This window comes from Trichomycterus rosablanca, chromosome 9 (genome assembly GCF_030014385.1).
Source record: "Trichomycterus rosablanca isolate fTriRos1 chromosome 9, fTriRos1.hap1, whole genome shotgun sequence".
In the NCBI taxonomy this organism is placed as follows: Eukaryota; Metazoa; Chordata; class Actinopteri; order Siluriformes; family Trichomycteridae; genus Trichomycterus; species Trichomycterus rosablanca.
Genome location: NC_085996.1, coordinates 15,737,553 through 15,788,455, shown reverse-complemented (window position 1 = coordinate 15,788,455; position 50,903 = coordinate 15,737,553). Strand labels below are relative to the sequence as shown.

Here is a 50,903-nt window from a genome sequence, read left to right as displayed (position 1 = left end):
TTTAATCATCATAGTAATCATTTCCTAAATACTGTAAACTGATTAATGTTGTGGTAAATCAGAATTATTTAATATTACCTTTATTTACATAACTAGCATTTACAGGTTAAATATATTACATTCATGTTGCAGAACTTCAGTATTATTCAGTTGTTTTATTTTTATTATTTCTTTTTTTCTGTTTCTTTTCTTCAGGCGCTGATTCCTGATTCAAAACAATCAGTTATTGTACAAGAAGAAGTTTCAGGTTAGTCACATGTCCTTTATATGAAATAAAATAGTTAATCTCTGTTGTGTCTGTCCATCTAAGACAGATTATACAAACACAAGCTCAGAGACATTTGCAGGGGATTTTAATGACAACACTAAACAGCTGAAAACAAGTAACATGGCAAGAACTGTGATAACGGAACAGGGAACACACACAAAACACTTAGAAATACTTACGACAAGTCCCTAAACTATTCTAAACCTTTAACTAGACTAAATCCTACATGCTGTGTTTAATGGAAATTGGAGAGACCAACCCTTTGAGGAAATAAGGACATAATCATGAATAAGACTAAACAATAACAAAGACAGAAGAAGGACTATACAATGACAAAAGTGAAGCTATGGCTATAACAAGGATATCAAGCTCAATACCACAGCTAGGCTATAGTAAGGACTGAGGATCACAAGGTCAATCCCACGACTAGGTTATAGCAAGGACCAAGGATTACAAGGGTAGCAATCCAGCTAGGTTATAGTAGGGAACAGTTACCTTTACATTAATAGAAAAATTATTTAATGCTATCTTTATCTCTATCCTAATCCCCATCCTATCCCAACCTATCCCATCCTATCCCATTCCACTTCAACCCATCAGCCCTCAATGTGAGCAAAGAAATAGGGGATAGTTAAACACAAGACAATTACTGAATAACAAGGATCAGGTCGTTATCATGAATGTGAAGGCAAATTAGGAGACAGAGGTGGTGGTGTGGAGCAAAAACATTAAGTTTGTGTGATCCAAGAACCAGGCGAAGCTGGAACCATGACAATCTGCACTAAAGGTGCAGCTAAGTAGCAAAAGTGGGTTACTTGTGGACGCTGCTGTTTCCAGTTCAAATGATCCAGGAGTAAATATAATGATGAAAGCATTTGCAGCTTCATTGCAGTTGGGATTGTTATATATATTAGGGATTGTATTTAGGATAAGCAGTGTGTTGTAACCCATGATTAAAAAATTAAATAAAAAGGGACAAATTTTTATAAACAAAAAAATTAAATGAATAAGTATAAAATCACTTGTAAGGACTTGTTTGCTAAGTTTCGAGTTTTTTTTATTGTAATTTGATGTTTGAGAAACTTTTGTTTCCCCCAGCAGAACCCCACTGTGGTGATAGAAGATCTACGCCAGTGCACGACTAAACACTATAAGAGCTTCGGACGCCGTTTCTGCTTTCAAGTGGCTTCACCTACAAAGTAAATCTAGTTCACCATCAGCCATGAAAATTCATTTTATTACTTAATTTATGACACATTAAAGCACATGCTGTGCAAAAGTTCTGCTAAAGAAAGACAATAAAGAATATACTATCTTTATAATTAAAATGACACGAAAACCTGGAGTGGAATAAGCATTTTGCTGTGCAGTAGATTGTTGCCATATTTTGTGTGTGTGTGTGTAGGAGCTGTGTATTGCAGACTAATTCAGAGGACAAAAGAAGCTTGGATCAGAACTATTCAGAACAATATTGCTAACACTGATGATGACAGAACAGACGACTCAGAGGTGACTTTCTTTTAATTCTGTTTTTACTCTCACAAACCTCTTTAAAGCATCATTTAGTCAAAATCTCCAATCATGACTGTTTCACAAAGATTCTTTTTACATTTAAATTAAGAAAAAAACAAATACATTTAACTACTTTTAAAATTAAACATAAAAAAGAACAATAAATAATAAGAATAATAAAAGAATAAATAATAAGAAATTGATGACTAACAATACAAAACTCCTTTTTTTTTTTTTTTTCAATGAGTGACATTGATGGAATTTCCAGCCCTAAAAATATTAAAAATAGTAATATTTTAGTGCACCCCATCTGCATTATTTACATGATGTACATTTGTGTGATACCTGTATTATGTGTTTGACAGGAGCTGGACAGGAAGTCACCATCATCCAGTGTAAGTTTGGAGTCTATTTCCTTCACTTTGCAATCAGATAAGGTGGTGGATTTGAGAGCAAAGCAGGAACGATTCAGTAGCTCCTCTGAATCACGAGGATCTGAGTGCACAGAGAGAGAATCACTACGTCAACAAACAGTTTCTGAAACATCAGGTGGGTTTGAAACTCCAGTCAGGCTTGAACACGAACACTTTTATTCCATCAATAATAATAATAATAATAGAATTTTATTTATAAGCGCCTTTCAGGTCACCCAAGGACACTGTACAATTCAAATATGAGCAAAAACAAAACAAATGACAACCAATAAGGTACATTATAACAGATTAATACAGGGAACACAGAACAGCACAACAAGCCAGAGAATCAAGTATAAAAGGAATAAAATAAAATAATAACTTTAAAAATAAGAAAATAAAAAGATTAAGAGACCAGGAATAAAAAGAGTACAGAGGTTAAGATAAAAACTATGGAACGCAGTCCTATAAAGATGAGTTTTTAAGTGCTTCTTAAAAACAGATAGTGATGAGCTCGTGCGGAGGGAAAGTGGCAAAGAGTTCCATAATTTAGGACCTGCCACACTAAACGCTCTTTCACCAAATGAGCGAAGTCTGGTTGATGGAACAGACAGTAAATGGGCATTAGCAGACCGGAGTGAACGTGCAGGACAGTATGGAGTGAGCAGGGCAGAAAGATAACTGGGGGCCAGACCGTGCAGAGATTCATAAACCAAGAGTAGAATTTTGTATTGTACTCGGTAATGAACAGGGAGCCAGTGAAGGTTTTGCAGTATAGGGGTTATGTGTTCCCAGGGTTTAGTGTGAGTAAGAAGTCTAGCTGCTGAATTCTGGACATACTGGAGTTTTTTTAAGCTGCTGGAAGGAAGCCCAACCAGCACAGAGTTGCAGTAATCCAGTCGAGAGGTAATAAATGCATGAATAAGGGTTTCAGCCACAGGGTCAGTGAGAGAAGGACGCAACCTGGCAATGTTCTTTAGGTGAAAAAAAGCTATTTTTGTGATGTTATTGATGTGAGCCTCCAGGGAAAGTGTAGAGTCCAGAATCACACCAAGGTTGCGAACCTGAGTCACTGAGGATGTGATAAAACCTGGGATAGATAGCGTGGGGTGAGCAATTTTCTTCAGAATGGAAGGAGAAGCAATGAGAATGGCTTCAGATTTACTGCTGTTTAGTTTAAGAAAATTTTTGGTCATCCAGCTGTTGATATCGGCCAGACAACTGACCAACGAGTCAGGGGGCAGAGAGTCAGAGGGCTTAGTGCAGATGTAAATCTGAGTGTCATCTGCATAGCAGTGAAACTGTAGTCCATGCTGTCGAATGATGTCACCAAGTGGGAGTAGATAAATGATAAAAAGAAGGGGGCCAAGAACCGAGCCCTGGGGGACACCAGAAGAGAGAGAGAGGACATCAGACCTAAAATCGCCTATCGAGACAAACTGTTGCCTACAGGTGAGATAGGATCGAAGCCATGCTATTGCCATATCAGTTATACCAGTCCAGGTCTCCAACCTATGCAGCAGAGTATCATGGCAGACTGTGTCGAAAGCAGCAGTAAGATCAAGGAGAATGAGTATGTTCACTAGACCAGAGTCGACTGCCAGAAGTAAGTCGTTCATGACCCTTGTCAGTGCCGTTTCCGTACTATGATTTAAACAATAATACAGAACTTCTCCTAATCAGTCTTATTATTATTATAGAATCTGAGAGTTAACACTGAAATAGATCCAGTGTTTACTGTGTGGTCATTTAACGACTGACCCTTTGTTTACACCCACAGCACTGGTGGTGCGACAATGCAACTTTTTAAAATAATTCTATGAGTTGCTGTGTACACTGTCCAGATGCAGATGAAGTGTTAATGGAAAGACAGAAATTGTTTGTTTGAATTTGCTTGTAAATAGTTCTTTAACACAATATTAAGTTGAGGCTGCTGTGTGTCATTTTGGGAGTTTAAGGGTTTGGAGACCTCCCTGGTACAATAAACTTGTGTTAAAATATTCTGCACTTTGCACGACTCGACTGCGTTTCTGCTTTCTTCCTGCAGTTTTCAGCTTGAGTTTAACTGTGGCTTTTGCTTTTGTTTCAACTTTCTTATTTTTCTAACTACATCACCCCGAACCTCGTACCTTTGACCATCAACTTCTGACATGCCTCTGTACAGCTGAGATGAGCCTTGGGGAAATTGTGCTGGAACCTGCTGCTGTGTGGGATTCCCTCTCTAATGCTCCTCTAGCGAGCAGTGGTAAGTACATTACTGCAAGTTTACTAGAAAACGTTTTTTATTTAGAGCTAAATTTAATGTATTTAGGTGGATTAGTGACGTGATTTAGAAATAATCCTGTTCAGGTTGTATTTAGAACCTACTCTGTGATTGTTTGATGTAAAATGTTAATACTAACACAAAACACATCTTTTAAGTTGAGAGTGTTGAAGGTACAGTTGGAGGGACCTCACATATGGAAGAAAGCCTGGAGGAACTGAGCACCAGCACTTCCTCCAGCAACTCAATCCACACAGGTCAGCCAGAGCTTTACTAAATCATTCAATTAAACTGCAAAATAAGAAATGAATTTGATGTTCATTCAGAGTACAGAGTGGGAAAGCTTCTGGGGAGAGGAGGCTGTGGTTCTGTCTTTGCAGGACTTTCTAAGACTGATGGAAAAGAGGTGAAATGTTTACTCAGCTCTGCTCAGTTCAACAAAAGAACTACTGATCATTACGAAGCTGCTTTGCTTTTAAGTTACACAATGACTTTGCCTTTCATCAAACTTGTAGTTAAAAAGCGAACAGTTCTGTTTAGTCTTTTGCTTACTGTTGGCCGACATGTAAAGTATGTTCCCATAACATTTTCTCCTAATTCTCTCCTACAAACTCTCTCAGCTCACTGTGCCCCCTGCCATGTGTCAATGGATTACCAGCTTCCTGACAGGCAGAACACAGCAGGTGAAGCTAGGAGAAGTCACTTCTCACACTCGGACAGTCAGTACTGGTACTCCTCAGGGATGTGTTATCTCACCACTGCTCTTTTCACTCTACACCAATGACTGCATCTCCAGTGACCCATCTGTGAAACTCTTGAAGTTTGCAGATGATACTACAATCATTGGTCTGATTCGCGACGGAGATGAATCTGCTTACCGGCGAGAGGTCGACCAGCTGGTGCACTGGTGCAGTATGAACAACCTGGAGCTTAACACGCTCAAGACTGTAGAGATGACAGTGGACTTCAGAAAACACTCACCAGCACGGCTCCCACTCACAATCTTAGGCAGTCCTGTTTCAACTGTGGAGTCCTTCAAGTTTTTGGGCACTATCATTTCCCAGGACCTGAAGTGGGAGTATAACATCAACTCCACCATCAAGAAAACCCAACAGAGAATGTTCTTTCTGCGGAAAATGCGAAAGCTGGGACTGCCACAGGAGCTGCTAAGACAATTCTACACTGCGGCCATCGAATCAGTTCTGTGCACTTCCATCACAGTCTGGTTTGGTGCAGCCACAACACAACAAAGGAACAGACTGCAGCGACAGGTGAAGTCAGCTGAAAAAATCATTGGTGCTCCTCTGCCCTCTATCCAGGACTTGTATACTTCAAGAACCAAGAAACGGGCAGAGAAAATTATCACTGACTCCTCACACCCTGGACATTACTTCATTCAACCCCTCCCCTCCGGCAGGCGCTATAGATCCATCCACATTAAAACCACCAGATTTAAAAGCAGTTTCTTCCCACAGGCCATCTCCCTCCTAAATAAATAAATGACTAATAATACATAACACGTAAGCGTAAAAATATTCATCTGCTGCCAAACTGACTACACTGTAGTACTCATCCTACATGTTGTGCACTTTACTGTTTTGTAAATATTTCAGATGCTGCTAAATTACATATCTGTATATTGTGTGTATATAATCTTATAGTTTGGATAATTTTGTGATTTTGTGTTTAATGTTTAATGTATACGTTGCTTGTACACTGTATCGTACCATTACTAGAGAGATACCATCAGCCGGAAACAAATTCCTTGTGTGTATCCACATACCTGGCCAATAAATCTGATTCTGATTCTGATTCTGATAATATTCATTCATGATTTTATCAAATATGTTTTCCATATTTGAATAGGTTGCTATTAAAATTGTGCTGAAGGATACCTGCGACAAATTCATCTCCATTGTAAGTAACATTTTTCACTTGTTAAAATATTGCAAAGATGCAACAACATTCAGATAAAAACAAACATCTAATAAACCAAATGTAGACCAAAACTAGGTGTCCATAAAAAAATTTTCTGCTAACATTAACTAACACACCTTACCTCTAAGTCAAGCTCCAGATACAGATTGCATTAGTTAGAAGCTTAACAATATATTGTGACATGATGCATTGAAATGCAAAATGCCATCTAATGTAACCACCAATAGGGCTATTGACTATTATTTCCAATCCCATGCTAACTATGTCTGCTTAAACATTAGCCTGGTGAGAAGAACAGTCTTCCTGTAGAGGTGGTGTTAATGCTGATGGTGTCCGAGCCACCTCACTGTGAACATGTCCTGGAGCTTCTGGAGTGGTTCGACACGCCAGAGTGTTTTATCTTGATCCTGGAGCGACCTGTCCCCTGCATGGACCTCTTTGAATACCGCAGAAGAGGCTCACTTCCTGAACCGCTGGCTCAAATCATCATGTGGCAGGTGGTTCTCGCGGGGTTCTTCATCGCATTAAGGAGGAGAACATTCTAGTGAATTTGGACAGATTAGAGGTCAAACTTATAGACTTTGGCTGTGGGGACCTGCTCAAGTCGACCCCCTACAGACGTTTTGCAGGTAATTGTACCTCAGAAGTAAGTGGTTATGAAACACAGATGAAAGCGATCGCATATGAAAGCTGTGTGTGATTAATTTCTCTATCTTTTATTTAGAAGGTAAGTATCATGGTTGCCCTGCGACAGTCTGGAGTCTGGGTGTGTTACTGTTTGTTGTAGTGTGTGGAGAGATGCCATTTTGGAACAAAAGGGAGATCGCTGCTAGACACCTGATCTTTAAACCTGGTGTGTCTGAAGGTAAGAAAACGCAGAACATTAACATTAAGACCCGTGTACAGTAGTGTTAAATAGTGTTAAATAATTTCTATCACAATTTTATAATAACCGATTACTGCACACACAGCCTGCCGTCATCTGATCAGAATCTGCCTGATGAAAGATCCATAAAACGGCCAAGCCTTGAGATGATCCTGGAGCCAAGGACGGATTAAGGATAGTCTGGGCCCCTGGGCAAAGAGTTGCCCAGGGACCCACCCCGTGCGCCCCCCCCCCCCCCCCCCCCCCCTCCAAAAACATAAATAAATTAATACATTAAACAACCTGTCAATAACTAACCCTAACACAAGAATCTATTTTATATAAGTTTCTTTCTACTCTTCTTTCTTGCAAAGTCATCCACTAATTCATCAAAATTAAGCTGTCTGACCAAATCTGATTCAATGGCCAGAAGTGACAGTGAGTTCAGGCGGTTTTGGCGCATCATAATCCTGAGTTCTTTCTTAATACGAGCCAGTTTGGAGAATGAACGCTCCCCTTCACAATTTGTGATAGGCACAGTCAAAAAAAGTTTAAGTGCTATGTAGACATTTGGAAAGGTTGACTGTAAATTCAAATTTATCATGGTTTTGAGCATTTTACTAGGACATTTTTCTTTTTCTGTTATGAATGATTTGTATTGTATCAATTCATATGCCAGGCTCATGTTCAGATCTGAAGGATATGCTGCAGCGAGTGAGTTAGTAACTGTGAGTTACTGTAGAGTGAGTTACTGTAACTGTAATGTAAGTCGCTTTGGATAAAGGCGTCTGCTAAATGCTGAAAATGTAAATGTAAATGTAAATTTCGACAAAAGAGTGCGTATGTGCCAGCAAAGCCATGGAGGCCATTTACCCGATATGCTATTCCATACATAACCCTATACTGTATACTTTATAAATCAATTAAAAATTTTAAATTTTTAATTAAAAACCTGTGTTCTCTATCAAAATTACTTCTTGCGTGAATTTTGGGACACCCTTTATAATGCTAGCATGCAAGCCCTATGCTCCACACTCCCCTCATGCTCACCAATCCGCTCTGAATGTTTCCAGTCAGAAAATCCATGAACAAAAGTATTGTGCTTACTGGAAAACAGTTTGCAAGCAAAACAATACACACAGCCAGTTGAAGGAGAGTAAAGGAGAGTAAAGTAGCCACTGCCTAGTCACAGTTTGCCCGTTGGTAGAGAGCAACTGAGTAGAGCATTTGTAAAGCTCCTACTGGTACCCCCAATGCCTCTATCCCTGACTGAGGCTGGGTACTTAGCACTTCTGTTTTGAAATGCAGCTTCTCCTGTACTAACAAGAATCGACTTGGCTTGGTCGGTAATGGTACAGGGCCATAAAGCAGGGTCGTTGACCGTTTCACACCAGGAGTTGGGGTCCTTGCCCAACTCATTTGAAAAACGACACTTACACGATGCAGCTGACTGGTCTGATTGTGGGTCTGACACACCTGCAACTTTCTTTTCATGGTCTTTCTGCTGCTGGTCTGTGGTAGCCTGGCAGGGCTGGCATTCCTGCTCTGCACCTGACTGGGTCTGCAAAGGTACATAGTCACTGACAGGTGACACTAAGCCAGTGGTGATCACATCTTCATTGCTAGAACTCTGATCACTGCTAACATTAGCAATACTTGTCTCACTCATATCCAGCGGTTTCTCAAAGAAGTTTGAGATCAAAGGAACGCTTTTCAGGAAATCTGCCTGATTTGCTTCCTTAATCTTTTTTGCTTTTCTTTTTGAGGCACCACTTTTTTGTTTGGGATCCATGTTATTAATGGCAAGTGTTTCTTAAGATGCAAATATAGAAGCTTGTCTTGCAAATTCCTATTCCTATCCAATACTTACTATGTTGTTTCTATGTTGTATGTTCAGGAAAAAAATACAATCACAAAATTGTAGAACCAGATACAATATGTAATAAAAAAAGGCTGACCTATAACTATTTAGCTATAAATTGTTGTTATTGTAAATGTATTGTATGTATGTACTAATATTATAAAGCTTACACTTCTACTATTATCAATAATGTAATATGCAAATAACAATAAGCTTTTAAAAAAGCTGTGAGTTGCTAGTTAGCAACGTTACACTTGAAAAAGGCTGTGAACCTTTCAAAGTTTAATATATTATATATAGTAATATAATATTATATCATGTAATATAATATAATATAATATAATATATAAGCCTTTGAAAAGACTATGAAAAGAATGTAACAGAATATATGCAATATAGTATAGTATAATATAATATAAAAATATTTATATATATATTATAAAATAATATAATGCAGTATAAAGGGCAATGAGCCTTTAAAAAGGCTGTTGGTTGCTGATCTGGTAATAGCAAGGTAAAAGTTGTAGTAAAAGCACAGAGCAAGTTCGCAAGCTGAACTGTCTGAATGTGAGGAGTTTTGATACTGGCAGGGGTTTTTATATAGATCTTGCATATTCACTTGGAAGTTCTCGCAACACCTCATTGGCTCAGCCCCTGTGGGAATTTAGGGCAATGTAAAAATTTTTCACCACTGAGTGAGATAGTGGGGGAGGGGCAGCCACTATCTACTACAAAAAATGCTGTTTTGTGTGTGTGTGTGAGAGAGAGAGAGAGAGAGAGAGGCATGGAGAGGGAGACAGGGGGAAGGTTTTGAGTATATTAAAAATGCTGTGTTAATGATATTAAATCAAGTTTAATTATTGTCGAGACCCCTTCACACTGCCTTGAAACATGTCAAGTCATGTCAAACTGTCATTGAATAGTCATTGAATAACAAGCTGAATAAAATATGTTTTCCAATAAATAATCCTCAAACAAAATATCAGGGTTACACGCATACGCAGCCACAGCTACTACAACAAAACCACTTGCTGTTTCATCATCCGTCACCAAACCAAAATTGTGCTACTCAGTAAAATTAGCTTGCAGTTCTGTTGTATGAAAAGGCACTTTACTGTTGTTTATTAAAGGGGAAACATGAAACTAGTCAAATGGCTTGTTGTTTTCACATAAGTGAAATCACACCCTTGGCCAAATTCACTCAATTTAATCGGTGTCAAAGATAGCATTCATCAGACAAATTGCTTGTCTTAAATTTAAATAATTGCAAAATTGCTAAATTAATTTGTGTCTCTGCGCTTAAGAGAAATTGAACATAATAATTTTGAAACAATACAAATTCAGAAACATTAAGTAAGGGCCTGAATCGCATATTTGCAACAAAACATCTGTTATGAAATATGGTAGCTTGCCTGGCAATTTGTAGGTCCCTAGAAAGTCAAGGAGCCATGGTAAACGACTTCTATGGAAGTCAAAGGCCCCATAGCAGGGGCCCTTGTGATCAAGGGCCCTCTAATGGTATGCCCTGCTCTTCTCTAGGGCCCCCTGGTAGGGGCTCTCATAACCAGGGCCCTCTAAAAATATGCCCCCCTCTTTCCTAGGACCCCTAATAGCCAGAAGTCGAAGTCAGAGCAGTGCCACAACGCCTCATCCATTTTCATAAGGGGCCCAAAAGCATGGCTAGGGCCCAAAAGCATGGCTAGGGGCCCCAAAAGCATGGCTAGGGCCCCCAAGAGGCCCTGGGGTCAAAGTCCCTAATAGTCAGAGGATCCTTAAAATGCAGGGCCCTCGGAAATAAAAATATATTGTATCATAAATGTTGATAGGCATCGCAAAATGTTTTGGGCCCCCTGACCTCAAGGGCCCCTGGGCGCTGGCCCCACTGGCCCGGTCAGTAATCCAGCCATGCCTGGAGCACAACTGGTTTCCAGAGGCCCTTAAGAACTAAATCCAGGTTAGTCAGAACAGATAAAAATCAACCCAAGTGGATTTAGCTAAGAGCATATAGTCCAGATCACATGTCTTCTAATTAATCATTGTTAAATTTTGCTAATATAATTACATTAAATATTACATTATTAACTTTTAACCAAATAAAATCATACTTTTTGCTTTATTTATTTTTTTATATCTGTCTTTTGTATTCTACAGGCACCTGTATGGTTTTAGCAGACGGATCATAAGCATGGTAAGCATGTCAGGGACTAAGCAATGACTAAATGTGTATGAAGAAAACTGTCCACTGTTTGCTTTTATGTACTGTCGGAGTAATCTGAAAGAATGAGCAAATGAACACCAAAAATGAACAACAGGAATGATGGAATCAGCAATATTTTGTGGATCAGCTTGAGGAGTCAGTCGACTAAATAATACAAGTTTTTCAAGCTGCATTTCATCTGTTTTACCTGTTAGATAAATATTAGCCTCATCTCCCATTAACACATGATGGAAATGAATCTCACATAATTTTTTCACCACCACAGTACAGAGGTCTGCTACAAGAACAGATCCAGAAAATTTTAGCTGAGGTTCAGATCATCTAAATTCCTCAGCATCGTGTACCATCAATGTCCACAATGTCAGATCAGAAAGGTAAGTGTTGGAAGAAGTAGCTTAGGAAAGAACTGTTCTCAAAATGATCAACATCACCTTATTTCTAAAATGCTTCCAATCTGGAGACTAAGCTCTTCTTCCTAAAACATGACATTAACATCACTGATTGATTTGGGTGTATGTTTCGGGTAATTGTCTTATAGAAAGCCTCATCAAGTCTAGCCTACTGCCAAAAGCAACCAGATTTGGGCTTGAGCACCTTGACACCTGGCAGGAAACACAAAACAGCCCTGAAACTTCATTGAGCCACCACAGCAATCTATAGTGGGTGTCTGTAAAATATTTGGAGATTTATAACACATTTTTATTGTGCCTTGATTGTGCTTTATGGCAAATTAACAGTCACTATATTATTTTGTGTCCCTACTATCTACAGGTCAACAACCTTGTCTGTCACCTGTTTTGTGCTGAAAGTATATTTACCTTCTCCGTGGTGGTAAATGAGACGAGAAGAAACAAAGTCCCCACACACAACCAATAAAATGTCTTTTAAACTGTCAAGTGTAGTGAAGGAATCATGTTTTGAGTTGCTTTCCTTTCTCAGGGCCTGAAAACTGTGGTCAAAATTAATATACTTATTCTTTCTTAAAATCAAGACATTTAACAGAATGATATTACTGCAGTGGTCCATCACCTGAACCTTAATATGCTGTAACTAGGAGGTTCATTTTCCAGGCTGGAATGTAGTGACAATTTAATTCAAGTATATACATTCAAGTAAACCAGAGTTCACCTAAAGCACTAAAGTAAACTTTACCTAAACCAGTCTAATCTTATGTCATCAAAAGCTCATCACAAAACTGATTTTATTCATTAAAACATGCACATATTACACACATATTACATTTTTTCACATCTCAAAAACAAATGTTTAAAGCAGAAATATTTAAAGCACATAAAAGCACTGATCTCAGAAACTGTAGTACAGTGGTCATCTATAAGAACACTTCCATGTTTTTAATATAATTACTGTTGTTGCATTTTGAACACTTACAACTGGCACTATCTATGACCATCCAAAGACCTCTTGTTGTTTTGTAAAGGCTAAACAACATGAACAGAAATGAACATGCGACTGTTCACATAATATAACAATGATAAAATGTCATTAAACTGAAATAATATTTATCAATGAATAATTAAATTGTAAAAATCTCTCACATTCAGTAAAGCAAGTACTGTACATGCTAACTCATATTTATTTTTTAAATATTTTATATTCAGAATTCCTTTCTTTTCTTTTTCTTTTTTTCAAAAATTCCCAAAATCATGCAGAGCGCTCTGAGAATCTTTTGAGAGAGATTACAAATTGGTATATACAGTGTTATTGAGGTTTTTAAACACTTTATAAAACAGCATATAGTAATCTAGTGTTCCTTCAATCTGTACATGGAGAAGGAATTTACTGGTTCTCTAGCAGTCAATCAGGCCTGCATACTAGTTCAAGAATCTTTATTCTCTTTCTCTACATAATTATCTTGCTTTAGCTCTGCCAGCATCCAGCAGGGTGGGACAAGTCACAGGGCAGTCCTATTCAATAAGTAAATTAATCAGCTAGCTAACTTGACATTGTCACCTTGCTGAACACCTCATGTAGCATTACCTCCAGTAACCACTATGAATCAAATAAAATAAAGCAGCAGATCCAGAATAAAGATTGGCATTGGGGCTGATGTGCAATAAATAAAAGCAATTGGGGAGATACAGTAAGTGCAATAACGAGTCAAAAATTACATTACTTGTATTGAAATTTTGCTCGTCTCTCATTTGTAGACACTGGCTCGATGTTTAAATTTGGTCTGGGTGGCCCTAATTCAATTTATCCTAATTACTACGATGACTGAATGGCACTTCTCTTAATGGCACTACTAAGTTGCTCCAAACTGACCAGATCACTTGCTGCCCCAATGACTACAGTGACTACAGTTAAAAACTAATTTCCAACTAATTTTCAATTAGACTGAAATAGCCCAAAAGGAGCCGTATTGTACGGAATGCAATTTGACGCTGATTGGACTATGATATTCAGAGGCAAGACAAACTGTCCAGAACAGTCACAGCTAGTTTAACACTGTGGTAGAATGTGACAGAAAAAAATTATTTTCCTTTGCCACTTGGTGGTGCGTCACACGATCGCCCTAAGGAACAAGCCGCCCATGCTAAGAACCCACCTGCAATAGATTTATTAAAGTGGTATTGAGAAACACACACACACACAGGTTAAGGAATGAAGTCGACAGTGCCAACAATGCTTCTCCTGCCGGATGTGACAGAAACCTGGCGTGTTTGCACCAAGAATGTCAAGAACACACTACAGACTTTATTACAGACTGGACTGAATAATAACTCTATTATTTATTTATTTATCTATTTATTTATTGCTAGTTATAACTTTTAGTTCATTTTAATTCAGTGTTGGTATGATTTGTGTAAATCCTATTTATTTAAAGTATCCTTTAGGCTACCCAAGAGGATGGGCCCTGCTGAGTCTGGTTCCTCTCAAGGTTTCTTCCTGTAATTTTAAGGGAGTTTTTCCTTGCCACTGTCACCCTTGGCTTGCTCAACAGGGGTTTTTGTATCTGTTGGTCCTGGATTTTGTAAAGTTGCTTTGAGACAATGCCTATTGTAAAAAGCGCTATATAAATAAATTTGACTTGACTTGACACACACACACACATACACACTTTAAAAAGGGACCTCTGTATGTTTGTCCATAACATTGGCAAATGTTGATAAATTTTCAAAATTATTTCTTTACTGCATTCAGAATTACATTAGCAACAAAGTGATTATTACATTGCCCACCACACCACAAGTGTGTAGCTACAATAATTTGTAAAATTATATATATATATATATATATATATATATATACAGTATATACAGTATATAAACAATAACATTTTCAAATTAATGATACATGACAGCTTTGACTGTGAACAATAAAATGTCAGTTTATGACCAAATTCAACATCACTTTTTAAAATTAGAAGTTACCATCATGGCTGGATTACTGACCGGGCCAGTGGGGCCAGCGCCCAGGGGCCCTTGAGGTCAGGGGGCCCCGGTGGGACCCTGGCCCAAAACATTTTGCGATGCCTATCAACATTTATGATACAATATATTTTTATTTCCGAGGGCCCTCCATTTTAAGGATCCTCTGACTATTAGGGACTTTGACCCCAGGGCCTCTTGGGGGCCCTAGCCATGCTTTTGGGCCCCTTATGAAAATGGATGAGGCGTTGTGGCACTGCTCTGACTTCGACTTCTGGCTATTAGGGGTCCTAATAGTGGCTACTTTACTCTCCTTCAACTGGCTGTGTGTATTGTTTTGCTTGCAAACTGTTTTCCAGTAAGCACAATACTTTTGTTCATGGATTTTCTGACTGGAAACATTCAGAGCGGATTGGTGAGCATGAGGGGAGTGTGGAGCATAGGGCTTGCATGCTAGCATTATAAAGGGTGTCCCAAAATTCACGCAAGAAGTAATTTTGATAGAGAACACAGGTTTTTAATTAAAAATTGTAAATTTTTAATTGATTTACAAAGTATACAGTATAGGGTTATGTATGGAATAGCATATCGGGTAAATGGCCTCCACGGCTTTGCTGGCACATACGCACTCTTTTGTCGAAATTTACATTTACATTTACATTTTCAGCATTTAGCAGACGCCTTTATCCAAAGCGACTTACATTACAGTTACAGTATACAGTCTAAGCAATTGAGGGTTAAGGGCCTTGCTCAAGGGCCCAACAGCAGCAACCTGGCAGTAGTGGGGCTTGAACCAGCAACCCTCTGATCACTGGTCCAGTACCTTAACCACTAGGCTACAGCTGGCCCATGAAATTTTCCATGACCGTTTTGCATAAATGTGGCTGAATTTCGTTGATACAGCGCTCAATTTCCTCCTTCAAGGCATGGGTGGTCGTGGGCTTGATGGCATAAACCTTAGACTTCAAAAAACCCCAAAGGAAAAAGTCCAACGGCGTTAAATCGCATGATCTTTACCGCACAAATGGCGCCAAATTCAAATCTTGCATGAATTTTGGGACATCCTATATAATCGCTCCAGAGGCACAGCAACAATTGATTCTGATATTGTCAAACAAATTGATGCAGAAAGACAATACTGGCGAGTTGTTGCAGTCATCCAGTTTTCAGGGGAGAGGGGACTCGCTTTCAGGGGAGATGATGAGCTATTAGGATCAGCCCACAATGGTAATTTTTTGGGCATCATAGAACTCTTAGCCAAATTTGACCCATTTCTAGCTGAGCACCTCCAAAGGTTTGGAGGTAAGGGAAAAGGTTCTATGATGGGACAGAGAACAAAGCAGGCAATTGTTAATGAGATCAAAGAATCAAAATACTTCTCTGTTATAGTTGACTCCACTCCAGACCTTGCTTATGTGGACCAACTTACTTTTATTTTCAGGTTTGTTAATAATGACGGACATGTAGTTGAGCGTTTTCTAGCTTTTGAGCCTATTGAAAACCATAGTGGGGACAGTTTGGCAGAGTGTGTCGTTGCTATGGTGGAGAATCTGGGCCTAGACTTATCCAACTGTAGGGGCCAGTCATATAATAATGCAAGTAACATGTCGGGAAGGTACAATGGAGTCCAAGCTCATCTTAAACAAAGAAACCCTTTGATTTGTTATGTCCCCTGTGCAGCACATTCACTGAATTTAGTTGGTGTCAATGCTGTTGACAGTAGCCCAGAAGCTGGATGTTTTTTTGACTTTGTACAGGCAATGTACACATTTTGTGCATCATCTACACACAGGTGGGGAAAGGTTTTCCGTGATACTGATATCAAACTCACACTGAAATCACTGTCAGGTACTCGATGGAGCGCACGAGCTGAGTCAACTAAGGCTCTTTGGAAATATTATGCACAACTGAGAGAGGCATTGAATGATATGTCTAAAGATATGGAGGAGAAATGTGTAACTCGAAGTGAAGCCTCTGCACTCTGTGACAAATTGGACACGTTGGAGATGGCCTTCATGGCATACTTCTGGGACACAATACTACAGAGGTTCCAAGCCACAAGCCTGCAGCTGCAGAAGCATGATATTGACATATGTACAGCTACACAACTTCTCTTGTCTTTACGAGACTTTGTGGCAGCACAGAGAGATAACTTTGAGGTGTTTGAAGGGGCAGCTTTAAATGTCACCACTGCTGTCTCCCAAGAGTACAGGCATGACCTCCAGCGTACAAAGAAGCGCAAAATTATGTCTGATGATAGTGCAGAGCCAGGTGTAGCATTTAACGGAAAGGACCGAAACTTTCAATGTTGTCATTGACAAACTTGTGTCCTGTCTCAACCACCGTTTGAATGCATACACTCACTTAACTGAGCTATTTGATGTTCTTTTCATGCCTGACAATATGTCCAACAGTGAGCTCACTTTAAAGGCTAACTCACTTGCTGCAGCATATCCTTCAGATCTGAACATGAGCCTGGCAGATGAATTGATACAATACAAATCATTCATAACAGAAAAAGAAAAATGTCCTAGTAAAATGCTCAAAACCATGATAAATTTGAATTTACAGTCAACCTTTCCAAATGTCTACATAGCACTTAGACTTTTTTTGACTGTGCCTATCACAAATTGTTCTGCAAACTGGCTCGTATTAAGAATGAACTCAGGATTAGGATGCGCCAAAACCGCCTGAACTCACTGTCACTTCTGGCCATTGAATCAGATTTGGTCAGACAGCTTAATTTTGATGAATTAGTGGATGACTTTGCAAGAAAGAAGAGTAGAAAGAAACTTATATAAAATAGATTCTTGTGTTAGGGTTAGTTATTGACAAGTTGTTTAATGTATTAATTTATTTATGTTTTTGGAGGGGGGGTGCGCGGGGTGGGGGTGGGGCCCTGGGCAACTCTTTGCCCAGGGGCCCAGACTATCCTTAATCCGTCCTTGGTTACCATGCTTGTGTGAAAGAATTTTGAGGAATAATTTACATTTGCCAAAGTTATGGGCAAAGGTACAGAGGTTCCATTTTGGATTAGTGTAGATACGTAGAATAGTGTACGGCACAGATAATTTAGAATTTTTGGATGCTTACTGTATTTTACTGTAGGGTGGTGAGGTATGAAGAGGAATCTATGTCAAATTGATATGGTATTGAAAGGGTATTAGCAATGATAAAAATGGCTTAATGCTTTGGTATCCACATTTCAGTCCAGTAGGTGGTGGTAATAATCATTTGATGTAAATCTCCTTAGACCGAAGAAGACGGTGCACAGGTTGGTTTACGCCGGAGCAGTATATGGTATAGATTTGTGTGATTTAAGTTAAACCTTTAAATGCAGTACGTGTGTTAAGCATGTACAGGTTTTACGAAGTAATCAGAGTCACTGACATCCTTATTGCTTTAAAAATACACAGAGCAACAAATATTGGAATGATTTTAGTGAATAACGTAAGGTCACGGTGTCCCGTACACCTGCAAATTTGTTCTTTTCATTCGAGTGCATGTTCGTGTGATTAATGATTTAAATCTTACGTGATGGGTGTTACTTTAATTTCCGATTTATAAAGTCAAAATTTGACATAATGCTACATTTTTTCTCAGATCTAGAAAGAATAAGCTTGCATTTCATACCCATCACTAAAGTTATTCAAGTTACACGTTTCCTACCTGCTCTTTAAACATGTAGTCATAACTAATAGAAAATATTGGGATCTGTGATGTATTGAAACATGTTATGTATTTTGTTTTTTTATTTCATTTTGGAGCTTCACCTTTTGCTTGACAGCATATTTTAACTAGATGTATTTAACTGATGGAGCAGCTTGTTAATTTAGATTTCTCCACCCTTTTCAGGGTGAAATTATGTGTATCTGATTGGCTTTTTACAATTAGAGTTTAATGCATTGCATAAAACTCATTACATTACATCATAATTCTGAATGAAGAATAGGGTTACTTTAGTACCCCTAAATTTAATAGGGTAATACAATCTAATATGCGGTTCAGCTTTCACTCCACATGAACAGTAGTTTCCTTCTTTCGTTACAGTTGGCATAATTCACATTTTTTAGGCAAATATTTTGCACTCCTGTAGCAACTGCATTTAGAGATGAGCTTTTTCTTCAGAATGTCCAACATGTTTGCGTTTGTCAGCTGTAGAGATGATGATGATGGGCCCTTAAGAGAGTATTTGTAATGTGACAGTCATTTTTACAGTATTTTTCTATCTTTTTGTCTTTTTTTACTATATAGATATAGATATAGATAGATAGATAGATAGATAGATAGATAGATAGATAGATACACTGATACACTATGTTGCCAAAAGTATTCACTCACCCATCCAAATGATTGAATTCAGGTGTTCCAATCACTTCCATGGCCTCAGGTGTTCCAATCACTTCCATGGCCACAGGTGTATAAAACCAAGCACCTAGGCATGCAGACTGCTTCTACAAACATTTGTGAAACAATGGGTCACTCTCAGGAGCTCAGTGAATTCCAGCGTGGTACCGTGATAGGATGCCACCTGTGCAACAAGTCCAGTCGTGAAATTTCCTCGCTACTAAATATTCCAACTGTCAGTGATATTATAACAAAGTGGAAGCGATTGTGAACGACAGCAATTCAGCCACGAAGTGGTAGGCCACGTAAAATGACAGAGCAGGGTCAGCGGATGCTGAGGCGTGTAGTGCGCAGAGGTCGCCAACTTTCTGCACTCCTAAACCTTGTGGAAAGCCTTCCCAGAAGAGTTGAAGCTGTTATAGCTGCAAAGTGTGGGCCTACATCATATTAAACCCTATAGATTGAGAATGGGATGTCACTCAAGTTCATATGCATGTGATATACTGTATATATATATACTCTACCTGTCAAAAGTTTTAGAACACCCCAATTTTTCCAGTTTTTATTGAAATTTTTGCAGTTTAATGTCTTATTGTACTCTGAAATGAAGACATAGAACAAAAAAACAACTGAAATTAAAAAAATAAATCATGGAATTAATTTATAAACCAAAATGTATTATAAAAGTTTGATTTATTAAAGTAGATACCTTTGGCATATAAAACAGCTGAACACACTCGTGGCATTCTTTCTACAATGGAAATTAAATTTAGAAAGTTCTTCCCAACTCTGTTGCAGAAGTTCCCATAAATGTGTGGCACATGTAGGCTGCTTTGCTTTCACTCTTCTGTCCAGTTAATCCCAAACCAGCTCAATGGGGTTTAAATCTGGATACTGTGCTGGCCACTCCATGTTTTCAAGCTTACCATCTTGTTCTTTTTTCCAAAGGTTCTGGGAAAGATTGGACTTATGTTTTGGGTCATTATCTTGCTTTAGGATGAACCCCTGACCAACTACGTGCATCCCAGAGGGTACTGCATGGTGCTGCAGAAAGCTGTGGTAGCCGTTTTGGTTCAGGGTACCTCTCACTCTGTACAAGTCACCGACCCTGGATCCAGCAAAACAGCCCCAGACCATCACGCTTCCTCCTCCATGTTTGACAGTTGATGTCACACACTGAGGAACCATCCTTTCGCCTACTCTACCCCGTACATAAATCCTGCGTGATAAACCGAAGATTTCAAATTTTGATTCATCAGTCCATAAAACCTTCTTCCAGTCTTCAATAGTCCATTGGTGGTGTTTCATGGCCCAGACAAGCCTCTTTTTCTTATTCTGACATCTTAGCAATGGCTTTCTTGCTGCAACTCGACCTGTCAAACCTGCAACTCCTGTCTTCTCTTCACAGTTGAAACTGAGACTTGCTTACTACGACCACTATTAAGCTTTGCTTGAAGCTGTTGTCCTGTATGCCACCTATCACGCAAGTTGTTGACTCTCAGAAACTTGTCTTCTAATTCTGTTGTGGCTTTGGGTCTGCCAGACCTCTTCCTGTCAGAGTTTCCCCCAGTTTCTAAGTGCTTTTTGATGGTGAAGGAAACTGTACTCACTGACAACTTGATTTTCTTCACAATTTTTCTATAGAAAAGACCTACATTTTTTAACTGTCTCTCTTCCATTGTTAATTGCATTTTTCTTGCCATTTTTATAGCAACACAATACTTTCTGCAGAACAATACTGTTCAAATAATGCTCACAAGGGTATTGTACCACAGTGTGTTCCAACACTACTTTTATGCAGACAGAAGGGGTTGTAAGCAATCAAGAAAAATTGGAAGACCTATAGGAATTGGTCGCATCAACTTTTAAGGCTTGATCAACCTCCATTACTGCAGAACAGCTTTAAGTTGTTAACCCATTTTTTGTTTCCTTGAAAAAGGCCATTTTGTATAATGCTGAAATGTACATTATTTTTCAGTTTAGGGTAACCTCACTTTTTTTTAATCTCTGACAGTTCAGCACTTACCTTTGTACCACTTCAAGCTATTCATTGGACTTGAACTGCTTGAGTTTCAATAAAAAACTGGAAAAAAATTGGGGTGTTCTAAAACTTTTGACCGGTAATGTCTGTATATATATATATATATATATATATATATATATATATATATATATAGATATATAGATATATATATATATAGATATATATATATATAGATATATATATATATAGATATATATATAGATATATACAGTGTATCACAAAAGTGAGTACACCCCTCACATTTCTGCAGATATTTAAGTATATCTTTTCATGGGACAACACTGACAAAATGACACTTTGACACAATGAAAAGTAGTCTGTGTGCAGCTTATATAACAGTGTAAATTTATTCTTCCCTCAAAATAACTCAATATACAGCCATTAATGTCTAAACCACCGGCAACAAAAGTGAGTACACCCCTAAGAGACTACACCCCTAAATGTCCAAATTGAGCACTGCTTGTCATTTTCCCTCCAAAATGTCATGTGATTTGTTAGTGTTACTAGGTCTCAGGTGTGCATAGGGAGCAGGTGTGTTCAATTTAGTAGTACAGCTCTCACACTCTCTCATACTGGTCACTGAAAGTTCCAACATGGCACCTCATGGCAAAGAACTCTCTGAGGATCCTAAAAGACGAATTGTTGCGCTACATGAAGATGGCCAAGGCTACAAGAAGATTGCCAACACCCTGAAACTGGGCTGCAGCACAGTGGCCAAGATCATCCAGCGTTTTAAAAGAGCAGGGTCCACTCAGAACAGACCTCGAGTTGGTCGTCCAAAGAAGCTGAGTGCACGTGCTCAGCGTCACATCCAACTGCTGTCTTTGAAAGATAGGCGCAGGAGTGCTGTCAGCATTGCTGCAGAGATTGAAAAGGTGGGGGGTCAGCCTGTCAGTGCTCAGACCATACGCCGCACACTACATCAAATTGGTCTGCATGGCTGTCACCCCAGAAGGAAGCCTCTTCTGAAGTCTCTACACAAGAAAGCCCGCAAACAGTTTGCTGAAGACATGTCAACAAAGGACATGGATTACTGGAACCATGTCCTATGGTCTGATGAGACCAAGATTAATTTGTTTGGTTCAGATGGTCTCAAGCATGTGTGGCGGCAATCAGGTGAGGAGTACAAAGATAAGTGTGTCATGCCTACAGTCAAGCATGGTGGTGGGAATGCCATGGTCTGGGGCTGCATGAGTGCAGCAGGTGTTGGGGAGTTACATTTCATTGAGGGACACATGAACTCCAATATGTACTGTGAAATACTGAAGCAGAGCATGATCCCCTCCCTCCGGAAACTGGGTCGCAGGGCAGTGTTCCAGCATGATAATGACCCCAAACACACCTCTAAGACGACCACTGCTTTATTGAAGAGGCTGAGGGTAAAGGTGATGGACTGGCCAAGCATGTCTCCAAACCTAAACCCAATAGAACATCTTTGGGGCATCCTCAAGCGGAAGGTGGAGGAGCGCAAAGTCTCGAATATCCGCCAGCTCCGTGATGTCGTCATGGAGGAGTGGAAAAGCATTCCAGTGGCAACCTGTGAAGCTCTGGTAAACTCCATGCCCAGGAGAGTTAAGGCAGTTCTGGGAAATAATGATGGCCACACAAAATATTGACACTTCAGGAACTTTCACTAAGGGGTGTACTCACTTTTGTTGCCGGTGGTTTAGACATTAATGGCTGTATATTGAGTTATTTTGAGGGAAGAATAAATTTACACTGTTATATAAGCTGCACACAGACTACTTTTCATTGTGTCAAAGTGTCATTTTGTCAGTGTTGTCCCATGAAAAGATATACTTAAATATCTGCAGAAATGTGAGGGGTGTACTCACTTTTGTGATACACTGTATATATATAGATATATATATATATATATATATATATATATAGATATATATATAGATATATATATAGATATATATATATAGATATATATATAGATATATATAGATATATATAGATATATATATATATATATATATATATATATATATACATATACAGACATTACCGGTCAAAAGTTTTAGAACACCCCAATTTTTTTCCAGTTTTATATATATATACACAGTGGGGTCAAAAAGTATTTAGTCAGCCACTGATTGTGCAAGTTCTCATACTTAGAAAGATGAGAGAGGTCTGTAATTTTCATCATAGGTACACTTCAACTATGAGAGACAAAATGAGAAAAAAAAATCCAGGATATCACATTGTAGGATTTTTAAAGAATTTATTTGTAAATTATGGTGGAAAATAAGTATTTGGTCAATAACAAAAGTTCAACTCAATACTTTGTAACATAACCTTTGTTGCCAATGACAGAGGTGAAACGTTTCCTGTAAGTCTTCACCAGGTTTGCACACACTGTAGCTGGTATTTTGGCCCATTCCTCCATGCAGATCTCCTCTAGAGCAGTGATGTTTTGGGGCTGTCGCTGGGCAACACGGATTCCACAAATTTTCTATGGGGTTGAGGTCTGGAGACTGGCTAGGCCACTCCAGGACCTTGAAATGCTTTTTACGGAGCCACTCCTTTGTTGCCTGAGCGGTATGTTTGGGATCATTGTCATGCTGGAAGACCCAGCCACTTTCCATCTTCAATGCTCTCACTGATGGAAGGAGGTTTTGGCTTAAAATCTCACGATACATGGCCCCGTTCATTCTTCCCTTAACACGGATCAGTCGTCCTGTCCCCTTTGCAGAAAAACAGCCCCAAAGCATGATGTTTCCACCCCCATGCTTCACAGTAGGTATAGTGTTCTTGGGATGCAACTTAGCCTCCAAACACGACAAGTTGAGTTTTTGCCAAAAAGTTCCATTTTGGTTCCATCTGACCACATGACATTCTCCCAATCCTCTTCTGGATCATCCATATGCTCTCTGACAAACTTCAGACGGGCCTGGACATGTACTGGCTTAAGCAGGGGGACACGCCTGGCACTGCAGGATTTCCTGCAGGAGAGTCCCTCTCGATGTAGTGTTTTACTGATGGTAGCCTTTGTACTTTGGTCCCAGCTCTCTGCAGGTCATTCATCAGGTCCCTCTGTGTAGTTCTGGGATATTTTGCTCTCCGTTCTCATGATCATTTTGACCCCACGGGATGAGATCTTGACCCCAAGGAAGATTATCAATGGTCTTGTATGTCTTCCATTTTCTTACAATTGCTCCCACAGTTGATTTATTCACACCAACCTGCTTGCCTATTGTAGATTCACTCTTCCCAGCCTGGTGCAGGTCTACAATTTTCTTCCTGGTGTCCTTCAACAGCTCTTTGGTCTTGGCCATGGTTGAGTTTGGAGTCTGACTGTTTGAGGCTGTGGACAGGTGTCTTTTATACAGATAACGAGGTCAAACAGGTGCCATTAATACAGGTAACGAGTGGAGGACAGAAGAGCTTCTTAAAGAATAAGTTACAGGTCTGTGAGAGCCAGAAATCTTGCTTGTTTGTTATTGACCAAATACTTATTTTCCACCATAATTTACAAATAAATTCTTTAAAAATCCTACAATGTGATTTCCTGGATTTTTTTTCCACATTTTGTCTCTTAGTTGAAGTGTACCTATGATGAAAATTACAGACCTCTCTCATCTTTCTAAGTAGGAGAACCTGCACAATCAGTGGCTAACTAAATACTTTTTGGCCCCACTGTATATATATATATATATATATATATATATAAATATATATATATATATATATAAATATATATATAAAATATATAAAAAATATATAAATTTATAAAAAAAAATATAAAAAAAAATTTCTCCCAATTTAGTTGTATCCAATTACCTGATTGCATTACATTTCCTCTTTACTGGTGTTGATCTCCACCCTGGTTATGGAGAGTGGAGACTGACACACGCCCCCTCCGACACGTGCAGTAGCCGACTGCATCTTTTCACCTGCACGAGGCGAGTTTGTGTACAGCTTTGTGTACGGAGAGCCACACCCTGATCAACACATTATCCCTAGTCTCTGTGCAGGCTTCATTAATCAGCCAGCAGTGGTCGAAATAGCATCAGTTATGAGGTTCTGTCCAGCAAACCCCCCAAACAGCAGCTGCGTTTTGAACCGATGTGCCACCTGAGCACCTTTTTTTTTTTTTTTTTTTTTTTTTTTTTTTTTACAATAAATTTGATCGCAGTATGGAGTATCTTTAATCTTTCTTGTAAACATTTCATGATTAAAATTCCTTGTATTTACTTACATTTCACAATCAAGTGTGCATGCTTTCTAGTACATAACATAAAAGAAGAAATACCAGTTGCAGTGGTACTAGTAAGTTTATTTTACCCACATATAATAATAAAATTGTAAAGATCTATAGTATGAAACCTTAAGATGAAATACTGTCCTTGAAACTCATCATTATTTACTTACAACTGCTTATTTGACTGAAAAGAATCAGAGATTTATGTGATAGTAATCTAATGGTGAATTAATGTCCAGTTCTTTTTTATTTTGTTTATTTTACATCAGCCAGTAGATCATGGATGAAATGGATAACTTGAAGGTTGGCTTTATTGGAGCTGGGAACATGGCTTTCGGTATAGCACAGGGAATCCTTAAATCAGGTAAATTATTATTTATACAATTTCACCTGTATACAAATAGATTAAAGCAAGATTTACAGATGAACACAGTTTGTATTTGTACACAGCAGAGCTTCCTAATTATAGTCTTTAAGTATCATTAAAATAGCTGGTATTATTATTACTGTTGTTTTATTTGCCCTTAAATAAAACATTCTCATTTTATTTGCTATGCAAACTATTGCAGTGAGGCATTACTTTGGAACCATGGTAAAACGTTGGTCCCAAAGACAGATTTGTTGAGAATGACTACTACATTACTCAGGATTAACTATACTGGTGATTAGTGTGCATTGATAAATTATTTTAGCCTCTGAATAATGATGTTAGAATTAAAATATAGATTTTATTGTTGACACCCTTCACAGACAGATTACTTTAGTTTTTGAAGATCAGTCCTGAGTTTCATTTGAAAATATTTTTTGACAAAAAAAATTCTTAAAATTGGATGGTTTATGTTGTAAAAGTGGTTTAGACACTAGAAAGCTTAATTTATCGATAATTTTGCCTACAACCTGATGTGTATAAGCATCATTACATTTATTGTAAACTTGATATTTGTTGTAAACTTGAAGTTGTGTTGTTTGATTTTTTTTGTTAGCGTTACTAAGCTCTGACCAAAGATGATATTAAAGCGTCATTATAAAACGGATAGTTCCGGTCCTAAAATCTGATTGGCTGAGCCGCGTTCGAAGCCGTTGTAAAATCCCTGATAAATGCACACCTAGGACCACCTCACATCATTCCATATTAATACGCCACTGAATACAAAAGTTAATGTTATTTTCGCCCTCATGTTGCCTAGCAACACTGTTAATCGAACTATTTTGCGTCGCAGAAGAACGCTTTATTGTAAGTTTATACACAATAAATACATTTATGAATTAAACATTGTTGTAGTTATTATATTTTATGTTGACCGCCATTTTATAAAAGCAATAAGCCACGAGAGGCCGTGCATTACTGTGATTTTAGCACGGGAAAGAAGTTTTAGGCAAAAACGTCATCCCCGTGCTAAAATCACAGTAATGCACGGCCTCTCGTGGCTTATTGCTTTAATTAATAACTGTAATTTTGTCTAGTGATGATTTCTCATGCTTTTTGAAAATGATTATTTAAAACACCCCTATATTTTACAATATGTAACAGCAGCAGCTCAAGTACTGTAATTTGTTACTCACAATGCAAACTGGAGAAAGACCCGTGTTATCACTACAGTGTAAACACAATGTTGCTGTGTTAAAGCCACGCAAATTACCACAGAGACACATATTTACGTGGCACAAACATAGCCCAATAAAAATTGTTTGATTAAAAATTTTCATCTCGATACATTTTTTAAATCGCGATTAAAATTTGAACGCGTTAACAGCCCTAGTTTTTATAAAAAAAAACTTATTTTTCAGTCAAAATATGTCTGTTGTACCTTATTTCCTAAAGAAAATGCGGGGTGACTTGGATGTCTATGTATTTTCTGTTTTAGGTGACATTTCTCCCTCCAATGTGATTGTAAGTGCCCCATCTACAAACAACTTCCCCCGCTTCCAGGTAAATTGCGTATACATTTTATTTCCACTGATCTGTATACAGTTGCAATTGAAAATGTTCAACCCCTTCACCTTACAAAGTATTATGATGATATGTATAAAATTAAATTAAAATATACAAAAAGTCTCAGTAAACAGAGAAAGAATCATTATTGATACATACAATCAATTTTGATTCATTGTGTTAAGTTTAAATTATATACATCAAGTTCTCTTGTCAAATGTCCATGTGCACAATGATTCAACACCCAATTTCAGTACTTGGTGAAACATCTTTTTGTCTTGATAACATCTAATATCTAATTTCAAGACTGATTCCTTAACCAAGCTTTGGTTGTTTTGGAAGTATGCTTAGGATCATTGATTGTCTTGGAAGTATGTCTATGATCATTGGGAACAACAAAGTCTAAATTTGACTGAATGGGCACAAACTCCCCCAGACAATAAAATGTTGTGAAAGCTTTCATAGATGATGGAAGGCTGTTGTTCTAGCTGCAAGGGGGGAGGTGGTTGTCTTATGGTTAGGTATCTACATGCTGTTGGTATACACACTGATCAGCCATAACATTAAAACCACCTCCTTACTTTTACACTCACTGTCCATTTTATCAGCTGCACCTACCATATAGGAGCACTTTGTAGTTCTACAATTACTGACTGTAGTCCATGTGTTTCTCTGCATGCTGTGTAAGCCCCCTTTCATGCTGTTCTTTAATTGTCAGGACTCTCCCAGGACCACTACAGAGCAGGTATTATTTGGGTGGTGGGTCATTCTCAGCACTGCAGTGACACTGACATGGTGGTGGTGTGTTAGTGTGTGTTGTGCTGGTATGAGTGGATCAGACACAGCAGCACTGATGGAGTTTTTAAACACCTCACTGTCACTGCTGAACTGAGAATAGTCCACCAACCAAAAATATCCAGCCAACAGTGCCCCATAGGCAGCGTCCTGCGACCACTGATAAAGGTCTAGAAGATGACCAACTCAAACAGCAGCAATAGATGAGCGATCGTCTCTGACTTTACATCTACAAGGTGGACCAACTAGGTAGGAGTGTCTAATAGAGTGGACAGTGAGTGGACACAGTATTTAAAAACTCCAGCAGTGCTGCAGTGTCTGATCCACTCATACCAGCACAACACACACTAACACACCACCACTATGTCATTGTGTGCTGAGAATGATCCACCACCTAAATAATACCTGCTCTGTGGGGAACAGGTTGAAGAACAGGGTGAAAGCAGGCTAAAAAAAGTATGTGGATAAATAAATGGACTACAGTCAGTTATTGTAGAACTACAAAGTGCTTCTATATGGTAAGTGGAGCTGATAAAATGGACAGTGTGTGTAGAAACAAGGAGGTGTTTTTAATGTTATGGGTGATCAGTGTATCATGTTGCTGTCAAAGTAGCATCCACTTACTCCAGTTTCAACAGATCTTAAGTTATTATGTATTTTATGTAGCATTCTAGCAGCCCTCATTGCTTATCATATCCCTGTCACATTAGGAGATGGGAGTAGCAGTCACACACTCAAATGAGGAGGTGGTTCAGTGTTCACGTCTTGTCTTCCTGGCAGTCAAACCCTATCTTATCTCTACAGTCCTAAATAAGATTGTGGCGTATGTCACCCCACAACACATCATTGTCTCCATGGCAGCTGGAGTCACTCTGGCAACACTTAAGGAGGTATGCAGTAATGGGAGTTTTACAGTATATGTGTTTTAAATATAATTGTATAATATTTATTTTAATAAACAAATTATTCATTGTTTAGTTGTTGCCTGTAGGATCCAGTGTGATTCGTATGATGCCAAATCTACCATGCATGCTCCAGGAAGGAGCTCTGGTATTGGCTTGTGGAACAGGGGTCAACCCAGATATAGGATCTCTGCTAAAGAAGCTGCTCACACCTTGTGGGTTGGTGGAGGTGGGGCCTGAAGCCTGGATTGATGCTCACACAGGCCTGAGTGGCAGCGGTGTGGCTTTTGTAAGTACTGTGTTTAATATGCTGCACCATAGGTGGAACAGTACTAAAAATTCATGTTTTTTAAATCAGCATCTCCATTACATTCCAGCCATTCCATTCTAGTGTCTGTTGAATTCCAATGTCAATTCTGACACACCTTTACTTAATGAGATATTCATGATATTCCAAGTCAAATCTTATTTAACAAGGATAAGTATGACCATAGTGATGGTTGACAAAAAGTGGTAGTTGTAGCAAAAGTAACTGGAACCGAGACAATAGCTATTGACTATGCCAAAAGAATGGTAAAAGTTTTGAGGAGGAAAAGAAAGGTTCAGTTTTGGCTTTACTGGCATGTCATGACTGGTGATTCTGTTGCAAGTTTAATACTCAGTTGTGTCTGGCAGGTGTACGTCTTTGCAGAGGCCATGGCGGAAGGAGCTGTTAAAATGGGAATGCCTGTCGCACTGGCTCAGCGGATTGCAGCCCAGACTATACTAGTAAGTACCCATGCAGCATTTCTCAAATGTCATCAGTATCATATAGCTTCATTATTCAATATTATTGACTCCTGAACTGTCTTGGCAGGGTGCAGGGCGTTTATTGCGAGACAGTGGGAAGCACCCAGCTCAGCTGAAGGCCGAAGTGTGTACTCCAGGTGGGACAACGGTGTATGGACTTCATGCACTGGAAAAGGCCGGACTTAGGGCGGCTGCCATTGAGGCAGTGGAGGCAGCCACAGAAAGAGCAAGAGAACTTGGACGCAAATAGGAGTAATAAAGGTTACACAGTATAAGAAGTGAAAAGACTACCAAAAAAGAATAAGGAGCCACTATTTAACAAAAAATACAGAGACAAGGAGATCTTAAAAACAGGACCATGAAAGCTGCTTTTACAGTTTGTATGGAGTAAGATTTGTTTACATGGACTAAAATGCAGTAAAATAAATGGGATCAAGTCTTAAGTAACAATACTGGAGGACGTACTGATTTTTATGTTTTAAGTTGCTGTATATATATTACAGAGATGGGAACAAACAAGCTACACCATATGGCCTAATTACTGAATTTATTGAGTAGGTGTTTCACTTACATCCTTTGCTAACAATATAAAGTCAGTTCTATCACATACAGTGGCTTTCTATTCTATGTAGAATTGTTTTAATGCAGCATTGGGGCATGAACTGCCCATTTAAAAATTTGCCTCAGCATCTCAATGGGATTCAGGTTAGGACTTGAAATAGGTTATTCCTTTATTTTGTTTCTTTTGCGACATTCAGAAGTGGAGTTGCTTGTGCGCTTTGAATCACTGTCCTGCCGCATAACATCTTAATATAAAATTGACAGAAAAGGTTATTTATGGCAATGTCGTAAAATACCCTTGTTTGATTTTCTCATTAACCTCATGAATGACCCTCAATGAGTTTTAATGGTACTGCAATAAGATCATTCAAATCCCACTGAAACGGGTTATTAAACTATTGTCAAATAACTATGTTGTGTCCAGTAGCTTGGTGTTCATGTTAATAGTTTTTTTCAGCACGGGATAGTTCATTTCAACAAGGAACTGTTTTTATACTGCCCATAAGTGTGAAAACAACTATAATACCTATGTAAAGTGTAAAACATGGCCAGTATGGTGGCTTTAGTGGTTTGTTTTGATTATCAGTATAAGTCACCTCTGATGGTACTAGTTGAATATAAGACATTGGCATAAATATGAAGCACTGAGACACAGGTATTTATTACAGAATGAAACAAGATATAAGTAAACCGCCAACAATTAATTACCTGACCCCAGCTTCCAAACAATCAGGGATATGCAAAGAAAGAATTTCATTGTACTGTACACCTGTGTATGTACTGTATATATGGCAACTAAAGTATATCTTCTAATAGCAAACATGCGCCACCTACTGTGCTAATACTGTAAATGCAAATGCTTATAGCCAAGAGGTCTAAAAGTGAGTACTATGATAAATGTTGAACCTGATACAGAAGAATGTAATTATACTACACTGACAAAGAACAGCTCAGACACGGTAGGTACAGTCCTGAGCAACCGGCAGATGGACTGAATGAGTATAGAAGAGCCCTGATGATGTCTGGAAAGCTCCAGGTTACGATGGTGTATTGCTGCCAAGGAGAAAAATGACTGTGCTTATTTGAATATACACAAATGTGATGTTCTTAGGTCAGTTTTAGTCATTACTGACCAATAAATAATAAAAATAAAATAAAAATACATGGGTTAAGTGTATGTACATTTTTAGTAATACACAGTGGATTCAGAAAGTATTCAAATCACTTGACTTGTGCTCTTTTGTTGTGGATTTGATTTTGAATTGATGCAGTTGCCATTTTACCAATCTACAGGGTGGGCCATTTATATGGATACACCTAAATAAAATGGGAATGGTTGGTGATATTAATGTTTGTGGCACATTAGTATATGGGAGGGGGAAAACTTTTCAAGATGGGTGGTGACCATGGTGGCCATTTTGGATCCAACTTTAGTTTTTTCAATGGGAAGAGGGTCATGTGACACATCAAACTTATTGAGAATTTCACAAGAAAAACAATGGTGTGCTTGGTTTTAACGTAACTGATAACCCATAATGTGGTGGTGCACCATCTTGCTGGAAAAACTCAGGGAACATGCCAGCTTCAGTGCATAAAGAGGGAAACACATCATCATGTAGCAATTTCAAATATCCAGTGGCCTTGAGGTTTCCATTGATGAAGAATGGCCCCACTATCTTTGTACCCCATATACCACACCATACCATCAATTTTTGTGTTCCAACAGTCTTGGAGGGATCTATCCAATGTGGGTTAGTGTCAGACCAATAGCGGTGGTTTTGTTTGTTAACTTCACCATTCACATAAAAGTTTGCCTCATCACTGAACAAAATGTTCTGTGTAAACTGAGGGTCCTGTTCCAATTTTTGTTTTGCCCATTCTGCAAATTCAGTGCGCCGATCTGGGTCATCCTCGTTGAGATGCTGCAGCAGCTGGAGTTTGTAAGGGTGCCATTTGTGAGTAGCTAATATCCGCCGAAGGGATGTTCGACTGATGCCACTCTCCAGTGACATGCGGCGAGTGCTATGCTGTGGGCTCTTGCTGAATGAAGCTAGGACAGCCACTGATGTTTCTTCATTAGTGACAGTTTTCATGCGTCCACATTTTGGCAAATCCAACACTGAACCAGTTTCACGAAACTTGGCAAGCAGTTTGCTAACTGTAGCATGGGAGATGGGTGGTCTCGTAGGGTGTCTTGCATTTAAATCTGCTGCAATGACCCGGGTACTGCGTTCACCAGACATCAACACAATTTCTATCCGCTCCTCACGTGTTAACCTCTGCGACATGTCAATGGCTGTAAACAAAGAGAAGTTTGTAAATAAGTCACGAAAGAATAAAGTTACGTTAAAACCAAGCACACCATTGTTTTTCTTGTGAAATTCAGAAGTTGGATCCAAAATGGCCGACTTCAAAATGGCCACCATGGTCACCACCCATCTTGAAAAGTTTTCCCCCTCCCATATACTAATGTGCCACAAACAGGAAGTTAATATCACCAACCATTCCCATTTTTTTTAGGTGTTTTAAAATATTTAAAAACAATAACGATTTTTATTCACAAAATTATTCAGACGCTTTACTGTGGCACTCCAGGTGTGGTCAGGTCCAGATTGTGAAATGTCTCCAGAACTTCAGTTGCAATATACATTAATCAGCCTAACATTAAAACCCCCTTCTTGTTTCTACACTCGCTGTCCATTTTATCAGCTCCACTTACCATATAGAAGCACTTTGTAGTTCTACAATTACTGACTGTAGTCCATCTGTTTCTCTGCATGCTGTGTTAGCCCCCTTTCATGCTGTTCTTCAATGGTCAGGACTCTCCCAGGACCACTACAGAGCAGGTATTATTTGGGTGGTGGATCATTCTCAGCACTGCAGTGACACAGCAGCGCTGATGGAGTTTTTAAACACATCACTGTCACTGCTGGACTGAGAATAGTCCACCAACCAAAAATATCCAGCCAACAGCGCCCCATGAGCAGCGTCCTGTGACCACTGATGAAGGTCTAGATGATGACCAACTCAAACAGCAGCAATAGATGAGCAATCGTCTCTGACTTTACATCTACAAAGTGGACCAACTAGGTAGGAGTGTCTAATAGAGTTGACAGTGAGTTGACACGATATTTGACTCCAGCAGCACTGCTGTGTCTGATTTACTCATACCAGCACAACACACACTAACACACCACCACCATGTCATTGTCACTGCAGTGCTGAGTATGATCCACAACCTAGGTAATACCTGCTCTGTGGTGGTCCTATGGGGGAACAGGGTGAAATTAGGTTAAACAAGCATGCAGAGAAACAGATGGACTACAGTCAGTAATTGTAGAACTACAAAGTGCTTCTATATGGTAAGAGGAGCTGATAAAATGGACAGTGAGTGTAGAAGCAAGGAGGTGGTCTAAATGTTATGGCTGATCGGTGTATATTGATAGGATATAGTGTGTCAATGGTACGTTCACACATACGCACACCTTTACCAAGGGCACTTCATAATAGTTGTGTGTACCACAAAACCTTCATCGCTTTTGTCCAGTGAAATGGACCCAATGCGACTCTGAATAGGCTAAAGCGGTGGTAAGAACAAACAACGAATGAATGAAAGAAAGAATGTTTATATTGTAAACGTGGAAAAACCTAAAAAATGTCAAGGGCTTAAAATATAAATAATAAAATAAAAATATTAAACTGTACAAATGAGTCAATAACAAGTCAATAAGTCTTCAGCTTTATTTAAAAATGGCAGTTGAAACAGAAAAAAATAGGTTACACCTTCATACATGAAAATACTAATATAGACTAATATAGAAAAGCTTTAATTTTTTTTCTTTTATATACAAAAATGATCTAGATACAAAATTAAATATCTAATATACGTACACAATAAACACACTGATGACATTGATGACCGGTGGCCTTTAGTCAGTGAAAGAAAAATGTAAAAACCTTTATATTTTTGTGATTTTAAAGGGGATTTTTTTATATGAAGTCACCCTAAAGATATTTAATTCATGTATACTTGTGAAAAATAAAATATGATAAGAGAATAGCCTTTTATTTATAGTCTTTTTTTCTAGGGTTTACGTCATTATTGAGCGCAGTCGTAAGCCTTCCTCAGGACTGTACCATCATTAAGGGGTGTATTGTATAATAAATGAATAATATATTTTTTTATTTTTTAGATTATATTAATATAATTATACTATTATTGTAGAATATATCTTTAAATCATGCATTTGATCTTGTAAAGACACAAGTTGTTGCTTAAACACTGCTGTCAGCCCTACCCTCTCAGTAGAATGGTTTTTCCGGCACGGCGAGTCTCTCTTCTGCTTCTCTTCTGGAAGCTTTCACTTCAGCTCTGATATAAAAATCTACATTTAACAGAAAAGTGAGTATATTTTATCACTTTACAATTATTGTTTTATATTATTCCTGTATTTGTGTGTACATGTCTATTAGTTTGTGTTTTTGTCACGTCAATGTTTTATTTTTTAGCTGTAGGGCTGACTGATTGGTGCGTTTAAACGGGTGAAGTGTTAGATTATTAACGCAGTGTACGGTTAAAACGATGAAATAACAATATATTTCTGATGATAAATGAAACCTGGTTTAAATGGTCTGTGTTCCTTAATAATACCACGTCATAGTATGTTTATTTTAGTGAAACATTATATTAAAACGTGGTCTAGCTACTAGGCTAAAAGAATAAAGCATGGAAGCAGCGACCTGGTGGGGGTGTACGCCTTGTAATGCTGTTCTTACTGTAAGCTGTTAGGTGCTTTCATTCTGTAGTACTAATTATTGCTTTCTACTATGTTCACCAAATTTATCTAGCAATCACGGGTTTGACTTATTTATTACTTATTTAAACATATTAACTGCTATATAATTTGGAAATGTGACATAGAACCTTGGCTGGCATTTATATGTCCATGTTTAAACGCCATGGTGAAATGACAATCACAATAGATATAAACTGAATTACCTGTACACTGTTATTAGCAAGAGCCAAATCTAAATCCAGTTTAGGTTTAATTAGTATGATAGTTACAGTAATTAATGTAGCAGTTTCCATGAAAAACAAACCTAGGTAATTTTTAAAATAATATATTATGTATTTTATATAAACACCGACCATTCATAACATTATGACCACTGACAGGTGAAGTGAATAACACTGATTATCTCTTCATCACGGCACCTGTTAGTGGGTGGGATATATTAGACAGCAAGTGAACATTTTATCCCCAAAGTTGATGTGTTACAAGCAGGAAAAATGGGCAAGCGTAAGGATTTGAGCGAGTTTGACAAGGGCCAAATTGTGATGTCTAGACGACTGGGTCAGAGCATCTCCAAAAGTGCAGCTCTTGTGGGGTGTTCCCGGTCTGCAGTGGTCAGTATCTATCAAAAGTGGTCCAAGAAAGGAACAGTGGTAAACCGGTGACAGGGTCATGTGTGGCCAAGGCTCATTGATGCACGTGGGGAGCGAAGGCTGGCCCATGTGTTCCGATGCAACAAGCGAGCTACTGTAGCTCAGATTGCTGGAGAAGTTAATGCTGGTTCTGATAGAAAGGTTTTAGAATACACAGTGCATTGCAGTTTGTTGTGTATAGGGCTGCATAGCTGCAGACCAGTCACCTTAGGAAGGTGGTCATAATGTTATGTATAATCTGTGTATATAATACAATATTTAATTATATACACATAGAGGTATCCTTAATAATTAATAAGAATGTGCAAAAAAATAAGATTATGTTTTTATTTATTTATCAATTCTATTTTCGATTTGATTGATCTGATTATTGTTTTGTGTTATGTGTTTTGTTACGTTTGCTAATTAATAAATAGAATAATTTTGAAAGAAATTAGCAAAAATTTTGCAACGTTTTAATAATTTTTGCCATTATGAGGCAGCTCTGGTGTTGTCTAACATTAACAATACTGTAACAATGACATAAAAGCATGTGCTCTTTTTTCCTTTATGTTTGTTTGTCACAAAAATTGTTTCAAAATCTAAAAATGTAAAAAAAGAAAGTAACATAACACACAAAATACAGTCATTTTTTATTTTATTAATGATATAGGGGGCGGCACAGTGGCTCAGAAGGTCCTGGGTTCGATCCCCAGGTGGGGCAGTCCTGGTCCTTTCTGTGTGGAGTTTGCATGTTCTCCCCGTGTCTGCATGGGTTTCCTCCAGGAACTCCCACAGTCTAAAGACATGCAGTTAGGTGAACTGGAGATACAAATGACTGTGACTGTGTTTGACATTGAACTTGTGAACTGATGAATCTTGTGTAATGAGTAACTGCCGTTTCTGTCATGAATGTTACCGAAGTGTGTAAAACATGACATTATATCCTAATTAAAAAAATAAAATTAATAATATAGTGTTATACAATAAAATACAATACCCCACCAACATTGCATAGATTTGTGCCACATTTATCTGCAACAGTTGCAAGCTACTTTTGATAACTAGAGCTCAATTTTTTACATTGCTGTAAAATCTTTTTGACCCATTTTTTTCAGAATTGCTTTAATGTAGAGGGCTTTCAAGCATGAACTGCCTGTTTAAGATCCTGCTGCATAATTTCAATAGGGTTCAGGCTAGAACTGTGGTTTTGTCTTCTCTGACCATGCACTTGGTTTAATGCTTATCCATCCAATAAAAGAATTTACGCCTGCCCACAGAAATCTAAATAAATTACTAAAAGGCAGTCAATAAATAGCTACAGGGAGAACACATTTCCATAGAAGTCATTTGTGTTATTGATCAGTATGGGCCAGCAGCAGTGGCCTATGGATAATCCCCCCACAAGCCAGCCGTGCTGCCTGAAAGATTGCACCGACATTTGATTCTGTCCCAGCAGGGCTGGCTGTAAGATAGGGCAAGGTTACATTTCAGCACTGTCTGTTAAACTACAAACACTTACATTTGTGTCTGGATGAAATAAAAATGCTTTCTTTTGGCACGCCTTTAAAAAGATGGTTGATATGAGGGTGCATGTAATTACACACAGTTTCTGAGTCACCCCTAAATGATTACAATGTACTGACCTTATTTTTCCATTGGCTTATCAAGGCATTATGGTGGTATGCTTGTGGTAGCTTAGGTAGAGAGCAAGCTGGCTACAAGCACCCAAGTAACAATAATACTTAAGTGTATGATCTGGGTCATGTCAGACAATGTCACTTACACTGATCAGCCATAACAATAAAACCACCTCCTTGTTTCTACTCACTGTCCATTGTATCAGCTCCACTTACCATATAGGAGCACTTTGTAGTTCTACAATTACTGACTGTAGTTCATCTGTTTCTCGGCATGCTTTGTTAGCCCCCTTTCATGCTGTTCTTCAATGGTCAGGACTCTCCCAGGGCCACAACAAAGTAGGTATTATTTGGGTGGTGGGTCATTCTTCGCACTGCAGTGACACTGACATGGTGGTGGTGTGTTAGTGTGTGTTGTGCTGGTATGAGTGGATAAGACACAGCAGTGCTTCTGGAGTTTTTAAACATCTCACTGTCACTGCTGGACTGAGAATAGTCCACCAACCAAAAATATATCCAGCCAACTGTCCTGTGGCCACTGATGAAGGTCTAGAAGATGACCAACTCAAACAACAACAATAGATAAGTGATCGTCTCTGACTTTACATCTACACGGTGGACCAACTAGGTAGGAGTGTCTGATAGAGTGGGCAGTGAGTGGACACGGTATTTAAAAACTCCAGCAGCTCTCCTAGTCCAGTGTCTGATCCACTCATACCAGCACAACACACACTAACACACCACCACCATGTCAGTGTTACTGCAGTGCTGAGAATGATCCACCACCTAAATAATACCTGCTCTGGTTAGCCGCTCAGGTGGCGCAGCGGTAAAGTACGCTAGCGCACCAGAGTTGGGGTTTCGAATACATTGTATCGAATCTCAGCTCTGCCTTTCCGACTGGGCTGGGTGGTAGCTTGAACAACGATTGGCTGTTGTTCAGGGTTAGGGGTAAGAAAGTCGGATCATAGGTCCTCATAACTGGTGCAACTGCGCCCCCTGCTGGCTGACTGATGGCGCCTGCACAGGACTGAGAAATAATGCTGATGGGGGTGTGGCCCTCCATACACAGTGCCCGTCAAGTGTATGAACTCGACTCGTGCAGGTGAAAAATGCAGTCTGTACTGACTGTACGTGCCGGAGGGGGCGTATGTCAGTTGAGAGGCGTCCTTAGTCAGCGGTGAAGGGTCGAATCAGTATAATGGATGCAATCAGCGTAATTGGACATGACTAGATTAGGGAGGGGAAATTGGGGGGGATAATACCTGCTCTGTAGTGGTCCTGGGACCATTGAAGAACAGCATGAAAAAGGGCCAACAAGCACTCAGAGAAACAAATAGACTACAGTCAGTAATTGTAGAACTACAAAATGCTTCTATATGGTAAGTGGAGCTGATAAAATGGACAGTGATTGTAGAAACAAGGAGGTGGTTTTAATGTTATGGCTAATCAGTGTACATTTACAGTGGGGTCAAAAAGTATTTAGTCAGCCACTGATTGTGCAAGTTCTCCTACTTAGAAAGATGAGAGAGGTCTGTAATTTTCATCATAGGTACACTTCAACTATGAGAGACAAAATGAGAAAAAAAAAATCCAAGAAATCACATTGTAGGATTTTTAAAGAATTTATTCGTAAATTATGGTGGAAAATAAGTGTTTAGTCAATAACAAACAAGCAAGATTTCTGGCTCTCACAGACCTGTAACTTATTCTTTAAGAAGCTCTTTCTGTCCTCCACTCGTTACCTGTATTAATGGCACCTGTTTGACCTCGTTATCTGTATAAAAGACACCTGTCAACAGCCTCAAACAGTCAGACTCCAAACTCAACCATGGCCAAGACCAAAGAGCTGTCGAAGGACACCAGGAAGAAAATTGTAGACCTGCACCAGGCTGGGAAGAGTGAATCTACAATAGGCAAGCAGGTTGGTGTGAATAAATCAACTGTGGGAACAATTGTAAGAACATGGAAGACATACAAGACCATTGATAATCTCCCTTGGGGTCAAGATCTCATCCCATGGGGTCAAAATGATCATGAGAACGGTGAGCAAAAATCCCAGAACTACACGGAGGGACCTGATGAATGACCTGCAGAGAGCTGGGACCAAAGTAACAAAGGCTACCATCAGTAACACACTACGCCGAGAGGGACTCAAATCCAGCCAGTACATGTCCAGGCCCGTCTGATGTTTGCCAGAGAGCATATGGATTATCCAGAAGAGGATTGGGAGAATATCATGTGGTCAGATGGAACCAAAATGGAACTTTTTGGTAAAAACTCAACTCGTCATGTTTGGAGGAAGAAGAATGCTGAGTTGCATCCCATACCTACTGTGAAGCATGGGGGTGAAAACATCATGCTTTGGGGCTGTTTTTCTGCAAAGGGGAAAGGACGACGAGGATCCGTGTTAAGAAGAATGAACGGGGCCATGTATCGTGAGATTTTAAGCCAAAACCTCCTTCCATCAGTGAGAGCATTGAAGATGGAACGTGGCTGGGTCTTCCAGCATGACAATGATCCCAAACACACCGCTCGGGCAACGAAGGAGTGGCTCCGTAAAAAGCATTTCAAGGTCCTGGAGTGGCCTAGCCAGTCTCCAGACCTCAACCCCATAGAAAATTTGTGGAGTCCGTGTTGCCATGGAGGAATGGGCCAAAATACCAGCTACAGTGTGTGCAAACCTGGTGAAGACTTACAGGAAACGTTTGACCTCTGTCATTGCCAACAAAGGTTATGTTACAAAGTATTGAGTTGAACTTTTGTTATTGACCAAATACTTATTTTCCACCATAATTTACAAATAAATTCTTTAAAAATCCTACAATGTGATTTCCTGGATTTTTTTTTTCTCATTTTGTCTCTCATAGTTGAAGTGTACCTATGATGAAAATTACAGACCTCTCTCATCTTTCTAAGTAGGAGAACCTGCACAATCAGTGGCTGACTAAATACTTTTTGGCCCCACTGTACATTGTAAAATATATCAGTGGTTCCTGATAAATATGCTTTTTTAGGATTGAAACATCTCTCATACAGGTCAAACTATACGATCACAAACTATTACTAATTGTATTGGTAAGCACTGTTTAGTATGGAATTTTGTAATGCTGAATTTATCCAGAAGTATTCATGTGTGCAGAACACACAATATGGTAACACACACACAACTGTAAATGTTTTTTTTCTTTCATTTTTTAACAAACTCATGTTTATTGCTTTCAGACAAATGTCTTATCTGTAAATGATTTCTGCCTGATTCAATCCTGAAATTTCTTTTTTTTATTTCTGCTGCTGATTGGGCGAAGATCTAACTAAGTACCTTAGTAACAATTTTTTAGTTACTTTTATACTTTTCCAGAAGGTGAGCTATTATTAGGATAATTTATCTACCAAATGCATGAAAAGTCTAATAAATGTTTGTTACTTAAGTGCATATGTGTATTTCATCTTTACCGTCATTTCAGTCCTAGTCCAGAAGTATAACAGCACTTCACAGTTTAACATTCCAAGTAATGTGTTGAGCTCATGAATTGAGTGAGAACTGAATATGATTTACATAAAAATGTGTCTTATTTAGATTTACAGTGTTTTTTTTTCTGTTAAAATTAGGGCTGTCACACGATTACATTTTTTACTTGAGATTAATCGCAATTAAAGAACCAAATTAATCGTGATTAATCGCCTGCAAAAACAACTAAGCAAAATTTGAATAGTTATGCACATTTTTATTGCAAGAAAATGTTTACCAATAAAAAAAAAATACAATTATGATAAAATTATTAAATCCAAATTATCTTTAGAAAGTCAGCCAATGCCTATATAGAGTTGTTAACAGCTACCCATCTTTCAGCCACTTATTTAAAATGACAAGTCTGTTCACATTATCTGGCAAAAGTGAGGATCTTTTCCTGTTCGTAACCCTGCCACTGGAAACAGGCGCTCAGGGTACTACAACGAACCATTTCTATATGCAACATGTATAACGTCATGTCGACCCACATCGTTAACTATGTTAAAGCGTCTACAGTCCATTGCAATCCATTTAACACCAGTGTTTGTAATGTTCCCATGACGTGTACAGTACATGGGCTTTCCATCCAAATTTCTCTAAAATAAAGCTGTCTGAGCTCATTTTGCCTGTAACGCGTATCCGTGCGTGCAGACGCCTGACGAGACAAAGGCGTGCTCTGACCAAAGATGATATTAAAGCGTCAATTAATAACTGTAATTTTGTCTAGTGATTTCTCACGCTTTTTGAAAACAACAATTATTATTCGAAACATCCTACATTTCACAATATGTAGCAGCAGCAGCAGCTTGAGTAATTTGTAACTCAAGACCACAAACTGGAGAAAGAGCCGTGTTATCGCTATACAGTATAAACACAATGTTGCTACGTTAAAGCAGCGCAAATTACCACAGTGACGTATGTTTAAAGTGGCACAAACAAAGCCCAATAAAAATCGATTGATTAAAAATTTTAACGTGCTAATCACATTAATTAATGCAAGATTTTTTTTCTTTATGCATTTTGTAGCTGATCATAATGTTTAAACAAGTCTGGGAATTTGGCTTAGAATAAAAGTACAATTATTGATTAGTCAACATACTGTAGTTATTCTTACCTTGTTCCAGCTTAGTTTCAAAGGACTTACAAAAAGCCATTTCTTGATATTTAAATGAAAAGCTCGATTTGGAAATAGTTGGTAATGTAGTTTAATGACTGGCTACTAGTTATCTAATTATCTGGCTGTTAGTTTTTAATAGTAATCTGGCTGTTTAGCTGTATTTAATAGTCTTTTTTTATTGATGCTGTTAAGCTCTTGATTCTTATTAGTTAGCTGCTAATTTTCCTCACAATCAGAAGTCATTAGTTTCTTGGCCTTTTATTCATGCAAACAGTTCTATTTGGTGTTGTAATGTTTGTTAAAGTGGCTAGTAAATTATGTTAATTTCATGAGTATAAACTTTGTAGTACTTGTTTACTCCTGGACTGGGAAGCTTTGTGTTATTTTGCTTTTTTGCACTCATTAATTTGCACATTGTAATGATCTCAGCTTTCTTGTTATTAGCTGTTCCTGTGATCTGGCATCAGCACAGATGTCAATGTTGTTTAATCTTTAAGGTCTTAATGTCTTGGCATGAAGTGTCTTTGCCTGTTTCTGCATGTTTGCTTTCTGTTCTCTAATGCTTCTGTTTTTAATAACACTGTAGTTTCTGTCTATGTACTTCTTCTCTCTCCTTCTGTTCTTCATACCTACGATCTGTTCCAGACTAAAGAAAATGCCTCAAAGAAGTATGCTAAATTCTGATGTGAGTCAGGCCAAAACGAATGGCGCTGGGTCCCACTTGTCCAGCGCAGTTATGCAGGGCCTGCGTTCGGAGTGTTCCGCTGTATGGTTTAACTGTGGGGTTTTTGAGGTTGCAGAGAGCCACTACTACATCAGGCTTCAAGAGCGCCAGAATGGGACTATGGCTGCCCCAAGTACCTCAGCTTGCCAGCTCAACCACAATGCCTCCTTAACCAAGGCCACTGTTGATCAAGGTGAAAACAATATTAAAACCAAATCCTCTAAACGGGCATCACGCAAGAAACGCTCTCCATCTAAAACCTCTGCTTCTCCGGTATCAAGACCTGCCAACGGGCTGCCTTTTGTGCCTGCAGCGCTTCAAGGGGTATGGCTGCAGAAACCTATTTATGACCAGGCAGAGGCAGCTTTCTATCAGAACCTGTACCGCCAGAATGAGCCCCATTCTGCACCCAGTAAAGAACAAGCTGGCAAGCACCCAAGTAACAATAACATCACTAATAAAGCCAAGTCTGACAGGACAAAGGAGAAGGTACCTCGGAATGGTGGCATCAAGAAAGAAGGTGGTACGCAGTGCCACTTCCTGCATGCAGGCAGTGAGAGGGTGTGGCTAGAGCGCACTAGCTATGCTGAGGCGGAAACTCGTTTCTACGAAGGCATAGTGGCCAAAACCAGCCAAACTGCTCTAATCGGCTGTAGCCCTTCACTGAAGTATGATTTTGAGTATATGCACACACACATACACTACAAGGCCGAAAGTATGTGGGCATCCCTCCTGATTGAGTTCAGATATTTCAGTTAGACCCATTGCTAACGGGTGAATAAAATCAAATAATATAAAATAATATGCTTTAAACTTTTAAGGAAGGCCCATTCCTGTACAAGCAAGGCTGTGCCCGGGCACAAAGCAAGGTCCATAAAGACATGATTTGACAAGGTTGGTTAGCTTGTACAGAACTCAACCCCCTCTTATCACACATGGAATTAATTAGAATTTTGATTACAAGTCATTCCGTCATGAAATGCTCTTCAGGTGGCAACATACCACATACTTTTGGTCATGTAGCGTATATTGCACTCACTTTGATCTCTCATACATCAAAAATCAACTCACCAAATTCTAAGTAGAGTGGTCTAGTCAAACATGCATGCAGAATTTAAAACCCATTCAATGTTTTTCTCATTCTTTGAATTTTCATTTCTGTTTACTTGTCTTGGCCATGTTTTTTTTATCTGATTCTTTAAACATTTTTATTTTGCTATTGCTCTCATTCTACATGCTGTCATTATGTTCTTTTGTTTTTGCTTTATTTTTGTTTATCCTCATTAAAATTGATTTCCTTGGTTTGACCATTCTGTTTTGTCACTAGTTTTTTTAGACCTCTTTGTCATGTCTTTGTGTTGTATCAGTCAATTTTGAAGAGTTGCGCCACTGAAGAGAGTGTATTCGCTGTTAAACTAAATTGCAATGGCTGGCTGGATACATTTAAGCTAATACAGTCTTCTGCTTCTGCTTTGTTATTGTAGAATGAGTGGAGTGGACTGCTGGACTCAAGAGAGGATATGGTTCGACAAGCCTCGGTATGATGAGGCTGAACGCAAGTTCTATGAGAGGATGAATGGTCCCACACCAGCCACACAGAAGGTATTTATTTATTATATTTATCAGTGTTTATTATATATTTCCTGTTTGGCTTGCCATAATACGTGCAGGCAATGGGGGGGCAGTGAGGTGGGTGGTTGAGTTCATATCGTGGAGGCCCCCCCCCACCATGGGCCCCAGTGCACCTGCCTTCCCTGTAGTTACGCCACTGGGTCCAACGCAAATTGTAATAAATTGTATCATATAAATTGTCTGTTCACTATTAAAATTTAAGTAGAAGCAGTAATACTGTAGTTTTTACTGTAATCTGTATTAAGGAGAAATTGTAACTTGTAATTGCTTTTATCAGCCATATTGATGTCAACATGGTGATTTAGTGAAAGCAGACGAAAGTTTAATTGTTTCAAATATTACGCTTTGTTCTTTCACAAGCAATCGTTAGCTAAGGTTACAATACCTCCTGTTAAAGAGCAACTCCAGGGTCTCCACACAGACTTTTTCTAGGGAGAGCATGGACACTTCCCAGATGTCCCTCTCACAGCGGAGTGTCTGGTAAATGAAATGCCTCCTGACATCAGACTGACTTGCTTGAGGTCAGCATTTCAGTGCAGTTACAACACTTGCATCGGAGTTGCCCACCCTCTCCACTCCTCCTCTTGGTGAACCGATGGCTGTTCCCCTGCACAAGCCTGAGCTCATAATCTCCTCTTCAATGGCTCAAATGCAAAAGCCACTGGGGTTCATTGAATCTCCTCAAAACACAGTTTTGCCTTCTGCCATATTGTGACTGAGGCAACAAACACTTTTCTCTTGAAGTTCCACGACACCCACTGCGACTGCTGTTTTCTCGGATTGAATTTCCAACTAACCAACCTCATGACATAGTCACTGATGCAATGGCAACATGGTGGCGAGCCAGAGCAAATTCATAATTTAATACAACACTAAATTTTTTATAATTTAACATGTAATTATTTTACATAATTTTATTTCCAAAACAAATTATAACACACTTAATTCTGTACCATAATTAGGGTGTTTTATGTCCACATTAAGGCAAATTGACAACAAAGGGCATCAGATGCAAATAAAAACTTAAAAGATCATTAAAACATACTAAACAAAATACTTATTCACACAATTTTGTTTAGTTTGTAATGAAACTTGTTTGGTGATGCTTTAAATGTTTTTAATTCCTGTTTTTCCGTAAACATATAGGACTCGGGATCGAACAGTATTCTTCAAGACATTGCCCGCGCACGAGAGAACATCCAGAAGTCTCTTGCTGGGGTGAGTGACTTATGTTAACAACCACATATTGCATTTTTTTTTATTTGCATTGTTTTTCTCTTTTACATGATACACTGTTGTGTATGAGACAGTAAAGAGTTGAAAAGAAAGTTTGTATTGATTTTTTTTTAAGTCTCCAGCGATCTGCCTACCACTGTCTTTACACACATTTTTTTCCTTAGTTGAAGACCACCCTGCATCCAGCTACAAGCACTACCCAAAAATCCCCAAATCCCTCCCACAGTTCCACTGTAAGTGTGTATGTGTGTCACAGTTACCTGTTACCTGTCCAGACACACTTAATCAGGTCAACTGTTGGCTTGTGTGTGCTGTGCTTATGAAGATTAGAAATCTTCTGCCCACCTCCCCTTATGCATGCACTTGTTTTTTGCATGATGCTGAATTGTTAGATTTCTTTTAGTAGTCATCTCACATCTTCAGTAGTAATCTCAAATCATCCTGTAACAGCATATAAATGCCCAAAATAAGTGTTGGAATGTGTTGTTGGGTGTCTGTGTTTGAGCTTTTTTAAATGAGTCAGTTGTATATGTTTTTGTGTGGATTTGGTTTGTCTGTTTGTAATGTAAATGTATATTATTAGCTTCCCAGGAACTCCATGTTAGCTTCGGACTTTTCTCTCAGTCTTGTATCAAGCAAGGGCAGAAATTCCACTTGCAAAACTGCAACAATCAGTATCCAGAATTAATTCCAGAACGATTTAAAAGTATAATTAAAAGAAAAGGTGACACAGGAGTAAATATGCCTTTGCCCCAGCTTTTATCAGTTTGTTGTAGGCATCAATCTTTTAATTTTGTTTATATTTAAAATATAGAATTAAGTTCACCGCTGACAATCTTTTCTTTGTCAAGATAGGGTTTGTACTAGGTCTTGACCTGCAAGATTGCTGTTTTGTCTACTTGACATTTTGACTCTGTGGTGTCTGTGGGTTACTACCCAGATAATGCATGTGGCTGTGTTTTAATTTTTCTTAGATTTAAAGTTATGGTAACTACAACCATGGCAAATAATTTCATCCTCTACCAACATATTCTTTCTGTGTGTATAGACTACAGGAGGTAGTAATGCTGACCATGGTGAAATCCTTACACGCATGAAGAATCTGGAGTTGGAAAACCAGAGTCTACATAAAGGTGTGATTAAAAAGACTTGTTCTATACTAGAAATGCAAAAGGTCTCTAACGGCTTCAGGCTTAGACTAGCACTCCCACTCTAGTCTCTGGCATGTGTGAAGATGTCGGAACCTTTGTACCTCATCTGGAGGAGCATACCATGCCCTGTGTATTGCTCCACTGGAAACACTTTTCTAACAGCTAAAATAGCCAGTGGTTATTATTTTACACTTATTCACTTATTACTCGGGTGGCACAGTGGCTCAGTGGGTAGCACTGTCGCCTCACAGCAAGAAGGTCCTGGGTTCGATCCCCAGGTGGGGCGGTCTGGGTCCTTTCTGTGTGGAGTTTGCATGCTCTCCCCGTGTCTGCATGAGTTTTCTCCGGGAGCTTGTGTTTTTTCCCACAGTCCAAAGACATGCAAGTGAGATGAATTGGAGATACAAACTTGTCCATGACTGTGTTTGACATTAATAGAATAGAATAGAGTAGAATGCCTTTATTTGTCATATATACATATACAGGTGTACAGTACAACGAAATTCTTTCTTCACATGTCCCAGCTTGTTTGGAAGCTGGGGTCAGAGCGCAGGGTCAGCCATCGTACGCCGCCCCTGGAACAGATAGGGATAAGGGCCTTGCTCAAGGACCCAACTTAAACTTGTGAACTGATGAATTTTGTGTAATGAGTAACTACCATTTTGTCATGAATGTAACCAAAGTGTGTAAAACATGACATTAAAATCTTAATAAATAAATGAAATAAATATGAACTTTTTACTCTCTTTATAGTGGTGGAGGACTTGCGTTCCGCTCTCTCTAAACTGGAGAGTCGAGTCTCTGTCCTGGAAAAAAGGCCAGCAGCTCCAGCAGCAGTTGTTAACGGAACTGCTTCCAATGTAAGTAATGAAAACCCATTATTACAAAGAAAGTTCCTTAGATTTTTGTGTTGCCTTATTAAATAACTTTTTTTTTTTTACAGAAAGCCACTCCACCTCCCCAGAAAACACCTGCTGCACCATCCAAGAATGATGATGATGATGACGATGACGACGATGACGATATTGACCTGTTTGGTAGTGATGACGAGGTGGATGAGGAGGCAGAGCGAATCAAAGAGCAGCGACTACAGGAATATGCTGCTAAAAAAGCCAAGAAACCTGCACTTATTGCTAAATCCTCCATCCTGTTGGATGTAAAACCTGTAAGTCAGTTAGGTGTTTTACTTACTTTTTCTGTATGGATAAAATATTTATGTTTGTTTATTGCTCTCATTATTGAGGAACAGCCAGCACAGTGGCACATCTGGTAAAGTGTCTGCCACACAACAACAACAACAGGTGCTGGGGATCCATATTTAATACTAGCCATTAATTACTGTCTGTAAGAAGTTTATTGTTTACCCATGTCCTAAAACATGCAAAAGGTAGACTGGCGGCCATAAATCACTCCCTAGTGGGAGTGAGTAAATGTGTTTGTAAGGGTTGTTCTGTGATGAACTGGCACCCATCTGGGTATATTTCTGACCTTGTGCTTCTGCCTTTTCACAACCCTACCAAAGAAAAATTAATGAGTACATAAATCACTGAGGGGTCTATCTGTTTTTGTATAAGTAAACATGGCAAACTTATGACTGAACGTCTTACAGAAGGCAACTGGCATCTGACTTCAAGTGTAAGGCAGGAATGGCTCATAGGGTCAGGGCTGAAGATAGGCCTAGCTGAATAATAATTGACATTTAATAAATTGTGTAAAGTGTGTGTTTGTACATATGTATATACACTGATCAGCCTTATCATTAAAACCACCTCCTTGTTTCTACACTCACTGTCCATTTTATCAGCTCCACTTACTATAGAAGCATTTTGTAGTTCTACAATTACTGACTGTAGTCCATCTGTTTCTCTGCATGCTTTTTTTTCAACCTGCTTTCACCCAGTTCTTAAATGGTCAGGACCCCCACAGGGCCACCACAGAGCAGGTATTATTTAGGTGGTGGATCATTCTCAGCACTTCAGTGACACTGACATGGTGGTGGTGTGTTAGTGTGTGTTGTGCTGGTATGAGTGGATCAGACACAGCAGCGCTGATGGAGTTTTTAAATACCGTGTCCACTCACTGTCCACTCTATTAGACACTCCTTCATAGTTGGTTCACCTTGTAGATGTAAAGTCAGAGACGATCGCTCATCTATTGCTGCTGTTCGAGTTGGTCATCTTCTAGACCTTCATCAGTGGTCACAGGACGCTGCCTACGGGGCACTGTTGGCTGGATATTTTTGGTTGGGGTTGGTGGACTATTCTCAGTCCATCAGTGACAGTAAGGTGTTTAAAAACTCCACCAGCGCTGCTGTCTCATCCACTCATACCAGCACAACACACAGTAACACACCACCACCACGTCAGTGTCACTGCAGTGCTGAGAATGACCCACGACCCAAATAATACCTGCTCTGTAGTGGTCCTGGGAGAGTCCTGACCATTGAAGAACAGCATGAAAGGGGACTAACAAAGCAAGCAGAGAAACAGATGGACTACAGTCAGTAATTGTAGAACTACAAAGTGCTCCTATATGGTAAGTGGAGCCGATAAAATAGACAATGTGTGTAGAAAGAAGGAGGTGGTTTTAATGTTATGGCTGATCGGTGTATACATACCCACATTTATATTGTGTATGTTTAGAGATATGTACTGATTATTTTTTTCTCTATATTTGTGTTTAGTGGGATGACGAGACTGACATGGCAAAACTGGAGGAGTGTGTGAGGTCAGTACAGGTCGACGGTTTGCTATGGGGAGCCTCCAAACTGGTACCGGTTGGTTACGGTATTAAGAAGCTACAGATCAACTGCGTGGTTGAAGATGACAAGGTGGGAACAGATCTACTGGAAGAAGAGATCACCAAGTTTGAAGACTATGTAAGTAAACCATAATGATACATTTACCTTCATGTAAATAACCATATGCTACCGTACCAACAGAGGTAAACTTAAACATTCTGTGGGCTTGGATTTACAAAGATAAGCAGACACAGTGCAAAGTGCACTTTGATGTGGCCATAACCTGCACTTGCAATTACAGATGCACCAATACCATTTTTTTTTTCAGCATCGTCACCTGACCATCAGGGGTTAATGCTAGGTCAGTTGTTAGGGCTCTAGGCTATTAATTGGAAGATTGTATTGGTTTGAATCTTGAATCAGCCAAGCAGCCACTATTATAACCCTCTTGGCTCCAGGGGTACTGTATAATGACTGATTCTGTGCTTTTAAATAAGCTGGGCTAAGAATTGGGCTGGGCTAAAAATTAAGATGAAATATGCTTTAATAGGTCACTCAGGTGGCACAGCAATAAAAAAAACATGCTGAAACACCAGAGCTGGGATCTCGTTAGAGGACATTGAAGTTGTATAAGCCGTCAAGTGGATGATAAACTATTGGACACCAATTAGTCTCCTAAACTATTTATCCATCAACATTAGATAAATGTGTTTGGATCATGACATTAAAATAGCCATTGGCCATTAAAATATTTGCTTCCTTCAGCTTTGATTCGGCTCTCCTGTACCATGCCATCATTGTGTGTACTTAACTGCGTTCTCTTTGTTTCCAGGTCCAAAGTGTGGATGTTGCAGCCTTCAACAAAATTTAAAGCACTTGCAAATACCTGCTGCACTTATTCGTACATGCTATTGATGAAATGACAGTTGACAATAAAGAGCTCTGACTGCAACTTGTTTGCTGTGTGATTTTTAAACATAAAACCTTGCACCACACCATTTCTAGATCTACAAAAATTAAAGCAAGCAAGTAGTTGAGTGCATTCACTTACACAATTAGATTATTGCAGAGAAATCAGATAGCAATCCAGTTATTGGGTTTACAGGGATTTATCTAAAGTAATGTGATCGTACCTCGGAAACCCCAGAGTTTACACAGTCTGATTTGATCAGCCATAACATTAAAATCACCTGGCTAATATTGTTTAGGTCTATCTTATTTCACCAAAAACAACTCTGGCCCATCCATGCATTAACTTCAGAAGACCTCTGAAGATTCTCCTGTAATTGGCACCAATGCTTAAGCTGCAGATGCTTTAATTCCTGTATGTTGCAAGGTGGGGCCGGCACAGGTCTGGTACATCTGTCAGATATTCGGTCGGACCGAGATCTGGAGAATTTGCAAGCCAAGAACTCT

General features: G+C 38.9%; 2 protein-coding genes and 1 long non-coding RNA gene across 5 annotated transcripts; all 3 read left to right on the top strand.

Moving 5' to 3' along the window:
- Window positions 1-11,621: 11,621 nt before the first annotated feature.
- LOC134320179 (uncharacterized) lies at window positions 11,622-12,222 on the top strand. Its single transcript, XR_010013609.1, has 3 exons — window positions 11,622-11,712; window positions 11,877-11,997; window positions 12,110-12,222. It is a non-coding gene; the product is annotated as an uncharacterized LOC134320179 (long non-coding RNA).
- Window positions 12,223-17,994: 5,772 nt separating this feature from the next.
- On the top strand, window positions 17,995-30,689 carry pycr3 (pyrroline-5-carboxylate reductase 3). The gene is made up of 7 exons (XM_063001178.1): window positions 17,995-18,027; window positions 25,598-25,692; window positions 27,194-27,258; window positions 28,767-28,946; window positions 29,035-29,247; window positions 29,634-29,726; window positions 29,815-30,689. The coding sequence occupies exons 2-7, from the start codon at window positions 25,608-25,610 to the stop codon at window positions 29,995-29,997; spliced, it is 819 nt and encodes a 272-aa protein (XP_062857248.1). The 5' UTR covers window positions 17,995-18,027; window positions 25,598-25,607; the 3' UTR covers window positions 29,998-30,689.
- A 3,924-nt stretch (window positions 30,690-34,613) lies between these two features.
- Window positions 34,614-50,439, top strand: eef1db (eukaryotic translation elongation factor 1 delta b (guanine nucleotide exchange protein)). Of its 3 annotated transcripts, none has more exons than XM_063001956.1 (9): window positions 34,614-34,710; window positions 44,213-44,330; window positions 45,507-45,578; window positions 45,761-45,829; window positions 46,645-46,729; window positions 47,501-47,607; window positions 47,691-47,912; window positions 49,431-49,625; window positions 50,320-50,439. In XM_063001956.1, exons 2-9 carry the CDS (start codon window positions 44,214-44,216, stop codon window positions 50,356-50,358), a joined length of 906 nt encoding a protein of 301 aa, XP_062858026.1. In that variant the 5' UTR covers window positions 34,614-34,710; window position 44,213; the 3' UTR covers window positions 50,359-50,439. The 3 variants fall into 3 exon arrangements, with proteins under 3 accessions (XP_062858026.1, XP_062858024.1, XP_062858025.1); XM_063001954.1 differs by lacking the exon at window positions 34,614-34,710 and adding an exon at window positions 42,650-43,396; XM_063001955.1 differs by lacking the exons at window positions 34,614-34,710; window positions 45,761-45,829 and adding an exon at window positions 42,650-43,396.
- Window positions 50,440-50,903: the final 464 nt, after the last annotated feature.

Bases quoted from the DNA above. Each gene is read 5' to 3' on its own strand.
- eef1db (XM_063001954.1), top strand. From the start codon at position 42,660: ATGCCTCAAAGAAGTATGCTAAATTCTGATGTGAGTCAGGCCAAAACG. The intron at 45,830-46,644 runs GTAAGTGTGTAT...CTGTGTGTATAG, and splicing joins ATCCCTCCCACAGTTCCACT to ACTACAGGAGGTAGTAATGC. The intron at 46,730-47,500 runs GTGTGATTAAAA...CTCTCTTTATAG, and splicing joins AAACCAGAGTCTACATAAAG to TGGTGGAGGACTTGCGTTCC.
- pycr3 (XM_063001178.1), top strand. From the start codon at position 25,608: ATGGATGAAATGGATAACTTGAAGGTTGGCTTTATTGGAGCTGGGAAC. The intron at 25,693-27,193 runs GTAAATTATTAT...TTTCTGTTTTAG, and splicing joins ACAGGGAATCCTTAAATCAG to GTGACATTTCTCCCTCCAAT. The intron at 28,947-29,034 runs GTATGCAGTAAT...TTCATTGTTTAG, and splicing joins CTCTGGCAACACTTAAGGAG to TTGTTGCCTGTAGGATCCAG.